This window comes from Labrus bergylta, chromosome 18, assembly GCF_963930695.1.
Source record: "Labrus bergylta chromosome 18, fLabBer1.1, whole genome shotgun sequence".
NCBI lineage: Eukaryota > Metazoa > Chordata > Actinopteri > Labriformes > Labridae > Labrus > Labrus bergylta.
Genome location: NC_089212.1, coordinates 1250262 through 1322350, shown reverse-complemented (window position 1 = coordinate 1322350; position 72089 = coordinate 1250262). Strand labels below are relative to the sequence as shown.

Here is a 72089-nt window from a genome sequence, read left to right as displayed (position 1 = left end):
GTGGACTTCTCCCTGGAATGTGTTGGGAGTGTAGGAGTCATGGTAGGAAGATTAAGAGTTTTTTTAATCTGACTGAAGAAGAAGGAGGCTGATTGTATTTAAGGGAACTGGGAACGTGAGCCATGTGATGCTAAGCCCACTGACTTCGTGCTGTTTCTCTGTCCAGCGCAGTGCCTTGGAGTCTTGTGTGAAAGGTTGGGGTGTCAGTGTTATAGTGGGCTGGACGGACCTGTGCGACTTCGCTGCACGACCCATTCAGCTGATAGCTGGCCGCACATGGAAGGGCGCCTTGTTTGGAGGTGAGACTCCGTCAGTCAAACTTGATCCAGAATAAGTAATGACAATATTTGACTTTCGTGGCCACATGATTGGTTACCATTTTCAACATTGAACACCTACTGGTCAAAACGTATTCCTCTAAATCAGAATCAGAATCTGGGTTTATTGCCAAGTACATTTACACATACAAGGAATTTGACTTGGTGTATTGGTGCTAAACAATTAACAAGGAAATAAAGCAGAACTAGCAACAACTTAAATAATACAGTATAAGACGATATTACGATATATAAAATGGAACTTAAAAAACACAAAATGTACAAAAGGTGCAATGTAGGAGCTGTGCAGTGTACAGTTTTGTAAAAGATCCACAAAGCAAGAACATCATCAGATTAACATCTGTTAATCGTTCATTATCGACACAACTTTTTCAAATACATTTTTTAACATTTACTTCAATTTCAGCGATGATTAACGAAACCTTTAACACCTTTACATTTCGGTTACTGTTAACGTCTCAAACCCTGCTCTTATATGGTCATAGGAATTGTTGACAACCTGAGCACGAGTATACTGCCTCCTGTACTTTAGAAGGCTTGTTGAATAACAAGATGTCTGCCTTACTGTGAAATGCTGCTTGACCTACATGAAGGTTAAGCAGTTAAACTGTTGTTTACATATTTTCAATACAGACAAATGTGTAATTTTGAGTTTTCTAAATAGTCATGGCCAATTAAGAACTCCAATTTATTGTTTTGTGATGCTACTGGTTATCGTTAATGTTGACTTTAGATAATTATAAACATAAACAGATTAACTGCTATTGAAGTTAACAATTTTGTAAATGGATAAATAGTTAACTAAATGGAACTGTGCCCACTTCTGGTTATTTTTCAAGCAACCGCTGCAAAGTGGTCGTTGTCAAAGTGACATACCAAAAGTTCCTCTCAATAGCTTTAATAGATGTTGGGTAACCAAAGGGCAGACCCCAGAAGAGTAAGTGTCAAATGTTTGAGCTGGGAACTTGATCAGCACTTATATTAGGTGAAGATTGAGTGGCATTAACTGTTAAAAAAAAAAAAAAAAAAAAAAAAAAAGTCAAAATCACAACAAACTGCTCAGAATAATTTCTCAATCAATCATTATTTGTATAGCACCAGTTCATAACAAGTGTTATCTTGAGATGCTTTACAGAAGAGCATATGGGATATTATTGAAGAAGAACTTGATTTGAATGATGTCATTCCATGTGTGTTATTGTGTGACTCAGGATTTAAAAGCAGGGATGGTGTGCCTCAGATGGTTCAATCCTACATGGACAAGAAGGTGAAGCTGGATGAATTCATCACTCACAACATGCCTTTGGCTCAAGTCAACGATGCAATCGAACTGATGAAGAATGGCAAATGGTACATTTACATTCTATATGTTTATATCATTGAAGACCTACAAACTGAGCTATACAAAGATAAACATTAAAAGTCTTCTAATTTCTCCTCTGTTTCTGTTTCCACAGCATTCGGACAGTCCTGAGTATTTCTCCACAATAACAACATTGTTCATTCATTCTAATGACGCTGGAACCATTTAATGACCTGCAGCAATGTTTCATCACAATGCACATGCAACACAACATGAGATATGGTAAATGACACAAAAAATGTCTGACTTTGTACAGTCAACACTATGCAACAAATTTTACAGAGCATGTGATGTTGGGAACATCTGCTGATATTTTATGAATATATGAGCAGATGGGATTCATTGCTTCCTGGTTTGGGTGATCTTTCTGTCGTGATATGCTTAAGTGTCTATAAAACTGTCATGTGTTCACATCGGCTTGGTTATAAACATGTTTGCTCAGCTTGTCATGCAGTAAAGAGATTTTTTTTTTTTAAATACACACAACTCAAATTTAACCTTTTTTTTGTTGTTGTAAAAGCGTACAAATGTGTTTGTCCTGTGCTAAAAAGACTTATTCTTTTTCATATTATCGGGTCATGAAGTTCATGAAGATTTGTGTTAATTTGACATCACAGTTTTAGCTATATCCTTAGATGTAAAGACCTTATTTAATTACATAAGCAATACGTTTAGCATTAGACAGAACAGATGGTCACTCAGCCTGCTACACACACACACAGACCTTCAATCAATCAATTAATCTTTGTTTGTATAGCACCAATGCATAACAAATGTTATCTCAATACAGTTATCTTTAAAAAGAGCAGGACTACACCTTACTCTTTGATTTTTAGAGAGAAAGAGACTGATGGTGACAAACAGCAGCAACAACAACAATAAATAAGATAGATTAATAATGGTAACAGTATGTCTAGTATTAGCAGTAACAGCTAATTATGATCACAGACTGATCAGGCTATATTGTTGATGTAATGGAGAGGACTGATTATGTTGATTATAGGTCTAAGATGAACTTTAATATTTATCATAATTAGAATAGATGTACGGCTGATATAAATAGTTGTAGCAGGTGGAGTCTGAGGGGTCCACAGCAGTAGGCAGATTCAGAGAAACCTACGAGACAAGAGACCTCAAGAGCTCCCATTTAATTTTCATTTAATTTATTTAATTAGGACGGTGCACATTAATCAACATATCAACACAATAGTATCCATGTAAATATGCCGGAATCAGCAGAAAAGCTAAATTTAATCTATAGTCCTAAGGCAGGTACTAACAAAAAACACATAAAACAAATGTACAATTACAGGACAGTTTGAACCGAACGACACACACAAAAAGCTCACAGACAATTTTACAAACAAATTAGACACTGTCGTTGGATAAGAAATAACAGACTCACATGTAATTAGCAAATTAAAATCGCAGGATGAGCCAGAAGTCCCGGGGAACGGGCACCAAAAGGGGAGGACAGACATATGAAGATATGTGGTTCGTAAGTTAAATGGTACATGAAGAACTGTAGATAGTTGACATGCAGTAATGTGATGTGAATGCATACAGATAGATAGTGAGAGAGAGAGACCTAACTACAAGCTGGGACAAACCTGTGCCAGCCCTAGCTATAAGCTTGATCAAAAAGGAAAGTTTTACTACTCATAAAAGTACAGAGATTGTCAACCTCCCTGACCCAAAGGAGGGTCCTGATAAATGAAGCTTCACCTCAGTACATTTAGAGACTGTAGGAACAGGAACAGGCCTTCATTCTGGGAGCGTAATTTTAATTTAGGGGTATAAATACTGCACCATGAGCTCTTTGTACTTTGAACAACAACTGTGTTAATCAGCTACAGCATTTAACATTCAGCTACTATAAAAACTTTATCTATGGTCTCTTGACCTAGTGGATTTACAGTCCAAAACTTTTTTGTCCACTGTCATTGGCATGGATATCCGGTTCCTTTATTTCAAGTTTTTTGTGGCTGAAACTTAAACATACAAAGCTTTTATTTTGAAGTTGCAGATTTCATTCTCCTTGTTTCCTGCTCCAAAAATTAAAAAAACAGTGAATTTTGTGTGCCGGTGTTTACAAAATATTTATAAATATAAGAATCATTTTGTTTGACAAAGCTTAACCTAAACCCCCTGAACTTAACAAAATAAAAGAGTCTTTTGAGAGAGAATTTTGTTGGATGCTTAACACAGAATCCTTTATCAGCAACAAAGAAATGCAGGGAAGTCTGAATGGTAATGGGCTTGAATAGGCTTTATATCACATGTATGGCAGTTGGGAGCTGTGGATAGGACTCATGAGGTGTATCCTGGATTCCATGCTGTTGTCCATGCAAACTTGGCCCAGTAGAGCTATACCATGGAGAAAATTCAGGATTCTTAACTGGGAAGTGCCCCGGGAGCAACTCTTCCCCATTTGCCATGAAAGTCACTTTTCATGTCTTTAAAATTGTAGCGTAATTAATTTATTAAGATATTATATCTTTATTTGACCTCGGCGCACCACCTTACAAAGTAAGGAAATGAATATTACCTGTAGTAATTAATTAATCAGTCAGTTTCATATCTTGAAAGAAATAAGTTCTAGAAATGTTAAACCAGAAAACACACAGACAAAGTTCTGAATTTTATGTGTAACATTTTATATAGAAATGGTAAACAGTGAGGTATAGATGAAACAGATAAAGAATATGATTCTTATGATCGGGATAATGCAATTATAACGTATGGTGACAGTATATATTTAGTAATGAGATAAGACGCGGTATTGTTTGAATGACTTAATCTGAAAATGGTCAAAAAGGAAAAAGTTTATAAACGAATTTTGGGATTCTATTTGGATTTAAAGGAGCTCTGAATAGAAACAACTCACGACCACTGCGGAACAAACACTCTTACTGTGAGATGTGTTCCATTGAACTCCGCCGGCTGGTCCCCCGTTTCAGTCTCCAAAAGTGGTTCTTTTAGACCCAGAGAGGTCCACGGGTCAGATTAGATGCCGCAGCAGCTGGGTCAGAGTATGCAACTGGGATGGAGGTGGAATGGCAATTCAGCCGTCGTAGTTGTGTCGTCATCAGCTCCAAGTGGATCCAGAGCCATTTTGGTGCCCTCGGCAAAAATTCAGCAGTTGCCCCTTATATTGGAGCCAGTTTGACCACCAAAGACAATATTCATCAACTTAAAGAAAACTGGCCTACAGCTTTATATTTAACAGAATGTCTTTATTTAAAAAATAAAAAATACTTATAGACAAACATTTATAAAATGGTAATAACACTAATATTTCTTATAAGTAAATATAAAATAAAATGAATAAAAATAACTAGTGTAACAGAACAAACAATACCAAACAGTGCAGAGAGCAGAAGTGGTCACAGGCGGCCCAGGGACAGCAGGGGATGGATTTAAATGTTTCTGATTGAATCTGGAGAGAGAAGATGAGCATTTGTGAAACAATCTGCATTTTATAATATAGTGTTTTATTTAAATATTATATTCTCTTCTGAGCAGTACAGAAAAGTCAACTCAGTAGTTTTCCTTTCAACCAGACCTACAGCATGCACACATATCTATTCAGAGAGGACTTCAACCAGACCTACAGCATGCACACATATCTATTCAGAGAGGACTTCAACCAGACCTACAGCATGCACACATATCTATACAGAGAGGACTTCAACCAGACCTACAGCATGCACACATATCTATTCAGAGAGGACTTCAACCAGACCTACAGCATGCACACATATCTATTCAGAGAGGACTTCAACCAGACCTACAGCATGCACACATATCTATTCAGAGAGGACTTCAACCAGACCTACAGCATGCACACATATCTATACAGAGAGGACTTCAACCAGACCTACAGCATGCACACATATCTATTCAGAGAGGACTTCAACCAGACCTACAGCATGCACACATATCTATTCAGAGAGGACTTCAACCAGACCTACAGCATGCACACATATCTATACAGAGAGGACTTCAACCAGACCTACAGCATGCACACATATCTATTCAGAGAGGACTTCAACCAGACCTACAGCATGCACACATATCTATTCCTGTGATGCGCCGGGCCAAGCAGGAGGCAAGAAAATAAAGCTTTTTTAAATGTGATAGTTGTGTTTTCATGGCTTCTTTTGGATCATAACTAAATAAAAGCATGAAAATGATATTAGATAAATAATATTTAGTGATATTTAAACACGTTTCCTTCTATTTCTTCTTATCTTCAACTTTTCTGGCGCCTCTTGCATTTGCCTATACTGATATGCCACGGGCCGGCCCTGAGTGGATCCAACAGGAAAAATATAAGAGTCTTTTGATAGGTCGATTTCCAACTCAAATTAACCTGATGGCCATCTCGATGAATCCAAATTAAGAAATTGGCTTTCAAAATTTAAGAGGAAAGACTTTGGAGAAGAAAGTTCAAAAGCCTTGTTTGAGCAAAAATAATTGATGTTTCAAAAAGGTGTGTTGAAAATAAAAGTTCAGCAGAGATTCGTCTCTCTACGGCGCAAACTTCAAAGTCTTAAGGTGATTCGAACTAAAGTCTGAAGAGAAGCGAGCAAGAAGCAAGAACCTGAAGCTCTAAAACTGGAGATCTGAGCTGAGTCTGAACTTTTATCAGCTGCAAGAGAGGGGGCAGCCCAAGGGTTACTCCCACTCTGACCAGAAGACAAAGAATCTAAACATATATACGTCACTGTACATTCATTTCGATATTATTTCTATCAGATCCACGTTGATGTAGGTTCACGTCATATATTTAGACAAACATTTGTATCAGATTCATGTTGAGATGAAAATCACACCACCTGGGAACATCCACAATTAATCCCAGCCTGTAGGTGAACAGAAACATGTTATACTGTCAGCATTCTTAATAAGACATATGAATAAAGTAGGAAAAGAAATTGGTGTCTTTAAATAACACCTTCTATAGCTAATATCAAAGAGTATGCTTTATAACACGTCTAAATGTATAATTATGAAGGTTACGTATTCATGGATATTCTAACACTACATGGCAATAGCGCTCCACGTCAAATTCCTTTTAAACTATATTAACTCTTATTGGTATTCTGAACATCAGATTTTGAGTTTAAAAAGATGATTATAATACATTCAATGTGACAATTACAAATATCTAGATGAAGAAAGACATAAATGTTCATTTGATGCAGAATTGAACGCTGTGGTTTAATCAGTTCTTCAGCAGTCCTTCAACAGATGGTCAATTTTTACGCCTTTGCAGAGACTGGTTTCGGTCACAGTTCATCAGAGGTGTCAAAAATATTCACATTCATTACTCAGGTAGAAGTATAGATACTAGGGTTTAAAAAGACTTCTGTAGAAGTTGAAGTATCAACTTAAGCTTTTTACTCAAGTAAAAGTGTAAAAGTACTGGTTTCAAAACTACTTAAGAGTATAAAAGTAAAAGTAATGTAAGGGGAAAAAAATGCCATTAAGGACAAAAGCTTAGGCCGTGCCACAGGGGCCTATAGTGCACTACCCCACCTCCCCAAAAAATTTTTTTCTAAAGGCCATAATGACTATAATGTTATATTAAAATGTTAATGTTGAAACATTTTGGATGCACGTGTTTCAGCCGCATTTATGCCCATTGAAAATGAACACATTTTAGTACAATGCAAATACATTAAAGAACCATATATGCATATTACTGAGCATTAACATGTGTTTCATGGAGCAGAAGATATGATCACTAGTTGCCTATAAGTATTGTAATGGTGCGAAAAGTCAAACTTCAGAGGCATGTTATCAAGAGTCTTTATTGGAATGTAAATGTACAAACTTAGGACATTTCGCTCAAGTTCTCTTGAGTCTCTGCCACGGACATCTTCGTACTAGGCTACATACGTCTGTCATTTCCTTGCTGGAGTGTGACGTGATTTTTGTCACGTGCAGGTGCAATGGATCGCGTAAATGGACTTGAGCTTATATAGCGCTTTTCTAGTCTTCTGACTACTCAAAGTGCTTTTACACCACATGTCGCACCCACCCATTCACACACTGATGGTAGTGGTTGCTATGTAGTATCATCCATCAGAAGTAACTAATCCCATTCACACACTGCCACCAAAACAGCAGGGTTAGGTGTCTTGCCCAAGGACATTGGACATATTGCCCAGCTGGGGATTGAACCCTTGACCTTTTGGTTGAGAGGTGATGACTCTACCAACTGAGCCACAGCTACCCAGCTGCCTAACTGCATACAAACCAAAAGGGTGTCAGAATGGTATATGTTTATACTTCTCATCCAACCATAATCAAATTCACTCTATCCAGATGGCGCGATTTATCTGGATAGGTGTTTGTTTTTTTTTGTGTTTTTTTCAACGATGACAAGCCGGAATGAAAACAAGCCGAAATGAAATAGGAGTAACGAGGCTATTTTTAAAATGTAAGGAGTAGAAAGTACAGATAATTGTGAAAATGTAATGAGTAGAAGTAAAAAGTCAGCTGAAATAATTACTTCAGTAAAGTATAGATACTCAAAATTTCTACTTAAGTAAGGTAACAAAAGTATTTGTACTTTAATACTTGACACCTCTGCAGTTTATGTCTTTGGGGTCAATTCGTAGATAGCAGAGTGTTCTGTTTCCGCTTGGTTGTTTTCTCAAAGTTTATAATATCCTGTCCTCCAGAGCCTGTCTGAGAGGGAGACTTAAATCATTGATCAGTTCCTTTGTTTCTTGGTAAAAAGTAACCAAGATGTTAATCCACATTCCTGAGTTGAAGCAGAATTGAACGCTGTGGTTTAATCAGTTCTTCAGCAGTCCTTCAACAGATGGTCAATTTTTACGCCTTTGCAGAGACTGGTTTCGGTCACAGTTCATCAGAGGTGTCAAAAATATTCACATTCATTACTCAGGTAGAAGTATAGATACTAGGGTTTAAAAAGACTTCTGTAGAAGTTGAAGTATCAACTTAAGCTTTTTACTCAAGTAAAAGTGTAAAAGTACTGGTTTCAAAACTACTTAAGAGTATAAAAGTAAAAGTAATGTAAGGGGAAAAAAATGCCATTAAGGACAAAAGCTTAGGCCGTGCCACAGGGGCCTATAGTGCACTACCCCACCTCCCCAAAAAATTTTTTTCTAAAGGCCATAATGACTATAATGTTATATTAAAATGTTAATGTTGAAACATTTTGGATGCACGTGTTTCAGCCGCATTTATGCCCATTGAAAATGAACACATTTTAGTACAATGCAAATACATTGAAGAACCATATATGCATATTACTGAGCATTAACATGTGTTTCATGGAGCAGAAGATATGATCACTAGTTGCCTATAAGTATTGTAATGGTGTGAAAAGTCAAACTTCAGAGGCATGTTATCAAGAGTCTTTATTGGAATGTAAATGTACAAACTTGGGACATTTCGCTCAAGTTCTCCATTCGTCAGAATGGTATATGTTTATACTTCTCATCCAACCACAATCAAATTCACTCTATCCAGATGGCGCGATTTATCGCAGATGCCCAGACCTTTCCATTGTGTGAAAGCTGAATCCAAAGTAGATGGGATAAAAGGGGGATTACGCAATTATACTGCAATTGGTATACGTGGATAAAATGAGATTTAATCTGTTTCCAGGTACAGATAATGCTGTGGATCATATTATTGCTATTATATGATGACTTATCTATTTTAATTGGTGATAGGACCAATGCACCAATCTCATAAGGTATACATTCCTCTCGTTCTATTTTAATCCAAGTAGGTTGTGTAAAAGTGTGGTCCAGCCACATTATTATGTTACAAAGAGCACAGGCATATGTTGTGCCCTGAAAAAGGGTAAAATTAATAAATGGACTCAAGACACGATGCTTCCTCTGTCAGCGTCATGCAGAATGATTTAATTTATCTTTTTCAAAATGATCCACATAGCCACGATGGTGCTTTCTTTTAACATTTCTTTTCACAGGCAAATATGAAACATAACAGGTAAGTACAATAAAATAAAATTATCAACTGTGTTGAAAATACAAACAAAAATATCCTGTTTATCACTTTGCTCATATTTCTTTCTTTAATTTCTCATTCTTCTGTTGAACAATTTCTTCCTAACAAAAAAAAAATATGCTCACTGACACGATTAAACATGAATATTCTCAACCATGACTATTCTTATAAACACTTTCAGATTCTTGATAATCTTAATATGCACATACATCCAGACCTACACACACACTCATGCCAACACTGACCTCGTGTGGTGACGTGTGCACGACATACAACACGGAGCTAACCTAGCTTAGTGTCTCACTGAACTTCCATCAAATGTAAATACAACGTTTTAAACATCAACTATTCTGTAAGTTCCTAACAATAAACACGAAAACATCCCTAGAAACATCCTTTGTAGATAAACACAGATATATATTATCTTTTTACCTGAAAAAGGGTAAAATGAATAAATGGACTCAAGACACGATGCTTCCTCTGTCAGCGTCATGCAGAATGAGGCATCGCGGCTGAGAGCTCCCCCTTCCGGCCTCGGCAGGCATAACTAATCAATCACATGCATTATCTCTTGATAGACATTACAGGTAGATGACAGACATATCTGTCTATATCAAAGGTTTTTAACAAAAAAATAATCTTTAAAGTGTTTTAAATCCTTCAGGCTGAATCTGTTTTAACACTGATATCCTTTACAAATTATTAAACTTAAATGAACTTCTACAATTGTTTTATGACATTTTTTTTAGAATTTGCTGTTTTATGTCACTAAAATCATATTTATTTCTCCATGAATTTATTTATAACTTATAACTCAAATAAATTACACCTATTACACATAATAGTAATGCAAAAAATTGGGAAGGGACAGACCCCCCTCTGATTTTGATTTGCATAGGTGAACTTTACCAATTCTACAAGCCTTATAGTCCCACAGAAATGGAACAATAATGGAGTCAAGTTTTCTAAAAAAAACTTCTTAGGCAGGAAAATCAGAATATTTTGAAATAGAGAATTTGAGGGAGAAAGACCATTTTGACTGCATTAACTCTTCCTACCAGAGAGATGGGTAATGACCTCCAGAACTGGATATCATTTGGCAATTTAGCCAGAACGGGGAGAAAGTTAGCCTTAAAAAGTGATTGGAAATCCTTAGTGACTTCTATTCCTAAGTATGTGAATTTCTCGGGTGAAACCTTGAAGGGAAAGGCTTGCAATATGGAGAGATCAGCAATTTTTATAGGCATGAGCTCACTTCCAGCTATAATTCTATAGCTGGAAGATTTTCCGAAATGAGAGATGGTCTCTACAATGACTGGTATAGTATATTGAGGTTTGGTTACATATAACAAAATATAAAGACATTTTGCTCATAGTATCATCTGTCTTGTATCCATGAATACAGGGATTACAACAAATTATTTGAGCAAGAGGTTCGAGGGCTAGAGCAAAAAGTAGTGGAGACAAGGAACAACGTTGCCTTGTGGCTCTGTGCAGTTGAAATGAAGCCTTGTTAGTAAGGACTCTAGCACATGGCTCATCATAGAGAATTTTCAACCACTTTTCAAATTTGTTACCTATGTCATATCTCTTCAGGGTAGCGAAGAGGTAAGGCCATTCCAATTGATCAAAAGCCTTCTCTGCATCGAGAGAAAGGACAACTAAATCATTTGTCTTCCAGCCCTGAGTATAAATGACATTAGGCGTCTTAAATTAAAGAAAGAGTGCCCTAGGTATAAATCCTGTCTGGTCAGGATGAACACGTTTTCCAATGACAGAGCTAAGTCTTTTAGCCAAAATTTTGAAAAAAAATATTTTTGGGTCATACGGTAAGAGTGACATCGGTCTATAGCTACTGGCTTCCTCTGGATCTTTCCCTTTTTTATGTACAAGTGTTATGATGGCCTCATTTAGTGTTGGAGGCAATTTACCATCTACATTTGCTTGAGTATACATTTTAAACAAATAGGGAGAGATAAGATCACTAAATTCTTTATAAAATTCACACGGATAGCCGTCAGGACCTGCTGATTTTCCACCTTTAAGAGTTCTAATAGCTTGTTCTATGTCTTAAATAGAAAGATCTGCATTTAAGATGTCTTTGTCTTCCGGATTTAAGGCTGAGAGGTTACAGCTGTCTAGAAATGTTTGTATGATAAAATCGTTCTTTACAGCCTTAGAGGAATACAGGGATTCAGAAAATTGTTTAAATCTGCAATTAATATCCTTTTGGGATAATAATATATCTCCATCTTCTGATTTTTACTTTGCAAATTGTGCAGTCACTTTCCATCTTCCTTAGTTGTCTTGCCAGTAATTTGTTTCACCAAACTCAAAATATTTTTCTTGTGTGAAAATAAATGCCCTGGTAATATGATCTGAAAGCAATTTGTTGTGCCTGTATCTTAAGGATAGAATTTTCTTATGTGTTTCCGTTGATGGTTTTTCAGCGTTTTCTCCAAACCATTAATTTGTTCTTCCAGCCCAGCCTGAAAAGATATAATGCACCCTCTTAAATAAGCTTTTAAAGTTTCCCATAATATCAAAGCTGATGTTTCAGGAAGGTCATTTATTTCTAAGAAGGAAATTTGCTCTTTAATGAATGTTTTAAACTCTGGCTCTTTCAGCAATTGTGGGTCAAGTTTCCACATCCTTTCAGACTGAGCAAAATGATCTAGATTTAAAGACAAGAAGAGAGGGGCATGATCCGAAATCACAATATCATGGTACTTAGCGTTACTGGTATGTGGGAACAATTTAGCATCGACCAAAAAATAGTCAATGCGTGTATATGCATTGTGAACATTAGAATGAAATGAGTAGGCTCTTTGTTGTGGGTTAAGAATCCTCCAAACGTCCAAACGGCTTAATATATTTGTTCTTGTTCAGGTGAGTTTCTTGAAGGAAGATTATTCCTGTATAAACACTGACTGATTATTAGTCAGTGTTTTTAAGTGTGCCAACACCTTACCCCTCTTTACAGGGTGATTTAGGGTAATCAAATTAAGCTGTTTCCCCTTCTTCTCTGGTGTTATATTATCCTGCATATCCTGCAAAACAGAAAAACATAGCAACCCCCATAAATGTGACAGAGATATTTTAACAGTATGTGAACAGTATACAAGTCCTTGGCCTCCAAACAAACTACCCAATGTCTTGCCTATACTAAGGAAACCCTGAAATGTAAGACCCCACCGAGGAAGTTACAAAAGAAACAAAACTAAAAACTGCATAACAAACACACACCAAATAAAAGTTTGGGAACAGAATGGCTCAATATATCATCATTTTAAGACCTGACCCACTTTACCACCTTGTTCCAGCCAGCGGCTGCACCTGTCCCGCTGTCCGTCCCGCTGTCCGTCCTGCTGTCCTCTGCATCATTGTTGCTGCCCGTACCAAAGTGAAATTCAGCAAACTCCTGAGCCTTCTTCGTCTGTAAAAACAGTCTCTTTCAAAGTCACTCTTCATTTCGCTGGGTAGAGCACGGGCTTTTCCCGCAGTAATTCCCTGGCTCTGTTGAAAGCTGCTTCGGGAGTGAATTCAGGGAAGATACGGATCCTCTGTCCGTTGTATTAGAGATCCTTTACGGAGGCTGCTTTCCGGAGAATTGCTGTCACATCACGAAAACAGTGAGTCGGGTATGGCTGCATCCTGGAGCTCTCTCGTCTCGTGTGTCCCGCTCCTCCAAAGTTTACGAACTCACGCATTAATCAATATTTACAGTCTATGATTAATTCAAACATTACCAGAAGATAAGAGTGTAGAAGACGAGGTTTACAAGAAGCCCAAATGAATGTATGAATGAAGAGACGTTCAAATGAGTCACGCAGAGGAGAGTTTTCAACAGCTGACCCGACGCTGCTGATTGAGCTAGGTGTTTATATATAACTCAAAAAGCACATATATGGAATATGAATGGAGAAATTGCTTATTTTTTTATTTAGTCTTGAATGAATAAGTACGACGGAGGATTAGGGCCACCTTACATTTATTTTTATTTTTTTTAATTTCGAGATTAAAGTCGTAAATTTGCGACTTTATTCTTGCAAATTTACGAGTTTAATCTCGAAATTAAAAAAATACCTAATGGCCCTAATCCTCCGTTGTATATAAGCACCTAGTATGTTTGTAATATATCACGTACACTACATATATTTTTATTTCCGGAGCTTTATGTTGAAATTGAGAAGGTCAGGGGGCTCAGCTTCAGGTACACAGAGGAGAGCAGCCAGGATCACCGGGACACCTCTACACGAAGCTCGGTGTGAGCGGTCAACGAGAGGTGCGTCATCCAGAGATAGTACGAGACAAATGTATTTATCTCGGTGCCTTCCTCGGCTCCTTCTTTTAACATTGCAATCCGCACATTTTGCCTTCTAGATCGTCCCTCAACATCCATGCATTTATCAGTTATCTGGTTTACTTCATAATGTTTCACGTGTGATTGTAGCATGCTAATAGGTAGCCGCGCGTCGAGCTGTGGTGTTCACTTGACCACAATGGCCACTTGTCACGTTGTTTGGGAACATCAACATATTAATTTAGTGCTAAAAGTATTATTTTCATGCAGGAGCTACAGGGGAAAACTACTTATGGAACCATGGCTCTCTAGCGCCCCCTGCTGAAGCCTTTTCATTATGCTCTATCTATGGTGACTCCTGTCAGCGGGGCCAAGCAGCACCATAGTTTAATATTAACCCTGACTATTTAATAAAATGTACACATAAAACAACTAATTATAAAAAAATCAAATTTTCCATCAAATGTTTGCTTGAGTGCAGCTGCTCTATTACAATCTCAATACTGATACATTTATTTGTTTTCCATCATGTCCCATTAGCTTCCAACAGAACCAATGTGATGTTATGCAATAGCAACAAACCAAGTGGTTTGCTTTTCTGCATCCGGAATAATGACTCTGTGTAAAGTGTAAAGCAACAACTTATACAATTAAATAAAATACAATATGCTTTATGATGAAAAAAAACCCTGAGTAAATCAAAGTGAGTTTAAAGGTTAAATGCAGAGAAAACAATGTACCACTTTACAGAACTGATAAACAGGGATATCGACATGATGTGCACCCTTCTGAAGGGTCAGTAATGAAGACTGTTTTGGGACAGCCTTGACACAAAAGGTGCGACAATAATAAATATATATACGATATAAGCTCTTTAAGAGACACTCTAGTGAAAACTTGCATAGTAGAGATATTGATAAAGATATTGAGCGTTGGCTTGCACAAGTAAGGAGGAAGGGAATTTTCACTTAAAATGCAGAATCTGCAGTCGTCTTATCCTATCTAGATCTAGCTCATTTCATTTTGATAATGCGCATTACTCCTTGAAGTGAAAATGCAGACGATGAGTAACAATGTACAAAGGGTGTTTTAGAGTTGAAATAAAACACTGCATAAAAGGTGTTTCCTCCCAGCTCACACTGACACAACATTTGAAGCCCTTTGCAACAGATGTTTTGTATAAAAAGTTGTTTTTTCAAGGCAATGGAAGGCTTACTTACGCAATACAGAGCTAAGGTTCTGTTCAAGACTGTCTCAACTTTTTAGTATATCAATAAAAAGTTACTTATTATATCAAACAGCACATTGTGTTACATTTTATTTGGATGAAATTGAATCTGAATATGGCACAGCTCCAGTAAGAATGCTTTCCATTATGATCATGAACTGACGAGGAGGTTTTCATTGGTTTTGTTTTGTAAATGTATAAAACAAAGCCAATACATTAAAATAGAAATTCTTAACAAATAAAAATCACAGGGAAGAATTTTGAACATTTTGTTTTATCGATCACTCAAATGAATTGTCTTATATAATAACATGAGTCGGATTGATATAAAAAAAAAAAAAAAAAACATTCTAAGTCACTGCCCATCTGAATTATGCAACTGCCTTTCTTTCAGCACTATTTAAACATCTGGTCCAAGTTCTCCTTCCTCACTCTGCAGACCTGCAGCTTTACCTTCTTCAGCTCACCCCTCACTCACTCAGCCCTCATCTGTGCAGGAAAAATGGCAACAGCTAGTAAGGTAGGTACATAACTCAATATACTATTTGTAAGTTTGATATTTAATGATGTAATTAGAGTTTAGTTAGCTTATAGTCTGGCATTGTGGGTGATAACACAAAATGTTTTTTCACAAAATTGATCCAAGGTTTATTTGCATTTCCTTTGTTTATGCAACAGTGTTATTTCAGTGCTTAGTGTGAATGGATGTGATGTTCTGTAAGTTTTTAAGTGGTATAAATAAGCATATCAGCAGTCTTAAGTTAAGTGTTTTAACCAAATCGTCTCAATAGATACATGCTTATTTTCCTAAACCAACTGAAAATATGTTTTTTTCAGCAGAAAGATGTTTGATTTTAAAATAGAAAAAGGACTAGTTCTCCCTCTGTCCTCTTCTGACCTTAAAAGCGTGAAACTGTCCAGACAGTCTTGTGCAACTGCAACTTTTGGCAAAGATCAGGGGCTGGTGGGCCAAAAAAGATACAGAGGACGCCAAGGGATTTATTGTAGTTCCAACATAAAATAGAAAAAAAGACTATAAATACTTAAAGGCACTTCATTTAAGAATAATGACAATAACAGATTTACACAATGGTTAAATATACTTAATTTGCATTAAACTTCACTTAGTTGATAAAATGTTTACATAATACCCAGAGTGGACCTTGAACTGTTTCCTGTTGTTTGATGTAAGTAACATCTGTATCAGATAAATAGAAACCACAGCTCTGAACTGTTACCATGAGGTGAAAATAATAATGTGCATTGAATGTGTGTTATGGCTGCTTTGATGATTACTTTCATGGTGGCATTAAGTTCATTTGATGCCTCTAGCACAAGGAATAACAAATCAACAACATAGTTATTTCCAAGTCAATGCATTTGATCTTGGCTCCCTTACAGCTAACTGGTGTATACCTGTACTAGGTTGAATACATAATGCAGTGGAAGGGTTCATTTCCAGCTTGGTTGCTGCACTTCTCTCTCCTGGTTTGCACTATTTCTTTTCAGCTTTCCCTATCAAATAAATGTGCATATATCACATTTCTTTTTAAGTGCCATGTTTTTTTCAGGTCAATAAAAATCACTTCAAATAAGCATTGAGAAAATTGGCAGAACTTACCCATTCAAAATAACATACCAGTGAATTTGATATTAATACTTTTTAGGTCATCAAATGCAAGGCAGCAGTGGCCTGGGAACCCAACAAGCCTTTGGTGATTGAGGAGATTGAGGTTGCCCCGCCCCAAGCCAACGAGATCCGCATCAAGGTGGGAAGCATCTACTTTTAGACTTGCACATACAGAGGGCCTAAATACACTTAAACAGCAAAGTCTCAGAGGTGTTCAGAAGAGAAATGAAATGGGACACTACCCCGTGGATGAGTTATTGTGAAAAGTTTTTCACAAACAATACTTGTGACCCCAGCAAATACAACTTTGCCGTTAGCCTTGGAAACAATCTGGTTTGCAACCTAAGATAACTATTCAACATGCTATTGTTTGTGTCTTAAGAGAACACTTACATACTCATAAAATATTTGTTCTTGTATTTTCTTTAATGTTTTTTGCACACCTCTATAAACACTTCACAGGATTTTCATTATTGAGGGGAGAACTTTAAGAAGGTTTGCAAAACTATCAGTCGCTAAGGCACCTTTTAAAGACAGCAGAATACTCTACTTCTAATCACCTTTATGATGACAAGTTGTATCTGGATACAGATGGTGGCAACAGGAGTGTGCCACACAGACCTGTATCATCTTTTTGAGGGTATGCATGAGGGTGGCTTTCCTGTAGTCCTTGGCCACGAGGGAGCCGGCATCGTAGAGAGTGTTGGTCCTGGAGTCACCGAATACCAAACAGGTCAGTTAAAGTAAACAGCTTAATTTCTACAACATGTCTGTTTTTTTCCCCTGTAAGACTTTGTTGTAGCAGTTTTTGCTGGTAGTAGACAAAGTTGTGCCACTTCATTTTCTTTTCTTCAAAGTGTGCTAAGAATGACTTTGACTAAGAGGTTTTGTTTTTTGATTCCAGGAGACACTGTTATTCCTTTGTTCCTCTCCCAATGTAAAGAATGCCGCTTCTGTAAGAACCCAAAGTCAAACCACTGTGAGAAAGGATGGTGAGCTAATTTTGTGTTTTTAGTCCCTTAAATGTATTTCTCCAGTGTGTTTCAATCATGTCATGAAGCCATTTGTTGGTACATTTACATTCTATGCATTGTGTCTCTATGTGTATTTTCCTCATATATTTCAGCTGATCAAACTGTAAAAAAATACAAGAATGCATATGGACTTAATGAACTCTTTACTCAGGATTGCTGACCGTCAGGGTGAGATGTCACCAGCAGAGTCCAGGTTTACCTGTAAGGGCAAGAAGCTGCTGCAGTTTGTTGGAACCAGTACCTTCTCCGAGTACACAGTGGTGAACCAGATGGCTGTGGCCAAGATTGATCCAGCTGCCCCTCTGGACAAAGTCTGCCTCCTCGGGTGTGGGATCTGCACAGGTTTTGGTGCAGCAGTTAATGTTGCTCAGGTTTGTATGTTTGACTGTAACCAGCATGTATTGTTGAAGGATAATGCCTGCTGTTATTAATCCTCCCTGTAGTATTCTGAGAGATATGTTATTGAGTAAAGTAAGGGACATTAAGAACTCCATCTTTTAGTACCATGTTGATGTTTGTTTTAGGTTGAACCAGGCTCCACATGTGCTGTGTTTGGCCTTGGAGCTGTGGGTTTGGCTGCAGTCATGGGATGCCACTTTGCAGGAGCCAAGAAAATTATTGCTGTTGACATCAATCCAGAAAAGTTTGAGATGGCCAAAGTGTTCGGTGCTACCGACTTTGTGAACCCAAAGGATCGCAGCAAACCCATCAGCGAAGTGATAGCTGAGATGACCAATGGAGGAGTGGACTTCTCCCTGGAATGTGTTGGGAGTGTAGGAGTCATGGTAGGAAGATTAAGAGTTTTTTTAATCTGACTGAAGAAGAAGGAGGCTGATTGTATTTAAGGGAACTGGGAACGTGAGCCATGTGATGCTAAGCCCACTGACTTCGTGCTGTTTCTCTGTCCAGCGCAGTGCCTTGGAGTCTTGTGTGAAAGGTTGGGGTGTCAGTGTTATAGTGGGCTGGACGGACCTGTGCGACTTCGCTGCACGACCCATTCAGCTGATAGCTGGCCGCACATGGAAGGGCGCCTTGTTTGGAGGTGAGACTCCGTCAGTCAAACTTGATCCAGAATAAGTAATGACAATATTTGACTTTCGTGGCCACATGATTGGTTACCATTTTCAACATTGAACACCTACTGGTCAAAACGTATTCCTCTAAATCAGAATCAGAATCTGGGTTTATTGCCAAGTACATTTACACATACAAGGAATTTGACTTGGTGTATTGGTGCTAAACAATTAACAAGGAAATAAAGCAGAACTAGCAACAACTTAAATAATACAGTATAAGACGATATTACGATATATAAAATGGAACTTAAAAAACACAAAATGTACAAAAGGTGCAATGTAGGAGCTGTGCAGTGTACAGTTTTGTAAAAGATCCACAAAGCAAGAACATCATCAGATTAACATCTGTTAATCGTTCATTATCGACACAACTTTTTCAAATACATTTTTTAACATTTACTTCAATTTCAGCGATGATTAACGAAACCTTTAACACCTTTACATTTCGGTTACTGTTAACGTCTCAAACCCTGCTCTTATATGGTCATAGGAATTGTTGACAACCTGAGCACGAGTATACTGCCTCCTGTACTTTAGAAGGCTTGTTGAATAACAAGATGTCTGCCTTACTGTGAAATGCTGCTTGACCTACATGAAGGTTAAGCAGTTAAACTGTTGTTTACATATTTTCAATACAGACAAATGTGTAATTTTGAGTTTTCTAAATAGTCATGGCCAATTAAGAACTCCAATTTATTGTTTTGTGATGCTACTGGTTATCGTTAATGTTGACTTTAGATAATTATAAACATAAACAGATTAACTGCTATTGAAGTTAACAATTTTGTAAATGGATAAATAGTTAACTAAATGGAACTGTGCCCACTTCTGGTTATTTTTCAAGCAACCGCTGCAAAGTGGTCGTTGTCAAAGTGACATACCAAAAGTTCCTCTCAATAGCTTTAATAGATGTTGGGTAACCAAAGGGCAGACCCCAGAAGAGTAAGTGTCAAATGTTTGAGCTGGGAACTTGATCAGCACTTATATTAGGTGAAGATTGAGTGGCATTAACTGTTAAAAAAAAAAAAAAAAAAAAAAAAAAGTCAAAATCACAACAAACTGCTCAGAATAATTTCTCAATCAATCATTATTTGTATAGCACCAGTTCATAACAAGTGTTATCTTGAGATGCTTTACAGAAGAGCATATGGGATATTATTGAAGAAGAACTTGATTTGAATGATGTCATTCCATGTGTGTTATTGTGTGACTCAGGATTTAAAAGCAGGGATGGTGTGCCTCAGATGGTTCAATCCTACATGGACAAGAAGGTGAAGCTGGATGAATTCATCACTCACAACATGCCTTTGGCTCAAGTCAACGATGCAATCGAACTGATGAAGAATGGCAAATGGTACATTTACATTCTATATGTTTATATCATTGAAGACCTACAAACTGAGCTATACAAAGATAAACATTAAAAGTCTTCTAATTTCTCCTCTGTTTCTGTTTCCACAGCATTCGGACAGTCCTGAGTATTTCTCCACAATAACAACATTGTTCATTCATTCTAATGACGCTGGAACCATTTAATGACCTGCAGCAATGTTTCATCACAATGCACATGCAACACAACATGAGATATGGTAAATGACACAAAAAATGTCTGACTTTGTACAGTCAACACTATGCAACAAATTTTACAGAGCATGTGATGTTGGGAACATCTGCTGATATTTTATGAATATATGAGCAGATGGGATTCATTGCTTCCTGGTTTGGGTGATCTTTCTGTCGTGATATGCTTAAGTGTCTATAAAACTGTCATGTGTTCACATCGGCTTGGTTATAAACATGTTTGCTCAGCTTGTCATGCAGTAAAGAGATTTTTTTTTTTTAAATACACACAACTCAAATTTAACCTTTTTTTTGTTGTTGTAAAAGCGTACAAATGTGTTTGTCCTGTGCTAAAAAGACTTATTCTTTTTCATATTATCGGGTCATGAAGTTCATGAAGATTTGTGTTAATTTGACATCACAGTTTTAGCTATATCCTTAGATGTAAAGACCTTATTTAATTACATAAGCAATACGTTTAGCATTAGACAGAACAGATGGTCACTCAGCCTGCTACACACACACACAGACCTTCAATCAATCAATTAATCTTTGTTTGTATAGCACCAATGCATAACAAATGTTATCTCAATACAGTTTTTAAAAAGAGCAGGACTACACCTTACTCTTTGATTTTTAGAGAGAAAGAGACTGATGGTGACAAACAGCAGCAACAACAACAATAAATAAGATAGATTAATAATGGTAACAGTATGTCTAGTATTAGCAGTAACAGCTAATTATGATCACAGACTGATCAGGCTATATTGTTGATGTAATGGAGAGGACTGATTATGTTGATTATAGGTCTAAGATGAACTTTAATATTTATCATAATTAGAATAGATGTACGGCTGATATAAATAGTTGTAGCAGGTGGAGTCTGAGGGGTCCACAGCAGTAGGCAGATTCAGAGAAACCTACGAGACAAGAGACCTCAAGAGCTCCCATTTAATTTTCATTTAATTTATTTAATTAGGACGGTGCACATTAATCAACATATCAACACAATAGTATCCATGTAAATATGCCGGAATCAGCAGAAAAGCTAAATTTAATCTATAGTCCTAAGGCAGGTACTAACAAAAAACACATAAAACAAATGTACAATTACAGGACAGTTTGAACCGAACGACACACACAAAAAGCTCACAGACAATTTTACAAACAAATTAGACACTGTCGTTGGATAAGAAATAACAGACTCACATGTAATTAGCAAATTAAAATCGCAGGATGAGCCAGAAGTCCCGGGGAACGGGCACCAAAAGGGGAGGACAGACATATGAAGATATGTGGTTCGTAAGTTAAATGGTACATGAAGAACTGTAGATAGTTGACATGCAGTAATGTGATGTGAATGCATACAGATAGATAGTGAGAGAGAGAGACCTAACTACAAGCTGGGACAAACCTGTGCCAGCCCTAGCTATAAGCTTGATCAAAAAGGAAAGTTTTACTACTCATAAAAGTACAGAGATTGTCAACCTCCCTGACCCAAAGGAGGGTCCTGATAAATGAAGCTTCACCTCAGTACATTTAGAGACTGTAGGAACAGGAACAGGCCTTCATTCTGGGAGCGTAATTTTAATTTAGGGGTATAAATACTGCACCATGAGCTCTTTGTACTTTGAACAACAACTGTGTTAATCAGCTACAGCATTTAACATTCAGCTACTATAAAAACTTTATCTATGGTCTCTTGACCTAGTGGATTTACAGTCCAAAACTTTTTTGTCCACTGTCATTGGCATGGATATCCGGTTCCTTTATTTCAAGTTTTTTGTGGCTGAAACTTAAACATACAAAGCTTTTATTTTGAAGTTGCAGATTTCATTCTCCTTGTTTCCTGCTCCAAAAATTAAAAAAACAGTAAATTTTGTGTGCCGGTGTTTACAAAATATTTATAAATATAAGAATCATTTTGTTTGACAAAGCTTAACCTAAACCCCCTGAACTTAACAAAATAAAAGAGTCTTTTGAGAGAGAATTTTGTTGGATGCTTAACACAGAATCCTTTATCAGCAACAAAGAAATGCAGGGAAGTCTGAATGGTAATGGGCTTGAATAGGCTTTATATCACATGTATGGCAGTTGGGAGCTGTGGATAGGACTCATGAGGTGTATCCTGGATTCCATGCTGTTGTCCATGCAAACTTGGCCCAGTAGAGCTATACCATGGAGAAAATTCAGGATTCTTAACTGGGAAGTGCCCCGGGAGCAACTCTTCCCCATTTGCCATGAAAGTCACTTTTCATGTCTTTAAAATTGTAGCGTAATTAATTTATTAAGATATTATATCTTTATTTGACCTCGGCGCACCACCTTACAAAGTAAGGAAATGAATATTACCTGTAGTAATTAATTAATCAGTCAGTTTCATATCTTGAAAGAAATAAGTTCTAGAAATGTTAAACCAGAAAACACACAGACAAAGTTCTGAATTTTATGTGTAACATTTTATATAGAAATGGTAAACAGTGAGGTATAGATGAAACAGATAAAGAATATGATTCTTATGATCGGGATAATGCAATTATAACGTATGGTGACAGTATATATTTAGTAATGAGATAAGACGCGGTATTGTTTGAATGACTTAATCTGAAAATGGTCAAAAAGGAAAAAGTTTATAAACGAATTTTGGGATTCTATTTGGATTTAAAGGAGCTCTGAATAGAAACAACTCACGACCACTGCGGAACAAACACTCTTACTGTGAGATGTGTTCCATTGAACTCCGCCGGCTGGTCCCCCGTTTCAGTCTCCAAAAGTGGTTCTTTTAGACCCAGAGAGGTCCACGGGTCAGATTAGATGCCGCAGCAGCTGGGTCAGAGTATGCAACTGGGATGGAGGTGGAATGGCAATTCAGCCGTCGTAGTTGTGTCGTCATCAGCTCCAAGTGGATCCAGAGCCATTTTGGTGCCCTCGGCAAAAATTCAGCAGTTGCCCCTTATATTGGAGCCAGTTTGACCACCAAAGACAATATTCATCAACTTAAAGAAAACTGGCCTACAGCTTTATATTTAACAGAATGTCTTTATTTAAAAAATAAAAAATACTTATAGACAAACATTTATAAAATGGTAATAACACTAATATTTCTTATAAGTAAATATAAAATAAAATGAATAAAAATAACTAGTGTAACAGAACAAACAATACCAAACAGTGCAGAGAGCAGAAGTGGTCACAGGCGGCCCAGGGACAGCAGGGGATGGATTTAAATGTTTCTGATTGAATCTGGAGAGAGAAGATGAGCATTTGTGAAACAATCTGCATTTTATAATATAGTGTTTTATTTAAATATTATTTTCTCTTCTGAGCAGTACAGAAAAGTCAACTCAGTAGTTTTCCTTTCAACCAGACCTACAGCATGCACACATATCTATTCAGAGAGGACTTCAACCAGACCTACAGCATGCACACATATCTATACAGAGAGGACTTCAACCAGACCTACAGCATGCACACATATCTATTCAGAGAGGACTTCAACCAGACCTACAGCATGCACACATATCTATTCAGAGAGGACTTCAACCAGACCTACAGCATGCACACATATCTATTCAGTGAGGACTTCAACCAGACCTACAGCATGCACACATATCTATTCAGTAATGACTTCAACCAGACCTGTGATGCGCCGGGCCAAGCAGGAGGCAAGAAAATAAAGCTTTTTTAAATGTGATAGTTGTGTTTTCATGGCTTCTTTTGGATCATAACTAAATAAAAGCATGAAAATGATATTAGATTAATAATATTTAGTGATATTTAAACACATGTTTCCTTCTATTTCTTCTTATCTTCAACTTTTCTGGCGCCTCTTGCATTTGCCTATTCTGATATGCCACGGGCCGGCCCTGAGTGGATCCAACAGGAAAAATATAAGAGTCTTTTGATAGGTCGATTTCCAACTCAAATTAACCTGATGGCCATCTCGATGAATCCAAATTAAGAAATTGGCTTTCAAAATTTAAGAGGAAAGACTTTGGAGAAGAAAGTTCAAAAGCCTTGTTTGAGCAAAAATAATTGATGTTTCAAAAAGGTGTGTTGAAAATAAAAGTTCAGCAGAGATTCGTCTCTCTACGGCGCAAACTTCAAAGTCTTAAGGTGATTCAAACTAAAGTCTGAAGAGAAGCGAGCAAGAAGCAAGAACCTGAAGCTCTAAAACTGGAGATCTGAGCTGAGTCTGAACTTTTATCAGCTGCAAGAGAGGGGGCAGCCCAAGGGTTACTCCCACTCTGACCAGAAGACAAAGAATCTAAACATATATACGTCACTGTACATTCATTTCGATATTATTTCTATCAGATCCACGTTGATGTAGGTTCACATCATATATTTAGACAAACATTTGTATCAGATTTATGTTGAGATGAAAATCACACCACCTGGGAACATCCTCAATTAATCCCAGCCTGTAGGTGAACAGAAACATGTTATACTGTCAGCATTCTTAATAAGACATATGAATAAAGTAGGAAAAGAAATTGGTGTCTTTAAATAACACCTTCTATAGCTAATATCAAAGAGTATGCTTTATAACACGTCTAAATGTATAATTATGAAGGTTACGTATTCATGGATATTCTAACACTACATGGCAATAGCGCTCCACGTCAAATTCCTTTTAAACTATATTAACTCTTATTGGTATTCTGAACATCAGATTTTGAGTTTAAAAAGATGATTATAATACATTCAATGTGACAATTACAAATATCTAGATGAAGAAAGACATAAATGTTCATTTGATGCAGAATTGAACGCTGTGGTTTAATCAGTTCTTCAGCAGTCCTTCAACAGATGGTCAATTTTTACGCCTTTGCAGAGACTGGTTTCGGTCACAGTTCATCAGAGGTGTCAAAAATATTCACATTCATTACTCAGGTAGAAGTATAGATACTAGGGTTTAAAAAGACTTCTGTAGAAGTTGAAGTATCAACTTAAGCTTTTTACTCAAGTAAAAGTGTAAAAGTACTGGTTTCAAAACTACTTAAGAGTATAAAAGTAAAAGTAATGTAAGGGGAAAAAAATGCCATTAAGGACAAAAGCTTAGGCCGTGCCACAGGGGCCTATAGTGCACTACCCCACCTCCCCAAAAAAATTTTTTCTAAAGGCCATAATGACTATAATGTTATATTAAAATGTTAATGTTGAAACATTTTGGATGCACGTGTTTCAGCCGCATTTATGCCCATTGAAAATGAACACATTTTAGTACAATGCAAATACATTAAAGAACCATATATGCATATTACTGAGCATTAACATGTGTTTCATGGAGCAGAAGATATGATCACTAGTTGCCTATAAGTATTGTAATGGTGCGAAAAGTCAAACTTCAGAGGCATGTTATCAAGAGTCTTTATTGGAATGTAAATGTACAAACTTAGGACATTTCGCTCAAGTTCTCTTGAGTCTCTGCCACGGACATCTTCGTACTAGGCTACATACGTCTGTCATTTCCTTGCTGGAGTGTGACGTGATTTTTGTCACGTGCAGGTGCAATGGATCGCGTAAATGGACTTGAGCTTATATAGCGCTTTTCTAGTCTTCTGACTACTCAAAGTGCTTTTACACCACATGTCGCACCCACCCATTCACACACTGATGGTAGTGGTTGCTATGTAGTATCATCCATCAGAAGTAACTAATCCCATTCACACACTGCCACCAAAACAGCAGGGTTAGGTGTCTTGCCCAAGGACATTGGACATATTGCCCAGCTGGGGATTGAACCCTTGACCTTTTGGTTGAGAGGTGATGACTCTACCAACTGAGCCACAGCTACCCAGCTGCCTAACTGCATACAAACCAAAAGGGTGTCAGAATGGTATATGTTTATACTTCTCATCCAACCATAATCAAATTCACTCTATCCAGATGGCGCGATTTATCTGGATAGGTGTTTGTTTTTTTTTGTGTTTTTTTCAACGATGACAAGCCGGAATGAAAACAAGCCGAAATGAAATAGGAGTAACGAGGCTATTTTTAAAATGTAAGGAGTAGAAAGTACAGATAATTGTGAAAATGTAATGAGTAGAAGTAAAAAGTCAGCTGAAATAATTACTTCAGTAAAGTATAGATACTCAAAATTTCTACTTAAGTAAGGTAACAAAAGTATTTGTACTTTAATACTTGACACCTCTGCAGTTCATGTCTTTGGGGTCAATTCGTAGATAGCAGAGTGTTCTGTTTCCGCTTGGTTGTTTTCTCAAAGTTTATAATATCCTGTCCTCCAGAGCCTGTCTGAGAGGGAGACTTAAATCATTGATCAGTTCCTTTGTTTCTTGGTAAAAAGTAACCAAGATGTTAATCCACATTCCTGAGTCCTGCAGAAAGAGAGGTTGTGAAACGTGGCTGCTAATATCGGCTACAAAATGTAATACCCTAAAGACAGTTTAATCGTCCTCATCAAGTAGAGCTGAAGGAGACAACATGCGATCTTGCGAAACTGACAACTTCTTTAAAAAGCAATTGCATAGACTTTTTACAAATCAAATATGTTTTATCATATTATATCTGAAAATTAGGGCTGTCGAATTTAACACAAATATAAAACAAGTTAATGCAAATTCCCCTTAATGCCACTAATTTATTTGACGCGCGATTAACGCGTGCACGCTCTATGTATGACCTTCGGCCCGTCCCGTAGTATGGGAAATCAGGAATCGATGCAGAAGTAACATCGTGGATGACAAGCAGAAATGAATAAAGAGGGTGTTTTAAATGGCAAGTTCAGCTTCAAAGCCCTGCCAGATGGTTCTCTCAACAAGACCAAAGTTATCTGCATTTACTGTCGATGTGAATTAAGTTACCACCGGAGCACGTTGAGTCTCAAATACCACTTGCTGGCCAAGCATACCGCTGATGCAGAGGGCCCTCCCCCCCTCACCAAAGGCAGGCCACGCTGGATAGTATGCAACGGAGACGCTTGGATAACTCTACAAACTCTTCTTTGTTAATGAACTTGAATGCAATTGATGCTTTGTCAAAATGCATGCATTACCTTGACCCAACCTCTATAGAGAACAAACCACACCACACGTTTTTTTTGTAGGCCAACCCAGAAGTAGCAATCGCCATGGGGTCTAACGAGAATTCTCCTGTGGGATTTTTTCATTGGATTTTGGATCATTGCAGAAAATAAGCTCTGTGGCAAACACATATTTTTGAAGCGTAGGCGTTTTGTTCAGCAGGATAATCTTCAGAGATGAACACCATTTTTATGATGTTTGAAGTGTTAATGCGGCCGACAGAAGTAAAAAGCTAACGTTATGCTAAAGCTAACTACACCACGGTCAGATGATTGTGACATCACTAGTGTTATGCTTCAGACGATCTCCAATAAACTAATCCACGTAGATTAATAAACTGTTTATTAACATAATATTCACCTTAACCTAAAGATTAAACCTACAAGAGACATCTCCGACTAGTGAGAGAGTTCCCGGCCTCTGTGTCCTGCGTGATGACGTTTAATGTCCCCGACAACCACTGTTGTCAAATTTAGCCACTTGTTAGCATCCACCTTTTTAAAGACGTGTAAAAACTTCAAAATTCATAAGTGGGGGTATTACCTAACGTAGTTTATGTGGTCTAACAAAACACCAACATCTCTTCAGCTTGTGTTGACCACAGACCTTATTTCAGGCGTCTAACCACAAACCCATTCAAAATCCCTGTTGACTTTTAGATGTTAGACCCCATGGCGCTCAAATGCTAACTTACTTCAGGGTTTTAGGACTCATGTAGCGCTCGATACAACTACAGTAGATGACACACAGGTGAATGAGTTATATTAAAGTTAACATTTAGCCATAAACAAGCAGAAGTTCAAGGGTCATGTAGGCTTTGTGTGGTAAGAATTATAATACCTGAACTCATAAACAACCTCTTGATAATTTGAATACTAGCATGATAATAACACATGTAACTTAAAGCACCAATAAATGGGACTGTATAGCAGGTAAGCAGGCTGGGAGGAGATCAGGTGATAGGAGAAGGGTCATTGCACGGCAGGAAACAGTCAAGACACATTTACTTTTCAGGTAATCTAACAGGTTTATACATGGTAACACAAACATACAAGTTTTATTCAGGTACATATAGTCTAATAAGTGAGGTAAAACACAAACAAGTATGCTGTCAGGAGTTATTGAGAAGACTGTCAGTGAAAAACATGTTTTAACACAGATTGGCAAAAAAAATGGACTATGGCTTGACAGATAATCGAGTGTGTTGTGTTATTATTCACACTTTTCTTTTAAAGTCAGCTCTCTAAATCCTCTCTCATGAAGTAAAAAAAAGTATCCAAAGCTAATACAAGTCATTTTGAAATGATTGTTCAATCATAAACTCTTTAGGTTGAAAACATTTTTTTTTTTTTAACTTTCAGTTGTATTAGCTGTTTCTTGTTTATTTCATGGGCTCCAGACCTATAACCCAGTTTTTGGTTCCCTTGGTGCTCAATAAAATGATAACAAGTTCCTGCCTGTCTGAATGTTTGCCAACTGTTTGCATACTATAAAGTCCAGGATCTCTTTCCCACTCCTCCCTACTCCTGCAGCTGCACAGCTCCCTCTCTCACCCATTCACTCTGCAGCAGCATTCTTGACTTGTATTGCAGAAACAATGGCCACAGCTGGTAAGGTAAGAAGAATCAAATGTAGTTCAAGTATAATTAATGTGATATTGTGTTTTTTCTTTTGAGTATGTATTGCCTTCATCACACGATGTTTGTTCAGATAATGTACATGAGAATGCTACAGTATCATGCCCTGCTGTGCAGTTTTTTGCTCTTTAGCGGTTAACAGATATGCAAAAAGTGAACACTAACACAAACAAGAGTGAAATCTATGTTAAGTACACTTTATCTCTGTCGCTCACATTTATCTCTGCCTCTATCCACTTCCCCTCAGTGATATATCTCGCCCTACGTCCTCTATAGTAAATAAGTATCCAGTCACTTTTGCCTGTTCATATTTGCAAAGATATGGTTCAATGGGCAGAAAACAAAAACTCTACAGTTGTTAGAACTTCTCTATCTAATGTCATGTTCCAGAAAATAACTTGTGTTTGTAAAATAACCCACATGATTGTTTTCATGTGATGTTTGCTTTTCAAGGGAGCAGCTCTTACAGAGACATTTAAACCATGAGCTAGAAACACGTGATTAAAAAAGAAACAACCGACTATGTGAAACATGAAAATACCTTCTTTCTTTCCACTTTTCTTGTTGTTGGAGTTATCTCACCATAAACTTAAAGAGCCTCTGGATGAATGTGATTCTATAAAGTGTTCAGAGTTCAGCAAGGGGTTTGTGGCCCTATTGCTGTTTATTGGCAACTCTTCCTAGTTAAAAAGTGCTAGATGTCACTCACTGGTTATGTCACATGGTATCCCTTTGCTTCTAGGTCATCAAATGCAAGGCGGCAGTGGCCTGGGAGCCCAACAAGCCTTTGGTGATTGAGGAGATTGAGGTATCCCCACCTGGGCCCAACCAAGTCCGGATAAAGGTGAGGACTATACATGCTTAGACACAGATTAGTAATCTCAACTGATTTGTTTTCTACCTGAGTATAAAGGAAGAATGTTCAAGATCCAAGATAAATATAGCAAAGATCAAGAATATCCTCTATAAATGTATCCCTGAGTCATGACTGTCTACAATGAGTGTGAAGCGTGAGTCCCGCCAGCTGTTTTGTTGTTGGAGCCGCGTTTACATCATGTTTACATGATACTTAAAGCTGTTTCATTCAAAGCTTAGAGAAAATAAGAATAACATACTGTAGTCTACTCACTGATTATTTGGATATGGATGTGAAGCTATGAGTTAACCAGAGTGTGTTAACATTAGCATGCTAACACAACATTGCAGGCCACAGGCAATCTTAAGCAAAAGGCTTAGCTTAAGCAAAGGAACATTTTGTCCGCCGCTTGTGGTGCTTAATTATGGTGCGTTCCAATTGATAACTCCTTTGTCTGAATGCCAACAGAGAAGGGGGTTGGAGATGTGACACTAGAGGCTTCAGTATGTCGGAGATGCAAGCCAAACAGCAGTTTGTTTTGGTTTCATGCTGGTGCTCAAGGGCGACATCTACTGGATCAAAAAGTTGCACATTCCTCCTTTTAACACAGCCTCCTGCATTGGGCCTTATCAGAATTCAACAGGAGGGGTGGACTCTGCAGCTCGCAAAAAGAAGTTAGATGAATAAATCAATCCATCAGGTGCTTAAACATGGTCGCTTCATGTCATCAGCACAAAGATGGCAACAACAACAAGCCAAACTTGAGGCTTAAAAGCTGGGCCTAAAAGACTTGAATGACATCACAGTGGCTGACCACTTGTTTCATACAGTAGCCTTTATAGTTCTTGGATGTAAATCAACTGCTGGTAATCATTAAGTTATGTTATTGATATGACTCCTGAACCCATAAGAGAAAACTAAAACTAATGACTCATTCTCATTGTATTTTTCTGTCTTTGGTGCAGATTGTGGCGACTGCAGTGTGCCATACTGACTTATACCGACTCTTAGAGGATACAAGTCCAGAAGGCTTTCCAACTGTTCTCGGCCACGAAGCAGCAGGGATTGTAGAGAGTGTCGGGCCAGGAGTCACTGAATTAAAACCAGGTTGGCATTTTGGAATTTATACTAATTTGCTCTCAATCTAAAGGTCTTGATAAGCAGATTCATATGTATCATGTCTGTGCAATGTGGATGAGACTTAGAAGTGTTTAGATGAGCCAAGGTTCAGAATATATGTTTTCAGATTTCAGAGAGGAAGTCAAAAAATGGCCATTAATGTTATCACGATTGAAGAAGTTTGCCACATGGTCCATCATGGTACTCTCAAAAAATTATCATTATGATCCACTGCATGCCATTGACCTAACAGGATACTTAATTAATTGAAGAAAATGAAGGAGAACAATAGAACTCAGCTTTGAGATAACCATCACATTAAAGTATGTAGGGAGCAGTTTGTGGACATACTTTGTGTTCAACTGAATTCAGGCACAAGGCACTTGTTAATGATGCTGCTGTCCTACTTATTTAAACAAATGATTTAAATTTGTGTTAAGTTATAAAGTCATTAGAATAGGGAAAGACAAAAATAATCTTTAACAATAAGAGATGTAAAAATATTGTTTGAGTTTGAATGAATCTTTGTGTTAGTTCATGCAGGAAACAGTACCCAGCTGTAATCAAATGTAAACATTGTTTCTGTCTTTCAGGTGACCATGTTATCCCTCTTTTCATCGGCCAGTGTAGAGAATGTCGCTTCTGTAAAAGCCCAAAGACCAACCAGTGTGTGAAAGCATGGTGAGCACATTAATAACTACCTATTGCCATCCATTTCATTTTCTTTATTCTCATTCTTCTAGGATATGCACATAAAGTTGTCATAAAGTTTTCATGTAAACAGTCACATGTAGTGCATTTTCTACTATCTCAAGTTATAGGACAGAGAATTCATGTGTTTTTCACATGATCATCCTGCAGGTATGGACATGTATGGGGGGGGGCAGCTCCTATGGCCACGTGATTTTTTCCCCCCACCTTTTTTCACAGGGCTGGTACTGGCAATAGTGCAATGGCACCCGAGAAGTCGGCATTCACCTGTAAGGGGAAGCACTTGAATCAGTTTGCAGGAACCAGTACCTTCTCTGAGTACACCGTGGTCAACGATCTGGCTGTGGCTAAGATCGACCCAGCTGCCCCCCTGGACAAAGTCTGCCTCATAGGCTGTGGGATCTGCACAGGATACGGAGCAGCAGTTAATACTGCTAAGGTGAAAGTTTGACTAGTATCAAGTGTCTGAAGCTAAGGCTTTTTTTTAGACATAAAAAACTTTTCATTTACATTTTTTCCGTAAATGTAAAAAGTGATCAGTTATTATGGGACACAAAATGTGGCCATTGATTATTACTGTACAGCTCACTAAGACATTTATCACAGAGTTCCCAGTTGACCAGAGTATCTTTTACTTCAGGTGGAACCAGGCTCCACATGTGCTGTGTTTGGCCTTGGAGCTGTGGGTTTGGCTGCAGTGATGGGCTGCCAAGCTGCAGGAGCCAAGAGGATCATCGCTGTGGACATCAATCCAGATAAATTTGAAAAAGCAAAGGTGTTTGGTGCAACAGATTTTGTGAATCCAAAGGATCACAGCAAACCCATCAGCGAAGTGATAGCTGAGATGACCGACGGTGGAGTGGACTTCTCCCTGGAATGTGTCGGGAATGTGGGGGTCATGGTAGGAAGATTTCATTTACAGTTTGTTCTCTGTTCTTGGCAGTGTAGAGTCAGTGTGCATTCCTAAAACAACTCATGCACCAAAATACTAGTTCACCTGCAAAGGGCTATTACTCGTACTTAACATGCTTAAATGACACAGACTGTTGGTCTCTGAATGTTAAAACTTTTAAAAATTGGATCAATGAACATGAAATTCTCTTTTTGTTGCCCACATAAACAAATGATGAGAAAAATTATTAAGAAACAACAAACATCTCTATTCCAAGTTTTTTTTACTTAACTAGTCAATGAATTTAGTTAGCCCCCTTTCCCTCAGCTTAGCTACAGATTTGTACCAGCACCTTTGTGGTTCCAATCCAGCTGACTCTGATCTTTTTTCTACATCCAGCGCAGTGCCTTGGAGTCTTGTGTTCAGGGTTGGGGTGTCAGCGTGATCGTTGGCTGGACAACCCTGCACAACGTTTCTGTGAGACCCCTTCAGATGATAGCTGGACGAACATGGAAGGGCTCCGTGTTTGGAGGTAAAACAGCCTGGTCCATCCCTCATGACGAATAAACCTCTCACAAGTGGTAGTCTGGTTTATAGTGTGTATCATTGTGTCTCAGGCTTCAAGGGGCGGGATGGTGTTCCTCCTATGGTTAAGGCCTACATGGACAAGAAGTTGAAGGTCGATGAGTTCATTACGCACACATTGCCTTTGGATCAGGTCAATGATGCCATTGAAATGATGAAGCATGGCAAATGGTGAGTTTAAACTTTCTCCAACATTCATGACAGAAAAGCATTACAGAAACATAGATGCAGATCTGTTCATTTCTCTGTCCTTTCTGTTCTCCAGCATCCGGACAGTGCTTAATGTTTCTACAGAGTAGTATCCAAGAAGCTGCTGTCGATGACCCTGAAGAAACTCATTATCACTTTATGTTTGAAAATCTCCAGTTAATATTCCTACATATAAAAGAAAGCACAAAACAAGATTGCCTATCATATTCTGCACATGTCTCTGACAACTTGAATTATATGAAGACTGTTTATGTGAGAATGATCTGTTGTCTTAAATCAAAAGATAAACATCGATCAAATAGTTTTAGTCTAGATTTACTCAGTCAAACTGATATCAGTGTTAGCTTAGCTTGGCAGACAGCTTTGTAATGTTACTGCTAGATTTGTTTCCAGGATTAGTCCCAGAGTATATGTGACCTGTGTTTTTAGAAGAGTATAATAAAGTACAGGATATTACAGTTAAACATGAACCACATTAAGTGAATGATATGAAACCAATAACTACACATGATCAGAGCTGGTATTGGCCACTCGGACATTTAATGGTTAGGATATTAAATTTCATGATAATTTATCTACTACTAATGCCAAACCTATATTGGTTTAGAGAAGACTTGTAACAGTAGATTAATGAACATCACTGGACACATCACAAGTTCAAACAACTCCAAAAGCTTAAAAGTGAGTGTTATTTAAAAAAGAGACACTGTTCATTGCCATGCATTGAACTAATATTCATACCCAGTCACCAGAAAAAAAACTAATTTTCTCGTGTTAAGGACCTTGTCTAAACTCTCGGGTTCTTTAAACTGTCAATTTGTCTTTGTGGATAGGCCTACAGCATACAAGGTTTTAGAAATGAGAGGAGGCGATGTGGTTGGATATGATCTCTGAGGGACCCTAACTTACTCCTGATTACTGAATGATATATATTAAAATCAGTCAATCGTTATATGCTTGTTTCCATGCTACCACTGGAAGCACTGGACAACCAGCAGCTAGGGAATTGATATTTAACTTGTTATCTCAAGATATCAAGATATTTGAATGACTGCAAACTTCAATGACAATTTGAAATCTAAACTTTTTAAAATAAAGTAGGAAACTAAACCTTAAGATAAGATAAGTGTTAAGATAAACACTAAAATATACATAGGCCTATACAAATTGTATAATATATGGGCATCATAAAGTAATGTCTTTTACATAATCTTTTAAGTAGCCTATAGGCTAGTCAGTCAGTTCTTTCTTCACCATAAAAGAACAATTCATGAATTAATTTTACAGACTCACGACAGCCCGAGATAATACTATGTGGTATAAAACATATACGTATACAAGCATTAAAACCCATAAACACACACACATACGGTCATCGTTCTGAACCGTCAAAACAGAGTGTTTTATTCTGAAAATTAACCGGATGTTTTAATGTTGTATCGGTGTCTGACTTCCCGTCCCGCTCGATCATTTCTGTGGTGAATTGATGCGCCGTGCTCCTGCATCCGGCAGAAATAGAAACCTGCGTATCTGTAATATTTACAGTCTATGGTATCTGCCTATGGTATCTGCCCGTATCTGCCAAGGGGCAACCTCGGCCGTATCCGAATTGCCAAGTACATACTGAATCTTTCAGTATGCAGTAGGCAGTATGCAGTATGTACTATCCGTGCTGTATACTGTTTAATACCTACTATTCAGTAGGCGTGCACAGTAGGCAGATATTTGTTCCTACTTCTTCTGATTCATTCAGCATGGAAGTGACGTCATTTACGTTTACCGAACCGGCCGCATTCACCCGTTTTTTTTAAGTTTTTTTTTTAGCTTTATTCAAGAAGAGTAATGCGCATATACAGTCAGGTAAACAAAAAACAATATCACAATGTAAACCAAGTAAAAGATTAAATAACTAAATAACATACAGTACATAAAGAAAATTACAAATGAAAGACAGTAATACACAGAATATAAAATAAACCAATAAAGATGCATTTAAATAGTTAAATCATCATTTAAATAGAGGGGGAAAGGTTTTATAATAATGCAGATATTTGTTATATTGTCTGTTGTTAATTTAAAGTAGCGATTTCAGTCGGGACTTTAACTCTAGATTAAAAATTGATTAAATTAATCCACGCTCGTTTGTTTTGATTTGGAGGCGGACGTGACGTGAAGATTTACGTTTAATTTTGCACGAAAGTTCAGTATACTGAAACTCCATACTGAATAGTACGTACTGCATACTGAACTGTGACAATTCGGAAAGGGCCCTCCGGTCTCGAAAAATGAAGCCAATGCGGAAGTACAAAAAACTGCAGTTCCTCGAGGTTCCGCTTGAGGCTGGCTGCAGAAGCGCAGGAAGTCCCATAAGCCCACAGCCAAAAAAGCCCGTTTTTACCACAGGAATCAACATGTTTACAGCCTGGTTCAAAAAACGAGATATATCTGATAAGTTGACAGCCCTTCTCCTCACGTGTGTGTGTTTGTGGGGGGGGGGGGATTTTTTTATAACTCATTGGATTTTATTCTATTAAGGAAAACGACTATGCCCATATAAGGGTTGTGTCAGATTTGATTGACAGCTGTGCGCGCTGCATCTGTCTTGTCAGGTCAGCAGGTCAGGAGGCTAACAGCTTGATCCGTCTGATTTCTCCTCTTTTTTACTTCATTTGAAGAGTTTGTTTAACACATATCTGACAACATACATGGCTTGCTGTGCGGTTAACAGACCATCCAACAAGTTGATGCTTCAGTTTTTTTCGGTAAGTGATACAGTAGTGTTATATTTACTGTATACTCATGTGTCGGTATTTATATTTACGGACCTAGCTTGTTTAGCATTAGCTTGTAAACCAGTCGGCTAACTGTACTCAGTGTAGCTCATTGTTTACATTATTTACATTATTTACAATGGTTTAGAAATGTTTGTTGTTAAGATGTTGAAAATAATGAGTTTGTGTGATGTTAGAAGCTAAAGGTTCACCTCGGTGGTTAACAGCAGACTGTAAATATGTTTATCTGACGTTATGGTGAATATTATACTCCACGTAAATGTCGACATTAAAAAACAAACTTTGTGTAGTAATTATCCGTCAGTAACATAAACTGAACTCAACTGAACCTAACATGCTGTGTAGGTTATAGAGGATGACATTAACGTTACATGGTTGATGTAGTGTCTTAAGATTTGTACAAACTGTTACCAAATTAAAAAAAATCATTTTATATGAGTTCAGGTAAATTTAATATTGTTATTAATGTAGTTCTTAATGGTTACAGATGCTCTTATAAAGAATATAGCAGTTAAAATATAAATAACATATGGAATGAAAATAAGATATAAAGCAATAAGTATAAGAAATAGTTTGAAGAATACAGCCATGTACTGAGGTCATGTTAATAATAAATGAGTTACTGTATGTTCTGTACTAAAGCACAGAGAGTTGGGACCTGTTAATGATTTAAATAATTCAGGTAGTATTTGTTTCATGTTAAGATGAAGTACTATCCACAATAAACTGCTCAATTTTTCCTCATACAAAATATGAGACAATCTGATGTTGAATATCATTGTGCAAGTGAGTGAGAGAGCTGAAAACAGCACGATTACAATAAGGTTTATCTTCTTAACTTCGAATAGATGTTGATTACCTGAATACTGTACCTTTGTTGTCTGGGTAGTACACTGTTGAATTTATAAATTTACACACAGATGAATACAGAAAAATAGATGAGAACAAAAAAATGATTTAATGAATAACTGATATTTTCTCTCTTTCTTTGTCATCCTGAAGACCCCTCACTAAAAGTCCATGTTCTCCTGGATCCATGTCACATGCTCGAGCTTCGTCAGAATGACTTTTCAACAGTCAAAGTTCTGCTGAGAGAAGATGGCCAGCAGATAAGACAGCAGTACATCAAGGAGCTCCACAGGCTTCAGGAGAAGGAGGAGAGTTTGCACCTTGGAAGACTGTATTCATGCTGTTCAAATAAAACTAGATCTCCTCCAAACAACTTGCAATCAAACTATTTTCTTCCCATTTTAAAACCCTTTGTCCAGTTTAGATGGGAGAAGTTGATATTATGTGATATTGATCTGGGAAGACTACATTTCTCATCATTTTTAACTGTGTTTTTATTCACAAGTTATTGATCTTATTTACTCTCGGTGTATCTTGATTTAAGAATGGGGCTGTGTTGAAGGTCATCATTTTGCAATGACTCTGTTCCATCCCACTTTCAGAAATGAACTACATTAGTATTTGGTAAAAAAAAAATGGAGTGCATTTATATAGAAATATTTATTTAATCTGAAAAACAACATAGCAGAGATTAACATGTTTACAGCTTGGTACAAAACAAACAAATAGGTGTGATTAGCTCATGTCTCTATCAACACACACTGTACGGGGGTCGTTTGATTTGATGAAGGATAAGAGTTATTCACAATAAGACGTGTAGCTGACCAGCTTGACAGGCGGGTGCGGTGTAACGATTTGTCAAGATGTTTAAAACCCGCCTCAGCTCCAGCTCTCAGCCTGTGGGTGACATCACTCAGGCCATCCGGGGGAGACCTCCCTCACAGCGAGCTGTTGAAGAGAAACAACCGAAGTCCACCCCAGAAGAACCAACAAATACAGATGTTGTTGAGGTTCAGGTTTCTTCCTCTGTCTCTGCAGCTCTCTGGGCACCTCGACGGACCAGTCACCAATAATCCACACTGTGTCTATAGGAGAAATACAAAGGTGTTCAATTAATGCCTCAGACAAGACAAAATGTACAGTTTACTACATGTGACAGCTCAGGCTGTTTTTTTTTATTAGCCACATCTGCAGGAATAATATTGAACAAGATAGCTGCAACTCATAATAATAGATGCCAGTCTTAAACACTATTTTTTCTAATACTTAAAGTTTTTGGTGTGAAGCTGACACTGTCCACAGACTCCATGACTTCACAGGTTCTATAGAAAACAAATGTCTTATAATAAATACTAAATCATTATTTTTCAATTGTCATGTTGACCTCATCGCTGTTGACATCAGTAAATATAAGACACAGACATTCCTCTTCTTGTCAGAACAGTAACATGAACTGTATGCTTTGTAATATTGATTTCTTCTGGATGTCTCATTTATTTACAGTTTATGGATAAAACTTTGTTAATGTATTTCTCTGCTAACAACGACAAAGTCTAACTTCTCTGACAAATAACTAATAACCATAATTGTATATTTAAAAAAGTGTAGTTTTAAGACTTTAATTAAATATTTGGGTTGAATATAATTAGTTTTAACTGTGTTGTAGAAAAGTTAAATGTTAACTTACTGTTTGTAGAGTTTTCTCAGGACGAGCAGGAGTAGTTGATGATAGCAGCCTAGCTGTTAGCTATGCTGTCAAGTGGACTGCTAACGTTGAGCTGAATGGGCGGAGTTAAGTCCCGCCGGTCCCGCCTCACTGCTGTCGCTAGGTTGATCCGAAGTTAGGTTGAGACTGCAAATCCAGTATGGATGCGGCCCTCGATTGGACTCATTTGCTGCCTATGTAACAGACGGGTCAGGGTTCGTCCAGTAATATTTACAGTCTATGGTATCTGCTGAGGAGGACTCTGGACCTGGAGCTGAGACAGCTGTGAGACACGTAGAGGAGCCAGTTGAAACACACACACACACACACACACACACTGAATAAAGTAACCAATCAGCTCCGCTGCTGTAACGGAGCGGAGACGGACTGAACACGCATCTGGTGGAATTGTCTAGTCATAGGTAACACCATTTGTGTATCATATTTCATCACATTGTGTTTGTGGTCAAAGGAGGGAGGAAGTGAGCCTTTCAGAAAGTAGACCTATCTCCACAGTGTTTGGATAAGTACACACCCTAAAGAGGAAGGTCCCTTATTTGTGATTGATCCAAACTCCGCTGACTGTTCTGCATTGTTATCTAACCTTTAACTGAGAAACATCATGGAAACTGCAGGGAGGGTAAGCATGCCTTACATGGGATGTATCTAAATGTTGTGCTGGTTTAAATAGTTAAACAGATTCCACCAAGTAGCCTACAATATTTGCTAACATTACCACTTTTTACCGCAATTCTGTTTCCATGGAGCTGAGGGAGTGTTCACATTAATGAAGACAGGAAATCAGTGGTGGGTTTAAAACGTCTATGAAGTGGAACAACTTCAAAAGGTCAACACTTTTTTTTTTTTTTATATTCAGGTCTAATTATAGATGTTTTCCTCAACTGTTTATAGGTTCTTGCTTTAAATTACACATATATTTTATCCCTGCACGGGTTATGTACATTTCTTGTATAAGTCTTTTTTTAATTGCACAGTTTGAGTTTGATAATTGATCCGAAGTTAGGTTGAGACTGCAAATCCAGTATGGATGCGGCCCTCGATTGGACTCATTTGCTGCCTATGTAACAGACGGGTCAGGGTTCGTCCAGTAATATTTACAGTCTATGGTATCTGCTGAGGAGGACTCTGGACCTGGAGCTGAGACAGCTGTGAGACACGTAGAGGAGCCAGTTGAAACACACACACACACACACACACACACACACACACACACACTGAATAAAGTAACCAATCAGCTCCGCTGCTGTAACGGAGCGGAGACGGACTGAACACGCATCTGGTGGAATTGTCTAGTCTTAGGTAACACCATTTGTGTATCATATTTCATCACATTGTGTTTGTGGTTAAAGGAGGGAGGAAGTGAGCCTTTCAGAAAGTAGACCTATTTCCACAGTGTTTGGATAAGTACACACCCTAAAGAGGAAGGTCCCTTATTTGTGATTGATCCAAACTCCGCTGACTGTTCTGCATTGTTATCTAACCTTTAACTGAGAAACATCATGGAAACTGCAGGGAGGGTAAGCATGCCTTACATGGGATGTATCTAAATGTTGTGCTGGTTTAAATAGTTAAACAGATTCCACCAAGTAGCCTACAATATTTGCTAACATTACCACTTTTTACCGCAATTCTGTTTCCATGGAGCTGAGGGAGTGTTCACATTAATGAAGACAGGAAATCAGTGGTGGGTTTAAAACGTCTATGAAGTGGAACAACTTCAAAAGGTCAACACTTTTTTTTTTTTTTTATATTCAGGTCTAATTATAGATGTTTTCCTCAACTGTTTATAGGTTCTTGCTTTAAATTACACATATATTTTATCCCTGCATGGGTTATGTACATTTCTTGTATAAGTCTTTTTTTAATTGCACAGTTTGAGTTTGATAATTTGAATTATTTTGAAAACTGTAAAAGAGAAACAGTCCCTTTGTTTCTCTGTATTTCACAATCTATTATATAAAAGATTTTTTTAAAGGAACTCAAAGAGGAGTTTTCTGTTTCTCTTGTGGGGGCTTCCTAATGTTGCAACATGTCTGCCCAAAATAGAAAAGGGTCAAAGTATGTTTTGGAGACAGTTTTATGGGTCTTATAAATGAAGACTATTGGGAAACACAGTAGGAGAACTGATGGTGACCCTGATGGTGTGTTTCAACACTAGAGAGACTTTAGTTGACAACAGAGAGAAATGTAATTTTCCCAAATATCCTTATGGTCAAGGCTGCCTCCACTAATGGGTTGTTTATCATGAGTGATACCAGGCCTGCTGAAGCTCTTGGGTGTTGTGTTGAAGGTGATCCGCTGCAGAGCTGCAGTAGCATGGAAGGCTGGGGAACCGCTTGTGATGGAGGAGGTGGAGTTGGCGCCCCCTAAAGGTGGGGAAGTTCGTCTCAAGGTAAGACATCTGATTTGTGAAAACCAATCCCTTTACCTTTAAGATAATCTCTACTTTAGGAAATTATAAAAAATCTTCAAGTATTTATATAATTAACCATCAGATATGATCCATGAGCTGATTGATTGGCTCACTTCAACAAATATTCCTTTTTTGAAACATTTTTCAGGTTGTAGCAACAGGAATCTGTCACACAGACTCTTACACACTAAGTGGATCGGATCCTGAGGGAGTGTTCCCGGTTGTGCTGGGCCACGAGGGAGCTGGCATCGTGGAGAGTGTTGGAGAGGGAGTCACCAAGTTTCAACCAGGTTCTCCCTCCCTTCCCTTCTCTTGGCAGAAATGATTGCTGTAAGAATAGGACAAACAAAGCTCTGGAATAACACTTTTTGTGTTTTAGGAGACAAGGTCATACCCTTATATATCCCACAGTGTGGAGAGTGCAAGTTCTGTAAGAATCCCAAAACCAACCTGTGTCAAAAGATCAGGTAAAGTCACAGCCATGTGAATCCTTGCAGCCCAGCTTCGAAGCATCAATGCTTTGCTCAGTACAGTTGTCAGATATGTGTTTGTGTCTTGTTCTTCAGGCTCACTCAGGGCAGAGGTTTGATGCCGGATGGGACAACCCGTTTCTCCTGCAAAGGCAAGAGCCTCTTCCAATTCATGGGCTGTAGCACTTTCTCCGAGTACACTGTGGTGGCTGAGATCTCACTGGCCAAAGTGGACCACAGAGCCCCCCTGGACAAGGTGTGTCTGCTGGGCTGTGGCATCACCACCGGGTATGGAGCTGCTGTAAACACAGCCAAGGTGAGTCGGCCTTCTACCAGGATGTCACTCTACTACTTTATCAAGCAAGCTCCCTTATTGTGTTCTCTGAGGAGAGAAAACCTTAGAATCCATCAAACAAACACATTCTTAGGGTCTCTGATCCATCCTGTATGGAAAGTATATGGAGGGCAGATTATTAGTCTGTTGTGATGTAAGGGCAGACCTCATGAGGTAACAATTATTACTTTTAGATGGAAAAAAAACAAACCAGAGCATTAGGCAGAAGGACGGGGCCAGCATTTGAATGAAGTGCTAAAAGGTAAATGGACTGAACTGAAAGCGCTTTACTTACCTTCTGACAAATCAAATCTCTTTTCAACTTTCAATCTGAGTGTTAGCTGTTCTATCACAGCTCCTGCAGTAATCACAGCATTAACATAGATGTGTGAGAGTAATGTGATTTACAGTAATACTATGTAGTCTGATCTGTCATCAGTGTGTGAATATAAAGAGACAAGTCCTTTAAGCGTGCGCCCTGGGTTCGAATCCGAATCCTTTCCCGCATGTCGTCCCCCTCTCTCTCTCTCTCCTTGATTTCACTGTCCTACCTGTAAATAAAGGCAGAAAAAGCCCTAAAGTAAACCTTAAAAAAATCAATCTGTGAATGTGACATGGTGTAAAACAGTCCATTTACCATTTATGATTCAACTGCCTACCTTCCAGTTGAGAGACGACCTACCACTAAGCCACAGCCACAAACAAGTCCGATGTTTTGACCTAGTTTCCTGCAGAAAAGAAGAGATTCAGTCTCAGCTGCACTTGTTCAGTGCTCATGAAATACGTTTAGATGATTAACAGTTCCTACCTGCTAAATATCTGTCTAAACATAGAAGCATCACTTTAGCGTGAAGCAGTGCTGTGCTGCTGTACACCCTCACACAGGTATGGTGATTCTCAACACTGATTCAATGCGGCTATGTGTGGTGTAAAAGACCTCAGTACGTGTCTACTGTTTCAACCTGATGACAATAAAAATCTAAACTGAACTGATGAATCAAAGCACCTGTAAAAAGAGGGAATAATTCATCAACCTTACTATCATTAAGGTTTGATTAATAGCTGCTTGAAACGTGCTGACCTGTACCTGCCCCCTCTGTCCCTCACTCTGCAGGTGGAGGCCGGCTCAACCTGTGCTGTGTTCGGCTTGGGGGCACTGGGTCTCGCTGCAATCATGGGCTGTAAAGCAGCCGGGGCAGCTAGGATTATTGGAGTGGATCTCAACCCCGACAAGTTTCAAACTGCTCGAGAGTTTGGTGCCACAGACGTGGTGAACCCGAAGGACCACAGCAAACCCATCCAAGAGGTCCTGGTGGAGATGACAGATGGAGGCGTGGACTACTCCTTTGAATGTGTTGGCAATGTAGCAATCATGGTGAAGTTATTATAATATCAAATAATAACATAAAATTGTTGTTAAAAATATTTAAAGCAGCATGACACACCACATCCCAGAACAGAAAATACTGTTTTGCGTCAGGCTTTAAATGAGAATACATTCTGAACAGCTTAACACAGCTGACACATATATGAGGGCGAGGTATGTTCCTGGTTGGTTGATGTGATAGTTGTGTAATACTCATGGTGTTTCTTTGTGGTAGAGGGCAGCACTGGAGGCCTGCCATAAAGGATGGGGCACCAGCATCATCATCGGGGTGGCAGCAGCAGGGCAAGAAATCTCCACCCGTCCGTTTCAGCTGGTGACCGGCCGCACCTGGAAAGGCACGGCTTTTGGAGGTAATAAGCTACTACTTTTTTTAAAGGCTTTATATGTGATTTTTTGATCCAGTAGATGTCGCCCTTGAGCACCAGCATGAAACCAAAACAACTCACGGTGCATTGTTGTGTTAGCATGCTAATGCTAGCGATCTTTATTATGCTTGTATCTTCACACTGCATGTAAATTTACCTGAAATGAGCGTGATCTAGAAACACAGTTAAGCAGTGAGTACAGTATGTTATTCTTCTTTTCTCTAGTCCCTCAATTAAATTACTTTTATACACGAGGGGAGGAGTCAGCCGGCCGTCCGGGCGATTTAAACAAACTGAAGATAGGACTCTGAAAACTCTGAAAACATCACAGACAGTGGGACTCGGGTGTTACACCCATTGTAGACAGTCATGACTCACAGAGTTATTTTCAGAGGATATACACGATTTCTATTACATTTAAGTGTGAAAAATCACAAATAAAGCCTTTAACATGTGAGGGGGGGTTTCTGATTCAACAGTTGAGTCACTTTAAATAGTATTCACCGAAAAGTTTTCCCTAAAAACTGTGTCTAAAATCACTTCCATTTCCTTCTCCAAAATATAATAAACCCTCATCTGCAGCTAATTTAGATTTCTAACACTCAGTATTCATTATCCTCGTGTCATCACTGACAGTCGTATGACACTTGATGAGATTTCACTTCTCAATGAAAAATGATCAAATGCATTATGAGATTTTCATTGCAGAGCAGTATATAATATATCAAATACATTTGATTGTATTTGATAAATATGTCTATTTTAATGAATCTGCTCAGAATTCTGTCACCTTACAATGTTACAAAAGGGGCGTGGCTGTGGCTCAGTTGGTAGAGTCGTCATTGTCTCTCAACCGGAAGGTCGAGGGTTCGATCCCCAGCAACATGTCCGATGTGTCCTTGGGCAAGACACTTAACCCCAAAATGCTCCCACAGTTTATGAATGGGATTAGTTACTTCTGATGGTGTCACTACATAGTAACCACTACCATCAGTGTGTGAATGTGTAGGTGTGACATGCAGTGTAAAAGTGCTTTGAGCTGTCAGAAGACTAGAAAAGCGCTATATAAACTCAAATCCATTTACCATTTACAATGTGAGACTGTAGTTTAACATTGCTGCCACTTTAGTCCAGATTAAATTCTTGTAAAGTATTGGATGGATTATCTTGAAATACAGTTTAGACATTATGTGTTTTAAGTAAAATATCTTCTAAATTCAGAATACAATTGTCACACGTTTCTTTGTTGTCTTTATATTCAGCAGTCATTTACAAATATTGGTTATTTTATTTCTACCTGAGAAGCAAAACAAGTTGAAGATTATACTATCCACCTGAGTATACAATCCTGCTCCAATCACATTTTTGCTCGAGGCTCACAGGTGTCAAAGTGCAGCCTTTACAAGCCTGCGAGCAGATTTCTTGAAAGAGTAAAACTTTGTCGACTGGAATTGGAAACTAACAAAGTAAAAAGAGGGAATAAGCTCTCATACAGGGCACACACTGCTGAGAGAGAAAAAACAGCTGAGAAAAAACAGTAATTTTCTACAATAAATGTTTAGTTAGCCACACATTACATCTCTTTGTTTAATGTTCTCATTTATATTTTTCTAGGCTACAAGAGTGTGGAAAGTGTTCCCAAACTGGTGGAGGAGTACATGAACAAGAAGCTGAAAGTCGACGAGTTTGTGACTCATACCCTGCCCTTTGAGAACATCACTGATGGTTTTGATCTAATGCATGCTGGGAAATGGTAAGCTCTGATTTAACTCGCTGTTTTTGAAGTTGTTGGTAATGTTAATGTGTGTAGAGTTCTGGCGTCCCTCTGGGTTTTGTCTGTCCCGGGCCTTTTGCATCACTGCTGCCCTCTGAGGACAAAGTTTGGAGGTTTGAAAATGTTTCAGGCAGGATTTTAAAAGACTTTTGTACCATGAGGGGCATTTCTTCAAATATGAGTACCAATTCAGAGAGTTATGTATAACATGATATTCACAATCTAATACCATTTTCATTATTTCAGCATCCGGGTCGTCCTTCAGTTCTAGATGCAGAAGATATCACTCCATGTTAATGCTGCATACTTTAATAAATCACTTTTCACTGCTCAGGTCTGTTTTATTTGAACAATGCATAATCAGAGAAGTCTCTGATCTGTGTTTTCCCCAGAGAGAACATCAGAGAGAACATCAGAGAGAACATCATGACACAGAGAGAACATCATGTGAAGGAAAAACAAAGGAACCAAAACAAGAATATTCTGAAACATCTTTGATCCAGGCTGCATGAATAATAAGAAGTGCAACTCATGGCATCAGTGTAGGCTGGTGAATCAATAGAAAGCTTTTGAGTGGTTTTATTATTAGCAACATGGAAGTCAAAGTCTGATGAAGTTATGAGAAGTGTTTAGAACTGTTTAAACTGCAGGTATACTGTAGCTTTCTACCTGACAGGTATAAGGAGAGGACTCGTTAGTGTTAGTTAGTAGACAGAGAGAGAGAAACAGAGATTTTTATTTTTTTTACTTTTACTTTTCAATTGGCTATTCTAAAACTCTTTAACGTTGTCCTTAGTTCCGGGATCTTCCCCAATATCTGGAACCAAGGACTAATAACGCCGCTCCACAAAAGTGGAGACAGGGATGTAGCTTAAGCCCAACCCTCTTTAACATCTACATCAATGAATTGGCAAAGGCATTAGAAGAGTCTGCAGCACCCGGTTTAACCCTGTTAGACTCTAAAGTCAAGTGCCTACTGTACGCACATGACCTGGTGCTCCGATCTCCAATCAAGGAAGGGCTACAACAGCACCTGGATCTCCTGCACAGTTTCTCCCAGACCTGACGGTCAATCTATCCAAGACTAAAATCATGATTTTCCAAAAAAGAAACAGCCTCCAACACCACACATTGAGATTCTTTCTAGATACTGTTGAAATTGAACACACAAGGAACTACACTTACCTGGGTCATAACATCAGCACCACAGGTAAGTGTAAGAGCGCTGTGAACGACCTGAGAGACAAGGCCAGAAGGGCTTTCTACGCCATCAGAAGGAACATCAAATTACACATCCCTATTCAAATCTGGCTTCAAATTCTGGACTCCGTTGTAGAACCCATTTCTCTGTATGGTTGTGAGATCTGGGGTCCTCTCGCACACCAAGATTTTTCTAAATGGGACAAATACCAAATTGAGACTCTGCATGCAGAATTCTGTAAATCCATCCTCTGTGTCCAACGAAAATCCCCAAATAATGTACCCTCTAATCATCAAAATTCAAAAGAGAGCTTTTAAATTGTATAACCATTTAAAAGAAAGTGACCCTGACACGCTCCATTACAAAGCCCTGACCTCCAGAGAGTCTTCAGAGAGCTGCCCCCTCAGACACCTGGTTCTGGGACTGTACTCCCAAGCAGAGCCCTCAGACAGAAACCCAATCAGAATAAACCAAATTATTAAAAAACAAAAAGAAAACTATTTAACACATTGGACCGAATCAACCAAAAAACAAAGCAAATTAGAATGTTATCTGACCCTAAATAGAGATTACACGGTGGCAGAATATCTGAGCACTGTGACTGATCCAAAGCTGAGGAAATCTTTGACCACGTACAGACTCAGTGAACACGGCCTCGCCATCAAGAGAGGACGCCAACGACAGACCTGGCTCCCCAAAGAGGACAGAGTCTGCACCATGCTAATAAAGCCCTTTGAATTGAAGTGAATTGAGAGAGGGAGCGAGGAGAGAGAAAAAACAGTGCTCTGATGATCCACCAGGGGGCAGTAGGAACCTGCTCCATCAGTGTGTTTTTTAATAATAAATTAAAAGATTAGAGATGAATAAATGCTGAAGCTTCAAAAATGATATTTACAGTCATGACTACAGTCACGGTTTATTTGATAGTCCTGTATAATCCAGCAGGTATAAAAGGTGATTTCATCTTTACCATCAAACACTAAGGTTCAATATGTTTATCTAACAGACTGCTGTCACGCAATGCTTTATGGGTAATCGGAGGTTTCTTCACCTGATTCCTGTTTTATAAAATAAAAACCAATCAGTTAAAAACGTTAAACATACGCAACAGTCTGACCTCTGACCTCTGGCAGAGTGCCACTTTGTTACACATTCACTCAAACCCTTTTTCAAACCAACCCCTACACCAGGGGTGCCCAAACAGTCGATCGCGATCGACAGGTAGATCGCTGACTGATTCTCAGTCGATCGCGAGATGTTTAGTCAATATAAAATACAATTGTAAAATAGAAAAGTGATTTCAATTTCATCTCATTGCACTGTTTCCCACACACGATACCTGTGTTGGGAGCCCAAGTATACTTCCGACCTGTTTGTATTTAATTTTTCATTTATTCATGAAATTGCTGCGTGCATGAGAGAGCGAGCGAGAGAGCGAGCGGGGGAGCGAGAGAGGACGTGCAGGTAAAACCGGGGGGGTAAATGTTTTACCAAAAAGTCATATATAGAAACTATGCTACGAGTATTAAGCACATTTGATGAAGCTGCAGCTACTTTTCTCTGCTCCTCTCTGCTGTCATGACTGTGAGCATCGCGGGGCACACCAACATACAGCGCAAACGCACACACATACACACACACTTGCACTGGAGCGCCAGCCACCACGCGAACCTTTTTACTTTTTACTTTTAGTTCTACAGCACACAGTTGATCCGTGATCCGTACGGACCGAGGTGGGAACACACGTGACCCGGTCAAACGGTCGGTTGGACTTTACTCCGTTCACTCTCACCGTGTCTGCAGCTAATTTAACAAAAGCAACATCATCTCACAGCAGCCTGCTGTAGTCTGTGAACATCTCCACACAGATTAAAGTTGTTTGTTGTAAACAAAATTAAGGGAAAAACACATGTGATATAAATACAAACGTAATATTAAAATGTAGCCTACCCTAAAAAAAAGTATGTCGATATTGCATTATTTTTTACAGAACTCTCATTTATTATATCTGATATTATTTTCTGTTTGTTGTTTGAGTATTAAATGCGTTTGTAGGCTGTTGGTAAAGGCTATGGCTCACTATGTGGACTGGTAGATCTCGGCAGACTGGCAACTTTAAAAGTAGATCTTGGTTCAAAAAAGGTTGGGCACCCCTGCCCTACACCCTTCCCCTCCATGACGGAGTGCATTCCATTAGAAGTCACACTCTCAGCTGAATGAAGTCCCCTTCATCAAGGTGTAGGGTAGAAATACAGCGGCAGGCTTTGGGAAAAACTTCCCTCTCTCAGGTGGAAACAGGAACTGTGTGTTACCATGGTTACTCAGCGGTATCTTACGGGAACGTTTTTTTTTTGTAGCTAATGCATTCTGTAAAAATATTTATGTAGCCTAGATTATTCTTATTCTTCTTTATTAAGTTATATTAGCGTAGACTTATAACAAAACTATTAGATTGAGCCTACATTGTTTATTGTAATTTATAATTTCAGTTAATTTATTGTAACTTTAAAGATCAGGGTGTAATAAATTAATGCAAAGACAAGGATAATATTGTTCAAAAGTAGAAAAATAAGAAATAAATATTAACAGCAAAAAGTTGTCTGCAACATGATTTAATATTCTTTTGTTTTTGCAACAGCCCCTGTAAATATAAGACACTTTACAATAAATAAACATATATTTGATCCTCAATACACATTTGAAGTTGTTAACGTCTGTATGATGATATCAAATGTCTATCTTAGTTGGAGAAGTGTTTGAACTCACAGGTTGCTTCCTCCATGATGACCGGACACAATTGCAATTGCAATTGCATTGCACGTGATCCGAAAGTCGGCATCGGTGCACACTCGCTGGTGGAGGGTTTTATAAACCACTACTCTCTCTCAGCTTGAGGTGGGCGGAGTCAGTATTAAAATGATGATGTCACATGTTTCTTTAAGCCAATCAGAACTCAGATGTGATCTGAGAACGTGGTGCTCTTTCCTCTTCATTTCCTGAATCAGTTCTGGATCTACATCCTCCTCATGTTTCTACAACCTCCTCATGTTTCTACATCCTCCATCTACATCCTCCTCATGTTTCTACAGCCTCCTCATGTTTCTACATCCTCCTCATGTTTCTACAACCTCCTCATGTTTCTACAGCCTCCTCATGTTTCTACAGCCTCCTCATGTTTCTACAACCTCCTCATGTTTCTGAATCTACAACCTCCTCATGTTTGTATAACCTCCTCATGTTTCTATATCCTCATGTTTGTACAACCTCCTCATGTTTCTACAACCTCATGTTTCTACAACCTCCTCATGTTTCTACAACACCCTTATGTTTCTACAGCCTCCTCATGTTTCTACAACCTCCTCATGTTTCTACAGCCTCCTCATGTCTCTACAACCTCCTCATGTTTCTACAATCTCCTCATGTTTCTACAACCTCCTCATGTTTTTGACTCTACAGCCTCCTCATGTTTTTGAATCTACAGCCTCCTCATGTTTCTGAATCTACAACCTCCTCATGTTTCTGAATCTACAACCTCCTCATGTTTCTGAATCTATAGCCTCCTCATGTTTCTACCAACCCAGTCTCATGTCAGAATGTGTAATACCTACGTTGGTCCACAGCGCAAAACGTAGTAGTTTCACAATAAGGGCTCTAAAATTGTGACATGCCTACGTTTCCTTTTGCCTATTCTTTTGTATAGGCATACCTCAGGTCATGTGACTGCCCAGTTTTCCCCTGGCGAAAAAAAAACCATGGCGGACATCCCTTCTATTTTCGGTGGAAAATGCAATATTTTAAGATAGTTTGAGGCTTAAGTGTCGTTTAGATAATCTTTCTGGCGACAAATGTAAATTGTATCTTCATAATCTTCGTTCGGTTTTTGTTTATGATCTTTAGTTTGTTTGTTTCTACGAAGATTCTTTCAGGTCTCGCTAGAAAAACGTTGGGATGTTACGTTTTCTACTGTTGCTATGGTGGTTGCTATGGAAGCTATCAACAACGAACCGGAAGTAAGTGGAAGTTCGGTTCGCGGCTCTTAAAACGGGTTACATCAGACCCTAGACATCAAGCTAAGCTCCTATGCAATAAATAATTATTTCTGTTACATTTTTATGGATGTCTTTCATTACAACCAAATTTAATAAAACTATTGGAACAGATCAATGCATATTGGCAACATTATAAACTATAACATGTAACAATACATAAAGACAATACTGTACAGTTTGTGTGGTTTATATGATTTTATTTAACAAAATAATCTTGACAGATTAATACTATCTTTTAAAACAGGTTTGATTTGACCACTTTTTTACAATATATATATAGTCTAGATTATTTTACAAAACCCATTCGGCTTCAGTAAATATTTGATATAGTGGGTAGATATACATTTTTTACAACCCTAATTATGTTCCCTTTGTGCATAACGCCAGACATAACTACCAAAATTCCCGTTTCTAGAATAACAGTCAAAATATCCGAAATGAACTGATATATGTACTTTATTTTAACATAGATCATATATGTACTATGCAATAAATACTTCCGTCACACAAGATCTGTGACATATTCAGTGAATATATCTTTTGTAAGCCTTTTATAATCCTAATGACTTGACTCTGAGGAATTGTTGTCTTTTAGACAAATCTCAGTGTTTCCCTTACCTAAGAAGTAATATATATTTTATTGAGGGTACACAGGGGAGTTTAATTGGATGGTTAACACATTTATGTTATCAGATATTTAAAAAATAATTTATACATTTGTTAAAATGTATTTTAACCATATATAGCAGCTCCCCCTGTTGTTTTGGTGAGCTGACTAGCCTCACATGGTACTTTGTTCAAAGACCTCTCTAAAACAGTTATTCCCATGTCTGTAGCCCCTTTTGTTGCTGAGGTATAAGCCTTCAAACATGCCCTTGGGTCAAGGTTCAAAGGGCATTATTTCAAAACAGGAGTTATGTTGAAACCTCATCTTCACATATGTTACTCTCCAGGATAAGACCTTTCCAACGATGTATGTCGTTCAGCTCTTAGCCAAAAACTTAAATAGTCTCATTTCATAGGCAAGGTGTCTTGCAGTCATACTTTCATAGAGCTCTTTCAAAGCCCAGTACATAAAATGTTTTTATTTATGTTTGTTTGTTTGTTTTGGTGTAAGTATATCATAGAATCTGGGGAACTATGTGCTTGGAGGACAGCCTTAAGTGCTTGGTTTAGAATTATGGCTAAAAGTAAAAATCTCTTATGCTCTTGTCCATATTAATTCATCCTAGTACTTTTTTTTATCCTTCTTTCCTTATAGAAGAGTTAATCTAATTTGTCATCAGTCATTGTTTTAATATTCAGTTTAATGTCTTTCATATCTTTGAAACATCCCATGTGCTTGTTAGCCAAAGAGCAACAGGGTTGAACAGGTCAAAACACTTCATGTCTCTGCTAGGCCTCAAATGGTCAAATTAGCTCTTTTAAGCACCTTTAAAAGGAGTTTTTAACATCAGTCTTGTTCACAAAGCATACAGCATATAGTGGAGAATGACCCTCTGTCTTTTGGAACATTTTCACACTTTTTAACACCCTTTTTTGATGTTTTGATAGAAGTGTTTCAATTGTGAAAGGTTTGGCAAATTGAGAGTGGGGCCTTAAGTGACTTGTGGGCTCACAAAATCTCTTAGAAGAGACCTAGGAAATTGATTTTTGACTGGTGGGGTTCTAGGTCAAACATAAGTGTATGAAAAAGGGATTTAAAATTTGAGTCTACGGAGAGGAGGGAGAGGGGGGGAGGGGGGCGCCCTCGGCCTTTAAACTATAGACTGTAAAAATAAACCGACAGTGGGCGTGACTGCACGATTGTGCATGTCAGCAGTACACTGGCAGACCATAGCATAATGAGCTTTTTGAATGGATTTTTGCTTAGATTCCTGGAATGGGATCTTTGGTTAACACAGATTTAAGATGTGTTTTTGCAACCAACCTTAAAAAACATCAGTAAATATCCCCTGAAAGATCTAATAAAGAGGTCGGTCACAAGTGACGATTATCAATATGTCATTATTTGATGTCAGTGTCATGCGCCCGTTTGTAGTTCTTATCGCCGGCCGTTTGCTTTATTGACTGCATTTTCTGGTATTAATCCATCAGGATTATTTTGTTAAATAAAATTATGAACTCATAATCGTAATATTTAGTCTATGGATCTAACCCGTTTTAAGAGCCGCGAACCGAACGTCCACTTCCTTCTGGTTTGTTGTTGATAGCGTCCATAGCAACCACCATAGCAACAGTAGAAAGTGTAATATCCAAACGTTTCTCTATCGAGACCTGCAAGAATCTTCGTAGAAACGAAAAAACTAAAGATCATAAACAAAAACCGAACGAAGATTATGAAGAAACAATGTACATTTGTCGCCAGAAAGATTATCAAAACAACATCTAAGCCTCAAACTATCTTAAAATATTGCATTTTCCACCGAAAATAGAAGAGATGTCTGCCATGTTAATTTTTTCGCCAGGGGAAAACTGGGCAGTCACATGACCTGAGGTATGCCTATACAAAAGAATAGGCAAAAGGAAACGTAGGCATGTCACAACTTTAGAGCCCTAATTGTGAAACTACTACGTTTTGCGCTGTGGACCAACATAGGTATTACACATTCTGACATGAGACTGGGTTGGTTTCTACAACTTTCTCATGTTTCTGAATCTACAATCTCCTCATGTTTCTACAGCCTCCTCATGTTTCTACAACCTCCTCATGTTTCTGAGTCTATAGCCTCCTCATGTTTCTGAATCCTTGATGACTGAGCGCATGCAGGGTGTGAACTCTGATGTGATTCATCATTCAGCAGGTTTATTTCTCTCCCCATAATTAACCTTGAATAGTAAATATGACAACGCCTGTTTTTATTACAATGAATACACTTGATGATAAACTCTGATTCATATCTGTTAATAATTATTATTATCACTTTAGTCTGTTTTATTGTTGTGCTGCAGGTGCTCGTCTCTGATTGGACTGGAGCTGGTGCTGCGGGTGCTCGTCTCTGATTGGACTACAGCTGGTGCTGCAGGTGCGGTGCTGCAGGTGCTCGTCTCTGATTGGACTGGAGCTGATGCTGCGGGTGCTCGTCCCTGATTGGACGGGAGATGGTGCTGCGGGTGCTCGTCTCTGATTGGACGGGAGCTGGTGCTGTGGGTGCTCGTCTCTGATTGGACTGGAGCTGGTGCTGCGGGTGCTCCTCTCTGATTGGACTGGAGTTGGTGCTGCGGTTGCTCGTCTCTGATTGGAGTAGAGCTGGTGCTGCAGGGGCTCGTCTCTAATTGGACTGGAGCTGGTGCTGCAGTGGCTCGTTTCTGATTGGACTGGAGTTGGTGCTGCAGGTGGTCGTCTCTGATTGGACTGGAGTTGGTGCTGCGGGTGCTCGTCTCTGATTGGACTGGAGCTGGTGCTGCGGGTGCCTGTCTCTGATTGGACTGGAGCTGGCGCTGCGAGTGCTCGTCTCTGATTAGACTGGAGTTGGTGCTGCAGGTGCGGTGCTGCAGGTGGTCATCTCTGATTGGACTGGAGCTGGTGCTGCAGGTGCTCGTCTCTGATTGGACTGGAGCTGATGCTGCGGGTGCTCGTCTCTGATTGGACGGGAGCTGGTGCTGCGAGTGCTCATCTCTGATTGGATGGGAGCTGGTGCTGCGGGTGCCCGTCTCTGATTGGACTGGAGCTGGTGCTGCGGGTGCTCGTCTCTGATTGGACTAGAGCTGGTGCTGCAGGGGCTCGTCTCTAATTGGACTGGAGCTGGTGCTGCAGTGGCTCGTATCTGATTGGACTGGAGTTGGTGCTGCAGGTGCGGTGCTGCAGGTGGTCGTCTCTGATTGGACTGGAGCTGGTGCTGCGGGTGCCTGTCTCTGATTGGACTGGAGCTGGCGCTGCAGGTGCGGTGCTGCAGGTGCGGTGCTGCAGGTGGTCATCTCTGATTGGACTGGAGCTGGTGCTGCAGGTGCTCGTCTCTGATTGGACTGGAGCTGGTGCTGCGGGTGCTCGTCTCTGATTGGACTGGAGTTGGTGCTGCAGGTGCGGTGCTGCAGGGGCTCATCTCCAGGGGAAGGTGTTCAGGGAGTCATCTAACAGAGCTAACGTCATTCCATTTCATAACCCTTCCAGACATTTTTTCATTAAAGGAAGGGCCAACATGGGTAATGTCTTTACTGGAAACGAAGTGTTCTTACAATCAACAAAAGTGGTCAGCATCACGAAGGAGGCAGAATCAGCCTGTGTACTTGTGTGCTTGCTTGAGGATGAGGATTACAGCAAACCAAAACAAAATACTGAAGATAATTTTGTCAAAAGGTTGATGATTCCTATTAAAAGATCTGAGCCCAGAATACGCATACTGATCACCAAAAAAAAAAAAAAAACTTTTTGCCAATATGGGATCGAAATATGCAACTGGGAAAACCTGTGGCATATGAACGAATAAATGGAAAGCTCAGGCAGAATCATGTGTTCATGGTGCAAGTGATTGGCTGGAGAGAACCTTATCATTTCCCTTAGGGGAAGGTCATCGAAATAATTCCAGTCGGCACATCTTTGACTGATGGACTACGGATCCTGAATGAGGAATTCAAAGTTGAACCCAATGTGTTAACATCAGATGATGATCTCTCAAAGGACAATGAAGACAGGACATGCATATGTGATCAGATCACTTTCACTATTGATCCTGAAGAAGCAGAGGACTTGGATGATGCCATTAGTGTCAGGGAAATGGGGGACCAGTATGAATTGGGAATCCATATTGCAGATGTTGCAAGCTATGTGCAGCCAGGCAGTAAATCAGATGTGTTTGCAAAAAAGCGTGGTACCAGTTTTTACTGTAACGATGAGAAACCTAATCACATGTTCCCTGAAAACCTGAGCACTGGACATTTAAATCTTCTCGAGGGTGAAGATCGCAGGGTGTTCTCATTAATGATCCAAGTAAACAAGCAAACAAATGAGATCATTGGAAAGCCCAAATTCCAGCTGACGATAATCAACTCGAATCAGAAGCTGTCCCATAGTGAGGCAGAAGAAGAGATCACTAAGAGACGTGGAACAGGACCTGAATTTGAAACAGTAGAAGACTGTGTGAGCGTGGCGTACTGTTTTGCAAATGCTCAGAGGAAGAAAAGACTTGTGGATTGGGCCTACTCCCAGCCTGATGAACAGAGAGTTCCTGGGAAGCGTAAAGCCCATCTGATGATCGAGCTGAGTGTGTTATACAACACACATGCATCAATGACTTTGACTGGTTCAGACAGAACCAAGTGCTGCACTACCGAAAAGATAAAAGAATTCAAAGAAATGTGGAGGATTGATCCCGCTGTCCTCTGCTGTGTGGCACAAAGTGGAACATAATAGAAGAGCCCCAAACTGTGAAAACTTCCCCATACTCACTGAAGTGTGGAACAATATACAATCAGCTGCTGAAGCTGATGATGTAGACAAAATGGTTGACCTGATTGCTGCAGATGACATCCACCCTCTTCTCCAACCAGTCATTGATGAGTTCAGAAGGTGCTCTGGTAAAGCTTTTGTCGCCCCCTTTGGTTCCTCCGAATCTCAGGTTGGACATTACACTCTGAGTGTACCGTTTTACACACAAGCATCATCACCGATAAGGCGCTACATGGACATCGTTTTGCAGAGACTTTTGCATTCTGTCATAAGCAACAGTGTTGTCCAGTACACCGAAGAGGAGATAACGAGTCTTTGCAATGAATTTGAGCTCAGCCTCACGAGAGCCAAGGGGAGTGACCAAAAGGCTGAGCAGCTCTTATATGCCGTGAACATGAAAAAACAAAGTGCCTCCAAGGTAGCCTTTGTTGTCAGTGTGGATTCTTCCAAAGAAAGCTTTGCAGTGTCATTTCCTTTTGACAAGAACATATTTAGGGAGAGTTTCTCAATTATGTACAGGGATTTGCAGTTGTGGGACCAACCTAACAATGTTGATGCAAGTGTCAGACTTACATGGAAAAGGCGGATCTATGCAGCTGGCGACATGGAAATCCAAGAAGAGTTAAAAAGGCCAGACTGTGGTCCCTGTGTTGAGCTTCCTCTGACACTATGGAAAGACACTGTTGAAGCACTTGACAAAGAAGATTGGAAACTTACAAAGGATCTCATAATGAAAGGTTGGCGACAAGAAAATAATACTCTGCCTCAGCCATCGCAGAAACCTGATTCAGAGTCTGACACAGACAGCTTGGAGGAGAAAGAGGCACAAAGTGGGCATGAGATGGAGATCAACCTTGACCTTAGTGCAGGTGACACCCTTCAGATCCAAATGACTTCGGATCTAAAAAAAAAAGGTTACCACATGCCTGCTGTTCAGTTGGTGCGTATTAAACCAAAGTCTGAGATTTGTGTGGAACACGTCCACAGTCCTATCACATGCTTCTCCAGATCTGCAGCTGATCCGTCAAAGAATTATTACAGAAACCTTGAGGAGTATGTACAGATCTGGATACCACTGTGTGAGATGGAATCTGCTGCCAATGCAGTGAAAGAAGAGGACAGCATCGTCATCAAGAACCTGGTGCTAACCTTCAAACAACAGCAGAGAGGAACCCTATCAGGGAGCTTCTTCTTACCGCAGGCATGGATCGATAAATGGGCCATTGAGTGTGACCTTTCACAGTGTTTTCTGTGCATACGCAAAAAAGGTCTGAAGTTGACTTCAACTCCAGAACATTCTGCACTGGTGGACCCAAAAGAGTTCACATAGGTGGCCCACGGTGTAACACGAAAAGTGGATCTGAAAAAACTCCATAAGGAAGTAAAGTGGAGTTTGACATCAACCACCTGCCAATGGAGACCATTCCTTACTGTGTGTTTCAGAAGAACACTACTTTTACAGTGGAAATCATCCCAAAGTGTGAGTTAAGAGTTTTTGACTCTGACATTGAGGTTAATTGTCGATACACAATTTCTTCTTCAGCTGTACATTGTTGACGTACTTCTTTTTTTGTAGCCGAAAAGAGAATGCGGTTGATAGCATGATGTCTGCATCTGATCTGGTCCGGACTATAGCACTTGGATGCTATGTCCATGTGTCAGCAGGTCATTGTTTCATACATCAAAACTATTTGTAGACCTAACCTGTAGAGTCCATTCCTTATTTGTCTAGACTTGATTCGACTGCGTTTTCTTGTCTTGCAAACTTTGAAGCTTCTTATTTTTTCTTTGCGGTAGATAAGGACAAGCCCTATAGCAGGAGAGAGCTTGACAATGGACTGCCTGAGCTAAACATGAGTCAACGTCTTGCTGTTAATAAAGCTCTAAATAACACCTTCATAGTCATCCAGGGACCACCTGGTAAGAGCGACAGCATGTATTCACCCTGATGCTTGACACCCTCTGCTGAGGCTAAAGCTATAGTTCCTGTTTGTCTCTCAGGCACAGGAAAGACGGTTGTGGGTGTGTACTTGGTGTACTGTTTCTTTGAGCTGAACTCTCAGAGCCAAAGAAAATCAGTCGACCCCAACGATAAGAACAAGAAAGAAATTATTCTCTACTGCGGCCCATCCAACAAGTCTGTTGAGGTTGTCGCAGGCAAGTTCCTCTGTGTCTCTACTGAAGTAACCCCCGCATGGCGTTGTGTTTTTTCTTACCCGACTTCATGTATGTGTGTTTACTGTTGTTACACAGAGTACCTGGTAAGAGATGGAGATGCTGGATTACCCTTATCCAGACGGCACCCTTCAGTTTCCCCGTAGTACACTCCGCCAAGCATGTGCCAAACCAGAGCTCAGGTACTGTGAACACACATACTCACCCTGTTAGTAATGAAAGAACTCCAAACTGATCCTGGCATATTTCACCTGGTTTTAGGAGCATCACTCTTCATCACCGCATGCGAGAGGATCAAAACCCCTACTCAAAAGAAATAAACAAGTTTGACAAGCGAATCGAAGTCGCCCGTAGGACAAAGAACAAGTCAGCCCAGATGAGTGATGAAGAGGTAAAAGAGTAAGTTCAGATGCACTCTTTGTTTTTCAAACAATGACACAAATACTCTGATGTCCAGCAAGGGGTATCATAGGCTGTAAGAAGCAGTCTGATAGTTTAGAAGTTTATAAGAAAGTCTTCCTACTTGTCTGTTGATTTATTCCCTCAGTAAACATTCTCCTGATCAGTTCTCAGTCTTTAGTTTCAGGTATTCTCCAACACATCATGAAGTCCATTTACTCAATTATGCTCCATTTACTGTCAATTTCCACATTCTCTGTACACGCCGCTGTCTGTCAGTGCTGCACACTACACCACCATTCGCTGCCACTCAAGTCAACGCTTCTGTTTCCACAGCAAGCGCCGCAATCCGTCTCTGGAGCGTGCCAGCAGCACCACTACGCTCTGCTCAGTTTCAAATACGCTGTGATTCTATTTTCAACAGAGTATGCTGCAGGCACGAGCCAAGCTGTACAGAATAGAACGACACGGACAGGAAGTCAGACAAGAAAACGCACAGAGCATCTGGTCAATTTCAAAATAAAACTAAACATACAGACGTCCGCTGTCAGACGGAGCAAAACTGTGGCGCTGATGGAGTAGAGTGCACAGGGACTATGTGGAAATTGTTTTTTATGTTGTGATTCAAAGTGGAGTTTTGCATATTTGCATTTATGTCAGATTTGAAAAAAGTGAGGGATCTTCAGTGTCCAGCCTCAGTTTGAATTTGAGGAACTGTTTGTGTTTGTTTGTGTTTCTGATTAGTCTGCAACAAACCAGAGAAGGTGTGGTTTCCTTTAAACCTGCCTGAGCTTTTAGCTAACACTCCTTAATGTGTCTGAGTCCTGACAGGAGTCTCTCTGTGAGGAGGTTCCTGGTTTGAATCCCCGTCTGACAGGAGCCTCTCTGTGAGGAGGTTCCTGGTTTGAATCCCTGTCTGACAGGAGCCTCTCTGTGTGGAGGTTCCTGGTTTGAATCCCTGTCTGACAGGAGTCTCTCTGTGAGGAGTCTGCATGTTCTCCTCGCGCATGTGTGGGTTCTCTCCAGGTACTCCGGCTTCCTCCCGCAGTCCAAAGACATGCTCGTTAGGTTACTCTGACTGGTGACTCTAAATTGTCCGTAGGTGTGAATGTGAGTGTGGCTGGTTGTCTGTCTCTATATGTCAGCCCTGTGATTGGCTGTCGACCAGCCCAGGATGTAAGCCTGCCTCTCGCCCAATGACAGCTTGGGGCTGATTTCAACAGGGTGGAGAAATACTGGGATCAGGTTCCCAACAGGATCCAGCTTTCCCATTGGGTTAGGGGTTCTCCAGGTTCCAATAACCAGCTAAACGTTGAGCTTCTCACCTTAGTCTGATGTGTCTGGAGTTTTTGTCACTGGTTGTATCGTTGTTCAGTACTGCTCACATGTCGTCTTCTCTATAACGTTAAGATTGTTCTGATCGGTGACCACAAACAGCTGCGGCCCGTTGTGAGGAACGAGCATGTGAGGAAGCTGGGGATGGCCAAGTCTCTGTTTGAACGCTTCTACACGATGCCAGAGAGCAAAGCAATGATGATGCACATACAGTACAGAATGGTGAGCACATAAACAGTGTGTATTAAATACAGCACGTTGTATATTTATGTTTGTACCTGTACTGCATGTCTGTGTTTAGTATCCACGATGGACCTTAACCTGATTTAGAATCTTATTGTGTTATTAGCACTAAATGAGGTTCAGTAGACGTTTGGTATGTTTGTTGAGATTTGACTTTGCTGACTTCTAGACGTTTTAAAAAGTCTTCACTAACTATTATTTTGTTCCATTGAAGCATCCTGATATCTGTGGGTTTCCATCTAAAGAATATTATGAGGGAAAGCTCCAAACCTGGGTGGTTCCGCCGAGCAGCGTTCCTGCGTGTGGGACAAAAGCCAATGAGGATCGTTTTCGGGGACTGCAAAGGAACAACTGTCAGTCTGGTTGTCAACACGGCAAAGGGCATCGAGAACTCGAAACCTAACGAGCAGGAGAGAAACAGAGTGGTACTGTATCGATCCCCCTACTTTTTCTTTTTGTTGTTAATGACCGTGGGTTGGGCTAACCCTAACCCTGACCCGTGGTTTAATCTGAGCCTCTTGGTTTGGTTCTTTTGCAGATTGGCATCGCTGAAGAGCTGGTGAACAAAGCCAAAATCAAACAGCAAGATATTGCGATTCTTTTGCCGTATAACGCAATTATTCAGAGGCTATATGTTCCCAGGCGTGTCTGCAAGTTCCAATACTGAGTATTGCTAATGCCAGCTTACAGACCCAGGGTTAAAGTCACCAAACCAGTTCTGAAGCAGGTATGTGTGTGGCCAGAGGGGGCCTCTGCACTACAAGACTGCTTTGACACCACAGACTGGGAGATGTTTAAGCAGGCAGCCACCTACAACAACCGCACAGACATTGAGGAGTATTCTGACACTGTTACCTCCTACATTAGCAAATGCATTGCTGATGTCACCACCACCAGAACCATCACCACCCGGGCTAACCAGAAGCCATGGCTGACAGGAGAGGTATGCGGGCTACTGAGGGCCAGGAACACCGCCTTCAGAGCTGGGGACGCAGCCTGCCTGAGAACAGCGAGGGCCAACCTGTCCCGTGGCATCAGGGAAGCCAAACGAAGCTACACACTAAAAATAACCGGACACGTCAAGGACAGCAGAGACGTGCGGAGCCTGTGGCGTGGTATCCAGACCATCACAGACTACAAACCCAAGCCACAGACCTGTGACAGCAACACCTCTCTGCTGAACGACCTCAACAGCTTCTATGCCATGTTTGAAGCACACAACAGCACGCCCCCACAGAAGACCACCCCCCCTCCCCACGATCAGACCCTGTGCCTGACTGTAGCCAGCGTGAAGAGAACCTTCTCCAAGATCAACAAGGCTGCAAGTCCAGACAACATTCCTGGCCGTGTGCTGAAGGACTGTGCAGAGAATCTCAAAGATGTCTTCACAGACATTCTCAACGCTTCTCTGAGTCAGGCTGTTGTTCCGTCGTGCTTCAAAGCCACCACCATCATACCCGTTCCAAAGATGCCCTCACCATCCACTTTCAATGACTATCGACCCGTTGCACTGACCCCCACCGCCATGAAGGTTAGTCATGGCCCACATCAAATCCACCCTCCCCGCCACCCTGGACCCCTACCAGTTTGCATACCGAGGTAACAGATCCACAGAGGATGCCATCTGTTCTGCTCTTCACCCAGCCCTCACCCACCTGGACACCAAAAACTCATACGTCAGAATGCTGTTCATAGACTTCAGTTCAGCATTCAACACCATCATCCCTCAGCAGCTGATCGGCAAACTGGACCAGCTGGGGCTCAGCACTTCCCTGTGCAACTGGCTGCTGGACTTCCTCAGCGAGAGGCCTCAGACAGTGCGGGTCGGCGGCAGCACATCAAAAACCACCGTCATGAGCACGGGGGCCCCCCAGGGTTGTGTGCTCAGCCCCCTGCTCTTCATGCTGCTGACCCACGACTGCGCTCCATCCTTCAGCAGCAACCACATTGTGAAGTTTGCGGACCTCTACGGTACCCACCTCACCCGCAAAGCAACCAGCATTGTGCGTGACCCCACCCACCCCTCACACAGCCTCTTCAGCCTCCTGCCATCGGGGAGACGTTACCGCAGCCTGCGGGCCGGCTCCACCAGACTGGGAAACAGCTTCTTCCACCGAGCTGTCAGGAAGCTTAACTCTCTCCCCTCTCTTCCTTCCCTCCCCTCTGCCCCACGAACACTGGATGTTGAAACCCCCTCCCATTTGCCACCAAGAACTCTGGACTAATAACTCTGAAGCTAACTATTCAAAAGTACACTCAGTTTACTGCACATTGCACATATTGCACAAGTTTACTTTTTCTTTAAATTTTATTTTATTTTATTTATTTTATTTACCATTTTGTTCCTTTTGCACAATTTAGAATGTATTACTGTAAATATTATTTAACATATTTTTACCTCATTTTATTTTATCTATTTTTCCTTATCTTATTTTACCTTATTTTGGTTGTATTGCACCGCGGGACGGAGACAAACGCAATTTCGATTCCACTGTATGTCTGGCATATTTTGAAATTGACAATAAAGTTGACTTTGACTTTGACTTTGATTCGTCCCAATGTGTTGCAGACGGGTTCTTTTTACTATTATTCCTCAGGGATACGACTGCACTTCTTAATTGGAAATATTTCCACCAAGGTAATTGGACAGGAGACATCTCGGCTTTCAGATCATTATATGATTTGAATCCAACCTCTGTGTATAAATCAGCCACTTTAGAAACGCCACTTCTATGCAACTCCTTCCATTGGATCGGCTTCTTACCTCTAGTTAAAAACGGATTATCACAAATGGGTACCCATGGAGACTGTAATACAGCTTCCCTGGTAATTTTATGAATCTTCCTCCAGATGTGGTAAATGAAACTCAGACAAGGGTGTTGTTCTACTACACCTTGCTGTTTAATATGTATAGCATCTTTCAACTGAGCGGGTAGGATGAAGTGTTGCTCGATATTAGCCCAGGATGGCTCGGGTAAGGCAGATCTAACTGTCATTATAAACTTATTAAGTGTGAAAGCCCAATGATATAGTTGGAGATTAGGCAAATTAAACCCTCCCTTTTCTTTGAGTGTTTGTAAAGTTGTTAGGCTAAATTGTGCCTTGCGTCCACTCCATAAAAAATGATGTATGTGTTTATTAACTTGTTTGTAGATATTTTTAGGTATTTGGATTGGCAGCATGTTTCGTAAATAAAATAGTTTGGGGAAGACCATCATTTTTATGGAGGATATTTTACCCCAAAGGGATAGGTTCAGTCCCTTCCACCTCCCGAGTTGTTTTTTAATTTCCTCAAGTGTGTGTCCAAAGTTTACTTTTGCTATGTTCTTTATATCCTGTGGAAATGTAATACCTAAATATGTAATGCCATGTTGAGGAACGGAAATGTTAAATGCACTCAAGTCAGGCAAAAATGCCGGATCGGAGAGGGGGAAGGCCTCTGTTTTGGACCAATTTACTTTATATCCAGAGAAGGTGGCGAAATCATCTATTGTTGCCAAGACGTTCTTAACTGACTGTAGGGGCTGGGAGAGGAGCAAGATAATGCCGTCTGCATATAATAATATTTTATGAATTTTATTGGCTATCGTCACTCCTGTGATATCAGAGTTCTCTCTTAGCAATAGCAAGAGGCTCCAGGGCAAGGATAAACAGCAAGGGAGATAGGGGGCACCCCTGTCTGGTCCCTCTATGTAGTTCAAAAGTGCAACCGTAGTTGCACTATGTAGTTCAAAAGTGCAACCGTTTGTAATAACAGAGGCACAGGCCCCAGAATATAAACTACTAACACACTGGATGAAATAGGGGCCAAACCCATATTTATCCAGTATATTAAACAGGTAACCCCATTCTACCCTGTCAAAGGCCTTTTCAGCATCTAAGGACAGTGCCAGGGTAGGAGATGGGGAGTTTCTTTTTGCCCACTTTATATTCAGTAGATGCCTGATGTTATCGGAGCTGTGCCGTTGCCTAATGTAACCTACTTGGTCTGGATGAACCAATTTAGCTATTACCCGTTCCAGCCTATTAGCCAACACTTTGGACAATATCTTAATATCACAATTTAGAATAGACAAAGGACGCTTGCTCCCGCAAAGCAAGGGGTCTTTATCTTTCTTGGGAAGAAGAATAATTGATGCTGTATTTGAAAAAGTGGAGAAAGCGGCAGTTAGAAAAACTTCATTGTAGTGTGCCAGTAGTAGGGGTGTTAGTTTGTGTTGAAACTTTGAGTAAAATTCTTGTGGGAAGCCGTCCATCCCAGGTGATTTTGGAGCCATTTGGAGGATAGCTATATTTATTTCTTCTACTGTTATAGCTTCCTCTATTATACTTTTTTCCTTAGCATTGATAGATGGTATTTGTATATGATTAAGAAATAGCTCCATCTTGTGGTTAATACTTTCGTGGTCAGATGGTGTTATTTCTGATTGGTATAATGACTCAAAATATTCCTTATAGGTGTTGTTTATTTGTTTCTCATTAGTCAGCACATTGTCATATTTATCTTTTACAGCTGTAATTATGTTCCTAGTTTTTACTTTTTTAAGTCTGCATGCCAAGAGTTTAGAAGCTTGTTCACCGTCCTCATAAAATTTTGCCTGTGTTGTGAACAACGCATGTTCCACTGACTTTGCATATAAGGAGTTAAGTTGAAATTTGAGACTGGTAACTTTCCTAATATTTCCAGTTATGGGATTCGTGTACATTTCAGTCTCAGCTTCTTTTAATAATGCTTCCAATTTTAGTTGCTTCTCTGTCTCTTGTTTCTTCCTTCTGGCTTGAAATCCCATTATCTGACCTCTTAAGTAGACTTTTAAGGCCTCCCATAATATACTCGATGAGGACACAGAGCCCATGTTATGTTCAAAGTAGTTGTCAATTTCAGTATTAATAAACTTGCACAGCTCCTTACATGCGCCAGTTAAACTGCTGTCTGGATTTTTGAAAATGTGTGATGGCAAGTTCCACTGGACTGTGGTCTGAGATATGCCGACTCCCTATACTGTAAGTCAGAGTATTGTCCACCCAAGGCTTGCTCACCAAGAAATAGTCCAATCTGGAATGTGAATTGTGGGGTATTGACTAGAAAGTGTAATCTTTCTCTGTCGGATGTGTTAATCTCCATATATCCACTAATGCTTGGTCTTTCATCAGAGTATTCAAAGCTTTTTCAGCATTATTTCTACCTTTGCTAGGAGCAGAGGGCAATTTATCAATAACTTTATCCAATACAAAGTTAAAATCCCCCCCGGGATATCTCCCAGCGCTGAGATGTGGTTATTAATTTCATGGAACACAGTACCATCAGAATTGGGGGGCGCATAAATATTAATAAATGCCATTTGGATGTTGTTAAGAGAAACAACAGTAATGACATACCTCCATAAACATCACTTATATTTTGTGTGATGATAAAGTTAAGTTTTTTGTGAAAAAGAGTTACCACCCCTCTACTTTTGGTATTATATGTGCTGGATGACACTTGGCCAACCCATTCCCTTCTCAGTTTCATAGCTTCTTGTTGGAGAATATAAGAGGAGCCTAATTTTTACAAGTATAATACTTTATAGTAACCACAGCAACATAAGAACTCAACAACATTAGGCAACTCCTATTCGGGCCTGTAATGTATGTTAGTATAGAATCAATCTATTTAAATACTTGAAATAATGGTCTACAGGCATATCTCACAAAGTCAAAACAAACTAAGACACACCTCCAAAAAAAGAAAAGAAACAAACCAACAGAACAAAAAACAAAAAACAAAAAGGAAGTTACTCCTGATACTTTAGGTAGCAAATATTTTACAGTCAGGAGTGGCAACCTGTAGTCATTTGTTAGAGAATGACCAAGTGCTGGCTTGAACAAATATTGAAAAAGATTTAGGCTACTTTAGTGAAGGCTAGATGCACCTTAATATCTGCACCCAAACAGAAACAAATTTATCCCCAACTCGTAATAAGTGTTCCATTTTGTTAATGAGGCTCTCAGTCAGTTTGTTTATGAGTACTTGCCAGAACTTGAAGTGGAGCATCCGGTTTACTTTGGTTCTTACGGTGCTGTCTCTGGTTCCTTGAACGCTGCGTGGCCCATTTTCCGTTGTTGGCGGTAAACACCTGCGCCGGGTGTGCCTGCAGCTGGTCTCCGTTGATGATACCCCTCTGGATGAGAGCCCGCCTTGCTTCGTTGGCAGTGGCGTAAATTTGGATGCCATCTTCGAAAATTACCTTCAGCTTAGATGGGTAATATATATATATATATAAAACAAGGGATTTCACCTGTTTCTCTTTGAGTTGTTTTCTGATGAGTGCATAGAGACGCCTCTCCTGCTGCAGTTTAGCGGAATAATCATGGTCAAAAAAAATCTGTGCGCCCTGGTAAATGGTAAATGGACTTGAGCTTATATAGCGCTTTTCTAGTCTTCCGACTACTCAAAGCGCTTTTACACCACATTTCACACGCACCCATTCATACCCTTTCACACACTGATGGTAGTGATGATCGCTATGTAGTATCATCCATCAGAAGTAACTAATGCCATTCATACACCGCCACTGAAGCAGCGGGAGCAATTCGGGGTTAAGCGTCTTGCCCATGTAGCGGTTGTGTACTCTCTCTTGCATTGTGTGATGAATCAGGCAAATACTTTTACTTTTGGCACCAGCACGCCGTTTAATCTGATAACAACAGAAGCACATACGGTCTCTCACAGCCACTCTTGTAGTAATAAGCTATTATTTTATTATTTGTTATTTTAACATTGCTAAAATATAAGAACAAATAATTGAGCAACCTGTTAAGCAAGCTACACCACGGAGATCAGAAGTTACATTTTAGCTAGCAAAACACACACGTGATGAGCCTAAATGACTCAAAAACATAGTAATATGATCACAGAAAAGTTTTACAATAATTTCTGAGCTTCTCTCAAACATGTGAAATGGAAAAATATTACTTTTATCAAGAAAAACAAACATATTTTATAGTATTTTAGCGGAGCTCATTTACACATAAACTTACCACGGGGACAGCATAGTGCAGACTGGCAAAGATACACGGGCTGCACCGCTCAAGTCTGCAGGGGCACCAGCAGAGGGCGCTCATGTTACACAGAGTCCCAGTGGATACTCATTAGAATTAATTATAAACAGTATTTAAACAATAGAAATAGTCAAATAAAGACATTCTATGCCAAGTGATGGCAAGTGGAATCATTAACTGGAATCCCCCCTACTGATCTCCACTTGCCCATCTGAACAAAACAAAACAAAAACAATTATGCAAGTTCTGTGAGGACACCCTGAACCAAAAACATACCAGGTACCAACAAATAGATACATACAGTCATGGTAGAGAAAAAGAAATACATATTTACCCAGTACTGATTGTTTTACTGATACCAAGTAATCCAGTCGATGACGGTTCCCAAAGAATTAGAATGAGAAAGGGGAGCTAATCCTTTCAACATCCATTGGAAAACATGCCCTTTTACATGCTAAGCAACTAGGTATCACATAAATTACACAGTACTAACAAACCACATTATTTCTCATACTCAACTAGTGCTCTCACATAGCCTCCCAAGTAAGAGACATTTTTTTTAGTACAAAAGTGAACCAAAATATCGTCCCAATAGTCTTATCAAAATCCCAGAACATAACATTACTGTCCAACAAAAACCTTCTGTTGCATTTGCTGAATAAGCCTCATAACAGGTCTAACAACTCTCCCATACCTTGTATTAACACTCACTGCCCAGTCACTGCAGGGAACGTTGGTTTGAGTTCGCCCTGCCTCAGATAAGATTACACTACCTGTATCTAAGGACTGTGTCTCAAGGTCATGTTCAGAGGTCACAGGTTGAGAGTCAAATTGGTCAGCAGGACAGCCAGTGTCAACAGGCACATCAACGGTCATGTCAGGTATGTCAACAGTCTCATTCAAGTCAACAGTCAAAGGAACATCAAGTGAATCGGGTTGGTGGTCACCAGTGAATGCCGGTAGTTGCGAGATCCACGAAACAGTTCTGTCCTCAGGTTCACAGTCAGGCAGTGCAATAGAGCCTGCAACATCAACATCTTGTAGCGAGTCATCAGTAGCTCCAGCGGTAAGATCACTTAGACCAGAACCATCATCATCCTTAGACTCAGTCTGAACTGGCAGGAAGTTAACAGGCATTATGAGGTTCCTGTGGACAACTTTCTCCTGATCCGTAGCACTGTTCTTGATCCTGAAGGTGTGAGTGTTTTCCTGTTTCTCCACAACAGCGTACAGGTGGTTGTCCCAGCGATCAGCCAGTTTCCTTTTTCCTCTTTCGCCTTTATTAGCCAACAAGACTCTGTCTCCGACCTCAACCACAGCACCTTTGACCCTCTTGTTGTAATAGTCTGTTTGTTTCTGCTGCTGTTTGGTAGTGTAGACCTGAGCAATTCTCACAGCCTCTGCTAGGTCACGTCTGAGACTCTGCACATAGTCATCATAGTCCACCACCTGATCCTCCACGAGGACAGATCCAAACATCACATCAACAGGCAACCTAGGAGTCCTGCCAAACATCAGTTGAAACGGGGCAAAACCAGTGGTCTCATGCACTGTAGCGTTGTAGGAGAAGGTGAGAGATCTCAGCAGTTGAGGCCATCTGTGTTTAGCTTTTGGGGGAAGTGCTCTGATCATATTTCCAAGGGTGCGATTAAATCTCTCTACAGCACCGTTGCCCATTGGGTGATAGGGTGTTGTATGTGACTTTTGAACCCCAGCAACTTTGAGCATCTCTGCAATCAGACTGCTTTCAAAATTAGCACCTTGATCCGAGTGTATCCGCTCAGGAAAGCCGTAAACACAGAAGAAGTTGTTCCAGAGTTGTGATAACAGGCTCATGTGAACGCTCTCGTCTTGATGGGCGCCTCTGACGTTCCACAAACAGGAGAACACGACTCAAACAAGGGTCAGCACGTTGTGCATCCATCAGCTTTTTTTTCTCAACAGCGGACGAACCTCAGGTGGTTGAACAGACTGAACAAGTTGAGGCAAGAGGAAGGCTTGAGGAGGCAGCTTGTCTTGGTCCAAAGACTGTTTCAAAACAGCAGAAACAGCAGCTCTGCAGGCCACAGTCGAGCGATGTGTGTGCAGCATGACTGGAGGTTCACAGGACCAACGAAAAGCATCCTGCACACAGTCAGAGTCCAGAGCGTTAGCTTCTTCCAGAAGTGCACTGTAAGGGACTTTGGTTTGGCGATGTAGCAAACTCGGCTGCACAAAGGGCTCACGGCTTAGTGCGTCTGCAACCACATTCTTAGGGCCGGGAATGTACTTGATTTCAAAGTCATATGGAGCAAGCTTTGCAACCCATCTTTGTTCACAGGCATCAAGCTTTGGCTTACTGAGAATGTAGGTCAAAGGGTTGTTGTCAGTCCACACAGTGAACAGATGACCTCTCAACCAGTGACTGAATTTATCACTAACAGCCCACTTGAGTGCCAGAAACTCAAGCCTGTGTGCTGGATAACGTGACTGGGCGTAGTTCAGAGATTTGCTGGCAAAGGCTATTGGTCGAGCAACATCGTCACCGTCCGCCAGTTGCGATAAAACAGCACCAAGGCCGTTGGAGGAGGCATCTACAGACAGTAGAAAAGGCTTACTGAAGTCTGGATGAGCCAGAGTGACATTGTCCAACAAAGCTTGCTTCAGTGTCCGGAAAGCTCCACTGCATTCCGGTGTCCAATCATCAGGAGTCAACTTCCTGTTCACAGGTGCGCTCTTTTTACCTTTGGCATGTCGTGGCTTTCTCATGCCTGATGTCAGGGCAAAGAGAGGCTTGCTGATGCTGGAGTAACCCTCAAAGAACTGTTGGTAGAATCCAACCATACCAAGAAATGATCGTACATTGGTGGGAGAGGGGCTATTACTGCTCTCATCCATCAAATCCTTCTCAGTCAGATCAGTAATGGCCTTGACCTTCTCTGGGTCGGTGGAGATGCCATCTTTGGTCACAATGTGCCCGAGGAACTTAACTGACGACCTCATGAAGTGGCACTTTTTGGGTGCCAGCTTCAAGTTGTGTGCCTGTAACACCATTTCAAGCCTTTGTAAGGCAAGCTGTTCGTTGGGGGCAAAGACAAGAATGTCATCGAGGTAACACAGGAGGCTTAAGAAGTTTTGGTCACCAAAGATGGACATCATCATCCTCATGAACGTGGCAGGGCTGTTACAGAGTCCCTGTGGAAGCCTATTATACTTGTACAACCTAAAGGGAGAGGTGAATGCGGTGAACTTCTTGTCCTCCTCATGGACTTCCACATTGTAGTATCCAGAGGTCAGATCCATGGTCGAGAAGAAAGCATTCCCTCCAAGAGCAGCCAAAGCATCAGCCTGGTGAGGCAGGGGATGTGCATCCTTGATGGTCCTCGCATTCAGCCAACGAAAATCTGTGCAAAGCCGCAGATCACCATTGTTTTTCCAAACCAAAACAAGTGGCGAAGCGTAATCACTTGTTGACTTTTATTATGATGTCCCGTACCTCCATTTCATCTAAAGCCATCCTTAGCTTCTCATAATGTGAAGGAGACAGACGACGATAAGGCAGTCTGAAGGGTCTGCCGTCACTCAGCCTGATTCGGTGAACAAAGTCTTTGGCTTTCCCACAGTCCAAACTGTGACGAGAAAAGATTGACTCGTACTTGGTTACAAGTTCAACCAGCTTTGACTTCCAGAAGGGGGACAATTCACCAGAGTCAACGTCAATGTCCTGTAGTCCAAGGTCACGTAGCACTGAACCACTAGGTTTAGGTGGAGTATAGTCAGAGTCAACAGTCAAGCTCTTTTCACTTCCAGTGTCTGTCTTGTTTACCGTCCTGGTCATATTGCATTTCACATCATCTGTTTTGTCATTTGCATACAAGTAGTCATTGTCAAAGTCTTCAAGCGCTGTGCAGGGGGACACGTCAGCGATCTTGCAGTTGCGTCTGAGAGTTACTGGCTTATTGGAAGGGTTAATGACTCTCACTGGAACCCATCCATCACCCCATAATGGAGTCACAATCTGTCCCACCATAACTGTCCTGGGCACTGTGCGGGACTCACTTGGCTCCACAATGACTGTGCTACCAGCTGACAGGCAATTATGACTTGGCAGACGACCCCAAACCAGATGTTCCTTCATGGGCTCTAAAGTCACAGCATGTTTCAGTTTCACAGTGCCTACCTTGTCTGGTATGTTACTGCCTCTCCACTTTTCCACAGAAGCCAACAGCTGCAGCAGGTTCTCATCGTCACCAGCTGACTTATCCGAAAGGGATACTTTATCCCAGAAATCTCCAGAAGTCTTCAGAACACGAATGAGGTGTTTTATGACGTTGCTTCCAAGAATCAAGTCATCACTTTGACCATCCACAATCAGCGTGGGTACTGAGATGTTACAATCCAGCACTTTCATCTGAAGTTCACAGACGCCGACGGGGCTTGTTCTCAAACCTCCACATCCAATCAGAACAACTGAAGTGGGCGAGATAGAGTCCGAAGAAACAATATTAGACGTCTCAAGCAGAGGAAGCACACGTGAACTCAGAGAGCAGGCCATCGAGCCACT

At 39.9% G+C, this 72089-nt stretch overlaps 4 protein-coding genes, 1 long non-coding RNA gene and 1 pseudogene across 8 annotated transcripts in view; 5 read left to right on the top strand and 1 right to left on the bottom strand.

Annotated features, from left to right (window-relative positions):
* Positions 1-2147, top strand: part of LOC109992123 (alcohol dehydrogenase 1) — a 5594-nt gene extending 3447 nt beyond the window's left edge. The window contains exons 7-10 of the mRNA XM_020644621.3: positions 1-42; positions 167-299; positions 1550-1688; positions 1796-2147. The exon at positions 1-42 is cut by the window's left edge and continues 219 nt beyond it. Of these exons, the coding sequence (XP_020500277.1) occupies positions 1-42; positions 167-299; positions 1550-1688; positions 1796-1829 (348 nt within the window). The 3' untranslated portion in view covers positions 1830-2147. The remainder of the gene's footprint in view (positions 43-166; positions 300-1549; positions 1689-1795) is intronic.
* Positions 2148-15645: 13498 nt separating this feature from the next.
* On the top strand, positions 15646-20804 carry LOC109992124 (alcohol dehydrogenase 1). The gene is made up of 9 exons (XM_020644622.3): positions 15646-15771; positions 16919-17020; positions 17473-17614; positions 17786-17873; positions 18067-18286; positions 18440-18700; positions 18825-18957; positions 20207-20345; positions 20453-20804. The coding sequence occupies exons 1-9, from the start codon at positions 15754-15756 to the stop codon at positions 20484-20486; spliced, it is 1137 nt and encodes a 378-aa protein (XP_020500278.1). The 5' UTR covers positions 15646-15753; the 3' UTR covers positions 20487-20804.
* An 8254-nt stretch (positions 20805-29058) lies between these two features.
* LOC109992145 (alcohol dehydrogenase 1) lies at positions 29059-34071 on the top strand. Its single transcript, XM_020644641.3, has 9 exons — positions 29059-29212; positions 29977-30078; positions 31056-31197; positions 31803-31890; positions 32140-32359; positions 32561-32821; positions 33212-33344; positions 33430-33568; positions 33663-34071. The coding sequence occupies exons 1-9, from the start codon at positions 29063-29065 to the stop codon at positions 33694-33696; spliced, it is 1269 nt and encodes a 422-aa protein (XP_020500297.2). The 5' UTR covers positions 29059-29062; the 3' UTR covers positions 33697-34071.
* A 3329-nt stretch (positions 34072-37400) lies between these two features.
* Positions 37401-39335, bottom strand: LOC136183247 (uncharacterized). The gene is made up of 2 exons (XR_010669083.1): positions 38936-39335; positions 37401-38333 (listed from the first exon to the last, which is right to left on the bottom strand). It is a non-coding gene; the product is annotated as an uncharacterized lncRNA (long non-coding RNA).
* A 44-nt stretch (positions 39336-39379) lies between these two features.
* On the top strand, positions 39380-47806 carry LOC109992144 (alcohol dehydrogenase class-3 chain L). 4 transcript variants are annotated; one of them, XM_065966130.1, is made up of 10 exons: positions 39380-40491; positions 40619-40698; positions 41265-41366; positions 41536-41677; positions 41767-41854; positions 41954-42173; positions 43306-43566; positions 43793-43928; positions 45558-45696; positions 45964-46046. In XM_065966130.1, exons 3-10 carry the CDS (start codon positions 41316-41318, stop codon positions 45986-45988), a joined length of 1062 nt encoding a protein of 353 aa, XP_065822202.1. In that variant the 5' UTR covers positions 39380-40491; positions 40619-40698; positions 41265-41315; the 3' UTR covers positions 45989-46046. The 4 variants fall into 4 exon arrangements, with proteins under 4 accessions (XP_065822202.1, XP_029135306.1, XP_020500293.1 ...); XM_029279473.2 differs by lacking the exons at positions 40619-40698; positions 45964-46046 and adding an exon at positions 46110-47806; XM_020644637.3 differs by lacking the exon at positions 40619-40698.
* Positions 47807-54989: 7183 nt separating this feature from the next.
* LOC109992135 (3'-5' exoribonuclease HELZ2-like) lies at positions 54990-61184 on the top strand (annotated as a pseudogene).
* The last annotated feature ends 10905 nt before the right edge of the window (positions 61185-72089 follow it).

Excerpts from the sequence above, each read along its gene's own strand:
- LOC109992124 (XM_020644622.3), top strand. Across the intron at positions 17,021-17,472 it reads CCAACGAGATCCGCATCAAG|ATGGTGGCAACAGGAGTGTG; the intron begins GTGGGAAGCATC and ends ATCTGGATACAG. Across the intron at positions 18,287-18,439 it reads CAGCAGTTAATGTTGCTCAG|GTTGAACCAGGCTCCACATG; the intron begins GTTTGTATGTTT and ends TGTTTGTTTTAG.
- LOC109992145 (XM_020644641.3), top strand. The coding sequence starts at position 29,063 with ATGTTTGCCAACTGTTTGCATACTATAAAGTCCAGGATCTCTTTCCCA. Across the intron at positions 31,198-31,802 it reads AGTCACTGAATTAAAACCAG|GTGACCATGTTATCCCTCTT; the intron begins GTTGGCATTTTG and ends TCTGTCTTTCAG. Across the intron at positions 33,345-33,429 it reads GAAGGGCTCCGTGTTTGGAG|GCTTCAAGGGGCGGGATGGT; the intron begins GTAAAACAGCCT and ends ATTGTGTCTCAG.
- LOC109992144 (XM_020644637.3), top strand. Across the intron at positions 41,678-41,766 it reads AGTCACCAAGTTTCAACCAG|GAGACAAGGTCATACCCTTA; the intron begins GTTCTCCCTCCC and ends TTTGTGTTTTAG. Across the intron at positions 45,697-45,963 it reads CTAATGCATGCTGGGAAATG|CATCCGGGTCGTCCTTCAGT; the intron begins GTAAGCTCTGAT and ends TCATTATTTCAG.